At 51.0% G+C, this 67,079-nt stretch overlaps 6 protein-coding genes across 11 annotated transcripts in view; 3 read left to right on the top strand and 3 right to left on the bottom strand.

Annotated features, from left to right (window-relative positions):
- The window catches only part of TFRC (transferrin receptor), a 14,236-nt gene extending 923 nt beyond the window's left edge, over positions 1–13,313 (bottom strand). The window contains exons 1-19 of one of the 2 annotated variants that reach the window (XM_052686912.1): positions 13,245–13,313; positions 11,632–11,702; positions 10,294–10,472; positions 9,464–9,686; positions 9,153–9,296; positions 8,623–8,719; positions 8,127–8,249; positions 7,332–7,427; positions 7,039–7,178; positions 6,591–6,760; positions 6,227–6,346; positions 5,524–5,609; positions 5,334–5,397; positions 4,877–4,944; positions 4,477–4,544; positions 3,997–4,078; positions 2,913–3,134; positions 2,265–2,405; positions 1–2,011 (exon numbers count right to left, since the gene is read on the bottom strand). The exon at positions 1–2,011 is cut by the window's left edge and continues 923 nt beyond it. In XM_052686912.1, the coding sequence (XP_052542872.1) occupies positions 1,769–2,011; positions 2,265–2,405; positions 2,913–3,134; positions 3,997–4,078; positions 4,477–4,544; positions 4,877–4,944; positions 5,334–5,397; positions 5,524–5,609; positions 6,227–6,346; positions 6,591–6,760; positions 7,039–7,178; positions 7,332–7,427; positions 8,127–8,249; positions 8,623–8,719; positions 9,153–9,296; positions 9,464–9,686; positions 10,294–10,472; positions 11,632–11,702; positions 13,245–13,313 (2,406 nt within the window). In that variant the 3' untranslated portion in view covers positions 1–1,768. Of the gene's footprint in view, positions 2,012–2,264; positions 2,406–2,912; positions 3,135–3,996; positions 4,079–4,476; positions 4,545–4,876; positions 4,945–5,333; positions 5,398–5,523; positions 5,610–6,226; positions 6,347–6,590; positions 6,761–7,038; positions 7,179–7,331; positions 7,428–8,126; positions 8,250–8,622; positions 8,720–9,152; positions 9,297–9,463; positions 9,687–10,293; positions 10,508–11,631; positions 12,435–13,244 lie in introns of those variants that run through there. The other variant, XM_052686911.1, reaches the window with a different exon arrangement.
- Positions 13,314–21,101: 7,788 nt separating this feature from the next.
- LOC128082619 (uncharacterized) lies at positions 21,102–24,456 on the bottom strand. 2 transcript variants are annotated; one of them, XM_052686942.1, is made up of 9 exons: positions 23,630–24,456; positions 23,402–23,523; positions 23,206–23,315; positions 22,814–23,004; positions 22,464–22,653; positions 22,313–22,350; positions 22,092–22,215; positions 21,809–21,875; positions 21,102–21,359 (listed from the first exon to the last, which is right to left on the bottom strand). In XM_052686942.1, exons 1-9 carry the CDS (start codon positions 23,692–23,694, stop codon positions 21,319–21,321), a joined length of 948 nt encoding a protein of 315 aa, XP_052542902.1. In that variant the 5' UTR covers positions 23,695–24,456; the 3' UTR covers positions 21,102–21,318. The 2 variants fall into 2 exon arrangements, with proteins under 2 accessions (XP_052542902.1, XP_052542900.1); XM_052686940.1 differs by having other exon boundaries at positions 23,402–24,456.
- Positions 24,457–24,554: 98 nt separating this feature from the next.
- SLC51A (solute carrier family 51 subunit alpha) lies at positions 24,555–26,766 on the top strand. Its single transcript, XM_052686944.1, has 9 exons — positions 24,555–24,697; positions 24,844–24,938; positions 25,120–25,274; positions 25,361–25,434; positions 25,516–25,674; positions 25,755–25,866; positions 25,938–26,084; positions 26,233–26,338; positions 26,458–26,766. Exons 1-9 carry the CDS (start codon positions 24,663–24,665, stop codon positions 26,586–26,588), a joined length of 1,014 nt encoding a protein of 337 aa, XP_052542904.1. The 5' UTR covers positions 24,555–24,662; the 3' UTR covers positions 26,589–26,766.
- A 1,362-nt stretch (positions 26,767–28,128) lies between these two features.
- PCYT1A (phosphate cytidylyltransferase 1A, choline) lies at positions 28,129–50,201 on the bottom strand. 4 transcript variants are annotated; one of them, XM_052686929.1, is made up of 10 exons: positions 50,065–50,201; positions 49,824–49,957; positions 40,067–40,209; positions 37,731–37,830; positions 35,551–35,667; positions 33,736–33,887; positions 32,912–32,990; positions 32,035–32,177; positions 31,186–31,374; positions 28,129–30,618 (listed from the first exon to the last, which is right to left on the bottom strand). In XM_052686929.1, the coding sequence occupies exons 1-10, from the start codon at positions 50,130–50,132 to the stop codon at positions 30,412–30,414; spliced, it is 1,332 nt and encodes a 443-aa protein (XP_052542889.1). In that variant the 5' UTR covers positions 50,133–50,201; the 3' UTR covers positions 28,129–30,411. The 4 variants fall into 4 exon arrangements, with proteins under 4 accessions (XP_052542889.1, XP_052542893.1, XP_052542894.1 ...); XM_052686933.1 differs by lacking the exons at positions 49,824–49,957; positions 50,065–50,201 and adding an exon at positions 46,345–46,416; XM_052686934.1 differs by lacking the exons at positions 49,824–49,957; positions 50,065–50,201 and adding an exon at positions 44,489–44,612.
- Positions 50,202–52,777: 2,576 nt separating this feature from the next.
- On the top strand, positions 52,778–57,070 carry PDCD1 (programmed cell death 1). Its single transcript, XM_052686946.1, has 5 exons — positions 52,778–53,025; positions 54,240–54,569; positions 55,211–55,366; positions 55,651–55,685; positions 56,351–57,070. Exons 1-5 carry the CDS (start codon positions 52,848–52,850, stop codon positions 56,567–56,569), a joined length of 918 nt encoding a protein of 305 aa, XP_052542906.1. The 5' UTR covers positions 52,778–52,847; the 3' UTR covers positions 56,570–57,070.
- Positions 57,071–61,815: 4,745 nt separating this feature from the next.
- LOC128082622 (receptor-transporting protein 2-like) lies at positions 61,816–63,803 on the top strand. The gene is made up of 2 exons (XM_052686945.1): positions 61,816–62,098; positions 62,745–63,803. Exons 1-2 carry the CDS (start codon positions 61,953–61,955, stop codon positions 63,526–63,528), a joined length of 930 nt encoding a protein of 309 aa, XP_052542905.1. The 5' UTR covers positions 61,816–61,952; the 3' UTR covers positions 63,529–63,803.
- The last annotated feature ends 3,276 nt before the right edge of the window (positions 63,804–67,079 follow it).

Here is a 67,079-nt window from a genome sequence, read left to right as displayed (position 1 = left end):
TAACTACTCTACCTTTCACTAACATCCCAGCCCCAGTCTTGTTACTTGGGGCAAGAAGCAACTTCACAACAGCACAGCTATTAGAACGAGTTCAGCCTACAGAGGAGTCTACAGAAGTACGGAACAGATTGAAGTTCGTATTTTCATCACCACAGGAGAGTGGAAAAAAAAAATAGGACTGCAGGAAGTTGATCCATGTTAGATACTAACCATCAAGCTTTGCAGATGACATTTCATGATAAGCATAAAACAATTATGGGAAACACTGTCCCCGATAATTACGTACACCCATAGTGCAACATATGGAGGTCACTGCCTCCGATATAACACTGTGGTAGGCAAAAACTACCTTGTTCTTTACACATTATGGAAGACACTGCCCCCGATAATGTCAGTTAGGTTTCATGATACATAAGGTACTGGAAGTCTGCAGGAAGCTGCCATTGCCAATAGGGCCAATGCCCAATCCAAGGGATGAGTTTGTGTGCAGCGCCATGGATGGGGTGAGCGCTGCACAGCGAGCCCTGCTCAGGGTGCTCTGCCCCTCCATGGAGCAGTGCCACCACACGAGCACAAGGCTTCCAGAAACAGGGAAGAGGAGTCCTAAGCCCACAGAGCGGCACAAGACACCTCAGGGAGCCAAAATTTCCAAATTTTGAGTTGCTTTCCAGCATTTCAAGGATCATTTGCAAGTGCAACCCAGAGACTTGCTACCAGGTTTAAAAACAAAATTTAGGAGGGGGGCTTGTTTGGATTGTTTTAAATGCAAAGTTCCAGTATCATGTTTGATTGTAATAGCAGATGCTGCTTTATTCAAAAACGACAGTATAACTGTCATAATTATGGAAGGCACTGCTTCCGATAATTATCTTCTATAAAAAAACCCACGCACCATTTATAGTGAACACTGTCACTGATAAATAAATAAACAAATAAATATCTCAGTGTCAAACAAGAGCCATCCTGCAAAATGGCATCAGCCAAACAGAGTTTGGCCAGCAAGAGACTCTGCTTTGCAAAAGGCCCCAGCACAGCAAGGTCTGAAGTGCCAGCCCAGAGCTGGCTCTCAATGACTCTATTCTATGATTCTAATGCTGCAGGACTCGTGGAGGTGCCAGCTAGGAACACAAAAGGGGGACACAACAGTCTTTGGGTTATCTTTCCTGGGTATTGAGGCCTGCCCTTGTAGCAGCAAGCCTCCAAGATGTCATTGGAGCCCTGCTGCTGAGTAAAGGCAGGCCGGGCACTTCAGAGCTTGCTGATAACCCAGCACTTACAGGCTGCTGTTTTTAATTCTTCAACCATAGGTTTGTGCCTGCAGCTCACTGGCCAGAGAAGAGATCCTTACTGTGTCAGAGGAATCCATTCCCTGCCCTGTCACTACATTTAGGAGGCCAACAACAAAAGAATTTTAGATAGACACAGTACCTTCCCACTCAAGGTACTGGTTCAGGATTCCCTTGTGCTGTTAGCTCTCAAGTACACCAGAGAGCAAACCCCACAAGCAGCAGCAGGTGACAAGTTTGATTGCGGTCAGAGATATCATCATAATTTTAGTACCTGCTTTAGAACTGCCTCATATGAATTTGTGTGAGATTTAAATTTTACGCTCAACTTTGGTCAAGAAAAGATTTGTTACCAAAAAAAAAAAAACCACCAAAAAAAAAAAACCCAAAATCCACCAAACTAAAACCCTCTACAGAAAAATAACGCCATGGTAGGGAGCGGGTTTCCCTAACCCTGTACCTTAACCAGGTGTTTGCAGTGCCTAGAATTCATTGTCAGTATCCCAGATATCACCTCCCAAGGCGTTAGCAGCCCCTTTAATGGTCCACGTTGCTAGGGCCAGCTGCTCCTTCAGCAAGTTCAGATCCACCTCGCTCTTGCCAGTTTTCAGCAGCTGCAGATGCTCCACCAGACTCTGCAGAGTGTGGGTGCCTCTGCCGAAGAAGACGTGGCGAAAGGGAACATCTTTTGGTGAGAGATATGGTGACAAGAAGTCATACTCCACCTGGAACAGAGATGCAAACTCTGTTATACTTTCACCTCCCAAGCTTTTCTTTTCTGATCTGCCCCATCACCAGCCCTCCAGCATCAGCACCCAGCCCTTCCCTACAGCAGCTCTGCCAGGGCCAGATCCTGACAGCAAGCACAGAAGTCAGTCACGTTAACATTTAGCACAGCACCTGCAGCTTCCAAGCACAAAGCCCATCCTGGCCAGCCCTCACCTCGTAAGGAAAGGCAAGCCAGCTGCAGACACCTACCTTCATGATCCTGTCATTCAGGGCTCTGCGGATGACCTTGTTCTCCCTGTCACTGTTTGCAATGTCTCTTCTCAGTGCATCTGCAGCTCGCTGGAAGTCACCACGGGCAAAAAACAGCCAGTCCAAGGTCAACCCCAGCTCCTGTGAGGGAGGAGCTGTTAGCAAACCTGATTTTCTTCTTTTGCAGCTCTCTTACCAAGAATTTTTTTTTTTTTTTTGCCAGTTTAATTAAGTAGCAGAGCGAGTTCCTGGCAGTCTTTTCTGAGGTCACTGAGCACAGCTTATGCCTCTCCCCACCCACAGTTTCTTGTACTGTTTCAGCAGAGGTGCAAACGAGATGCGAAGCTGCACTGTGCTGTGGATGATGTCCAGGCTAGAAAACATAGCACCCACATCCACCACATCCTCCACCACAGCAACGTCAGATAGATCTGCCTGCCACAGATCTGCCTACACAGCAGTACTGCCTGTACTGCTTTTTAAGGAGTTGTTGTTTTTTTTTTTTTTTCCCCTCAAATCACATCTTGTAACACTTGTATCCAGATGAGGAAGACGTCCACCCAACTGCAGCTAACAGTTCTGGAGTACTGTTAACGCCTGTCCTCAGAACAGCCTTCAGGGATTCAACGCACTCAGCACCCTTCTTACCTGCACATCCTTAACGTAAGGCAAAAACTTCTCCTGGTATGCCAGTAATTCTTCACCGTATCTCCCAAAGTCCAGGAAGAGCTCGTGATCGTGGGTCAGCCTGAGAGCTACTTGTCCAGCTACTTCTGCAGCAGCACGCAAAAGTGCATCCAGATTGTCAATTTTCCTCAGGTTCTCCAGTGTGTCACCCTTAGTATTCAGGAAACGATATTCCTCATCTTTCTAGAAGAAGGAAGACATTGAAGTCAGACAGAAGTGCTTCGCCAGCTGGGAGTTATCTCCCAGTACATTCCATTTCCTCGTGCCTCTAAGTAGTGAGATTCGGGTTGGAAAAACTTCAAAGCACAGGAGAGGGAACAGACCTTCTACATTTAGTCCCTCACAGCTTCCAGCAATCAGCTCTGTTAGTTTGTTAGCCCATTTCCCTGCAAAGTTGTGAGCAGGCAAACTCCAGCACATATTTTGGTACCTGCTGACAGTACTCTCCAACCCTTCCTGGGCAGAATAATATTAGATGTTTTGGAGGAAGCCTGACACTAGTAAGATCCAAACATTCACAAGCCAAGGAAGCTGTTACCATAAAGGCTCCAAGTTCTACAGCTGGCAGCCTGGCTAAGGCCATTTTTGCAGCAACGATCTACAAAAGCAGATCTGGATAGTCTGTGTTAACACGTGCTCTGGCCAGCTGTGCAGCTTCATACAGCTTCCCCCAAGCACTTTGCTTGCTGAACAGCAGGTTGTAGTGCATCTTCCACTGAAGTAGCAGAAGCCTGACATCTTTTCAGTGTTGTTCATTTCTGCATCATTGACCTTTGAACCTCCAGAACAGTGCTGGTTCCCCCTCCCTATAGGACACAAGCATCCAAGGTGCTCAAAGACACACTACAGGCCACATCCCAGCAGCAGCCTTCAGAACATGTGACCTCTCAGCCTGGGGTCTATGGCAGTACATGTCCTTTCCCAGAGAGGCTCCTACATGCACACTATGCTCAGGACAGCATTCTAGGCTTTGCCATCTTGGAGAGCAATATCCCTCTAGCACTTTCCATGGAGGGAATGCACCATGCAGTTAGACAGTACTTACATTGTAGAAACCAAAAGACACCACTGGGATTCCTGAGTATGCCAGGAAAGGGAATGCTGCATTATCCAAGCCAAGAGGAACACTGCAAGAGACAAGTATTGAGCCATTATCAACTGGTTTAGGCATCCCAGGAAAAAAAAAACTACAAGGCTGGAGCTGAAGCACTGAACCAGCTGGGCTACCCTGTTCAGACCAGACAGATTTTGGCAAGGAGTCCCAGCCAAGTACCAAGGGCTGCTGGTCACTGCTCTTTGTGCAAGGTGGCTCTTGCCCTGCACGAAGAGCATCTGAACTGCCTACAGGCAGCCTGGGGCAGCACTAAGCAGAGCTACTGCTCTGCTCTTCACACTTACCTGACCCCACTGCAACAGGTAAAGCCTGCTCCAGACAGTGGTATGACATTCCAGCACAAAGAGCAGAAGCTGTTCAGTTTGTTCTACAGAAATCTGCTTTCCCAAAGAGCAGGATGGCAATACTTACACTGCTTTTACCCAGTCCGAGCCAACTCTGTCCAAGAGACTTCTTGATCCTTGTGCTGGATCCTTCACCTGCAGAGAGAGATGACAGTCACTGCACTTGTTCTAACCTCTATTTAATTTGCTGTATCTGCCTCAGAACTTGCATAGTTATGCCTATGTCTTCTTCCACACAAACACACCCTATGCAGGACAGCCACTCACCTCCCACCCAACAGTGATATTTACTGATTTCACATTGGAAATAAGTAAACTGCAGAGCCCAGAGCCCAGCTGACAGGGCCCTCCAGAATATTTCAGCCCCTTTATGTGATGCTTCTCCTGAAAGGGTGCCAGCTCTGGCAAGGAAAATAATCCAGCAACTGTAAGTCACACCCAACCAGCTTGAGACCCCTTCAACTCACCCCCTTCATAATTCTCTCCAGCAGCATGTACAGCAAGGGGCTGGCAGAAATCTTGACATGGCTTGCTCCTGGGAAAAAGAAAAAAAAAAAAAAAAAAAAAGGCATTTGACACACTGATAACTACTAGAGCAGCTCAGACTTGCAACTGAGAAAGATCACTTGACCCAGGTGGTAATCTATCTATAGCTTGTTGCCAAGGGCTCCTCAAGATACATAGAGCAAAAATTACTGAGACCTAGAAGTGTCTTCTAGCTCAGGCTGCAGCAACCTCCCTGCTTCAGCTCAGCCAGTGATAAATGGAGTCATTTCAGCTTTCAGCCAAATATCCAACACCACTTTTGACACAGTTGGAGCAGAGTTTCCATTTCCGGAGGCTAATCAATGTCTGTCAAACTATTCTAGTCCTACTTGATTTCAAGGGGAAAAAAAAAAAAAAAAAAAAAGAGTGGCAAATTACCCAGGACTGCAGCATCCAAGTTGATGTAAGTGAAAGCTTTGGCATGCAGCATGGCAGAGTACCCCTAGAACAAAACAAATACTGTAAGACAAGCAGTAACGGTATAACACCAGGGCATTTAATTAATAAAAAATAATCAGAAATGATGACTGAGCAGTCATCAAACAGAAGTCCATCAAAGAAACTGTACCTCCAGCCATTCAGTAGCACCCACAGCTCCGTAGTCTCCTGCACTCCAGCTAGCAAAGATGATGCTTCGCCTCGGTTTGTAGCCCTCTGCAAAGACAGAGATGGAGATCTTCAGCCTTCCTCACTGGAGATGTAGCAGCACTCAAGGCCTGGGCTGATCAATCACCTGCTGCTCAGGCAGAGCTTAAGCATTCTGGCTGTCACAGAAAAATGTGCACACTAATGGCAGCAAGCATATCCTTTTCCCAGCCTTCCTCCAAATCCTCCATGCTGCAGAACTGCATAGCAAAGCCATACTCACTGTATTTGCCCTCCTTTCTTTAGCTGCCTGAGCTCAGAATTAATGCTGGGGATGAGAGCACTTGCAGTAAGTGCCATCATGCAACCCCCACCCCTCCATCTGGTAAACTATTGAAACATTTTTCACCTTCAGGCCTGGCTGTACAATAGACAGTTCAAATTTGAGGCTTGTAGTGCATGCTATACAAGGATATTCTTGCATTCAAGCCACACCAGATAAAGCAGGTGATCTTGGAAGCAAGTGCTCACTGCAGACAAGTTGTCAGTATCAGACAAGAAACAGCCTTTCAGAAGCCTTCCTGATTCCCTACACGTTTCTTATAGGATTATTTTGTAACTGGACTCTCCAGTACTAACAAACGTAGAGCTAAGCCAGTATCATGCTTTAGTACACAAGTATTTACCATTTTTCACTATGTCTGAGATCACACGGGCAAGTTCCAACAATATAGCAGTTCCAGTGCCAGCTTTAGCCACTCCTGGGCCCCAGGAATCTCTCTGGGCTCCAATCACAACATACCGATCTAGAAAGGAGACATCAAGATTTGAGGTTCAAGCTTCACTTTGCAAGCACTATCAGAGAGTCAGCTTTGAGTTACTGTGCCAGGAGCTACATACAGAGTCTAACCTCTGTATGAGGTGCATTCCTTTCATTTAGCCTTTCCCTGGCAGCACAGTTCAGTTTTACACTTAATCCCTAAAGAAAGGCTGTGGTTCTAACTGAAGGAAGTTCCCCTCGAGCCTGAGCCACAACGTAGTTGCTATTACCTGGTTCTTCAGATCCTTGGATAGCACCAAAGATGTTCAGAATCTTCCTGTCTTTCATGGAATTGTTCACATCCATTTTCACCATTATCTTGCTGTCCTGCTTTGTTGTCACCTTACAGGAATGCATCCCACCTTTCCAACCTTCAGAGCATGAGTCTCCATCCATTTTGCTGAGGAAAGAGACCCCATTCAAACTCATTACCCAGCTCTGGTCTCATTTAGTTACATGATATCAGGATAGCTATGTGATACCATTTACTATCCAGCTATCCTGTTTTTAAGCTACAAGATATAGACACAAGCAACATTTTTCCAGCCAGCCCCAGTAAGTGCTTCCTGTGATACACAGCAGAGACCAGCAGGGAGCTCTCTGGGCTCGTAATACCTCATCACCAACCTTAACCCCTGCAACAGAGACACCAGCACACAAGCCAGAAGAGACCATTACCTGAACAGCTTGGTTGCTGCACTGCTGGAGATGGTCTGAACAGCAATGTGGGGTAGTCCTGAAGATTCAACTGGTGGAAACTGTGTGTGGTTGAACGAAGGGAAGCCTGGGGTGTAAGGGTCTCCAGTTCCAAGGTGGGCCTGTGAAAAGCAAGAAGCTCCTCAGGTCTCAGAAGAGACCAACTATACAAGGGCACAAAGTGCTGCTCGAGCTAGAAGGACAGATACAGTTTGCAGCTCATAGGGAAAAAAATTCCTCAGAGTAACAAACAGGAAAGCCAATCGCATACTCACATGCCCAAATGGGATAAGGGTCCCTGCTACCCCATACTTGAGTGAATCCACATACATGAGGACTCCAATTGCTCCTGCCTCTTTGGCATTTGCGACCTGAAGGGTAAAACAGCATTAGCTGCACATTTGCAGTCATCGAAGTGCTTCTCAGCTCTGTGTCTATGACACAGTGACACATGCTGGGCAGAGTCCTACAGCCCTGCCTCCCCACAAATATCCATCTGAAGAGCAGTTCTGGGGCAGGCCTAAAACAGGCCTGCGTACAGAAGGACTTGGATCTTTTATAGACTGCTTGCATGTTACCTCCTACAGAGCAAACATTACAGCAATACATGTGGCAACAGACTGGGAAGGCAGTGCCAACACTTGGTGCAGATGAAGGCTTAGAAAAGAGCCAAGTGAGACACTGCAGCAGCAAGAGGTGTTCTGGAGACAAGGCTGTCCTGCTTCTAACAGCCCTATTACTGCTGCATCTAGCAATAACAGCCAACACTGCACCCTGCCATCCTCCAAACTGCCTACTTCTCCCTGTTTTTCCCAAATGCTTGGCCATCCCAGTCAGGCTGCCAGAGGCTAAGAACACTGGCCCCATAAATGGTAACCAGCTCCTTTCAATCTGTGTCCAGACCTGCATGTGGAAGCTTGGAGAAAACAAGCAAGACCAGACCTGCTGAACAAGTTTACCTATGAGTTCTAAAAACTTGAACTGAGGTAGAGAGGTGTGACTAAAAAAAAAAAAAAAAAAACACAACAAAAGACCATGTTTGGCCAGGCTTTAGGGCACACAGTGTTTACCTTCTCGGCAAGTGTTATTTTTCCAGCTCTGACAATGACTATGGTTCCATTCAGTGTAGTCACTGACTTTTGTATTGTCTCAATATCTCTTTTCAGTCCATAGTTCACATAGACAGGTTTGCCCTAGAACAGAAACACTGTTATAAACACAGTAGTCCTATACTGGTAAGACAGTTGAAGCGGCCTACAAAGCTGTGGAGCCTGGAACACATCAGTCTGCCATTAACAGAAAGCAGTTCAACCTCAGCAATGTAAACTCCAATCACATGCAACACGCCTGCTGGAGCAGAATCTCTGTCAAAGTTCCTGGGCTGGAAGAGAAATTTAGACTGTATCTTGCTGAAGGAAGAAAACTGTGTGCCCATTGCTCACCCCCTCCCCACCAGTTCTCTAACTGGGGAGGCCTTTATATAGTGCGTATTCTGAGGCGAGCTATTTCAGACATCACCATCTGACAAGCATGCACAAATCTCCCAATTTTCCTGAAGTCACTTACAGAAAAAGAGCCACTCTCACTGTATGCCACATATGCATCAGGACTCTCCAAACTCTCCTCGTAACCACTGATCAACACGGACACTTTGTTCTTGGTGCTGTTAGAAATTAGGAGACAGTGTTACATTCTTTCACAGGCTGAATATTTAGATATCTCACATATTTCTGTAATTCTTGTAATACTAAGTCAATCTAAGCCTGAAATAGGAAGACTCACCCCAGAACTTCCCCAAAACGATTTCTGAGATTGTTCAGATACATCAACGAAGGCTAAATTCTACAACAAGAAACAGTCTGTGCTTCTAGATCTCTTACTGGTTCCTTCAGAAGAGCACACTGAATTCCCCTCACATGAAGGGGCAGGAAGCCTTGTGGATGTGAGCTGCCAGCCAACACAATGGCTTGCCTAGATAAGGTCTGCTTTAGAGAGGTGTAACTGGCTCACAATTTCAGCAGAAATTCTGTGTTTACTCAGGGCTATGGAGATCCATGCTATGTATAAGAAAGATCTGCACTTCTTTGTTAACATACCTGCCTCTGACTTGCAACTTAATATAGTGTTCATCATTCCACACTTTATCCAAGAAGAAGCTGTTGAATTGATCATGAATGTAGGTGGCCATGTTTGAATCTTCAGCCTCACCAGCCTCAAAGGAGTCCAAGCCTGCCCTTTGCCTGCAGGGAACATACACATGGCTTAGGCCACAGCACCAGGTTGCATTAAAGCACCCCAGTCTACACAGTCAAGTCAGACGAGTCACTTAAAACCAACATGCCTCCCTATACCATTAAGACCCTTGTTCTCTCCCACAGCTTTAAGTTATGCTTTCTGGAACTGTTACCTCAAGCGGTCTCCAAGGTTCTTGGCTGACAGCTTATCTGACAGCATGGCTTTTAGTTGAGGCCAGTAGATGACAGGTGGTCCTTGAATCTCTTCTTCCACAGTTTCATCACCATCCACCAGGTAAGATGCAGTAGGAGTTATCTCACACCTGCCACTTCCATCTTGACAAGTGGCAGCCAGCTGCATTCGTCCACGATAACTCAAGTAGCCAATGAGAAACCCTGCAGAGAATACAGATTCCTTTGAGTGTCAAAAAGACAACCATACCAACTCCACATCATACCATGTACTCACAGCAGCTTGACAGTTAAGTTGCATCTCTGTTCTCACACCATTTTTAACAAGCTGGTGTACCCAGGGACACACAGGAATAGCATCCTGACATTTTGCTCGAGTTGGCACATTTGAAAGTACAATGCAGATGTGATCTTGTGCTTGGCAGAGTCCCCCCAGCACCACTCAGAGAGAAGAATGTTTACTTTAGGTTGGCAGCAGAGTTAAAACCTTTTGAAAGATCAGCATGGATATTCATCCACATGTCTAGAGAAGCATTAGGAGCTGGTCAAGGGAAAACTACAGCCCTTGCCACAGCCACCCGTTTGTTCTTTAGTTAAGGCACAGTCTCACTGTCAAGCTTCACACTTCTTTGTTTCAATTTTATGTTACAAGTCTGAGCTAGGCATTCTAAAGAGTGAGTGAAAAGAAGCTGCAGCCTGGATTGAGGCTCTTTAATCACCTCCCAAAACACTACAAACTCTAATGTTAACAGCCATGGAGAGGTTCAGTACTACAGTCCACTTCTTGCAGTTGCTTCCCACCCCTCCTTACCAATCAAAAGGAGGAGAACAGCTGCAATGACTACGAAGCAGAGTTTCTTGCCATTTGTCTGTGGCTGAGCAATACTGTCATGCATGTGCTCTGGCCTTTCAATGTCCACTCCTTCCTCATCATCAGCAGACAGCTTCATCTCCACGTGGCTGTTGTCTCCATCCGTTTGCCTGGCAATGCTGAAACGTGTGTACGACATCGGCTCGGCACTGAACTGTTGAAAGACAGTCATATCATGGAAAAGAGTTTGCTACACCAGCCTACAGGCAGCTGCACCCATGTTCAAACTAAATCCAGGTCTCCCACCTAAAATTATGCTAGCATAGCCCAAGCCTGGCTGTCAGTAAGTCACGCTGGCTGCTCTGAACAGACACAGGCAGACTAACATCCATACAGGGTCTGATTCCACCTTGGACTCTGTTACAGATACAACACAGAAAACAGCACTGACATTTCCCATGTGACCCCATGGCAATGGCTGGCAGGATTTCCTGGCCTTAATCAGCAATGCTCTGCTCTAACCTGAAAGCGTGCAACCTGCACAGAAGGGAACTCTGATCCGAACAGAAGAAAGGGAAGGCAACCCCTCCACTGCTGTGCCTTTGAGCCACGTTCACTTTGATGCAAGTAGTTTCATCCTGGGTCTATATAACCTTACAGTAAATTGCCCCAGGCTGTTTTTAAATTAAACTTTCAATGAATATTATGAGAGCTATGCTGAAAAGAGATACCCAGGGGAATCACAGAACGGTTTGGGTTGGAAGGCACCTTTCAGATCATCCAGTTCCAACCCCCTGCCTTGGGGAGCTCTGTTGGCTCACATCAATCTTTCCACCCACCAGAACACTCAAGACCTTCTCTGCAGGGTCACTTCAGTTCTTCCCCCAGTCCATACATACATCTAGGACTGCACCTTGCACTTGGACCTGCTGAATCTCACTAGGTTCTCATGGGCTCACCTTACAAGCTTGTCCATGTCCCTGAGGTCCTCATGTCACAAAGGCTAAGCTTACAGTAGAATTCACCTTCCCCTCCCCATTTACCCTCCCAAAGTAACATAACAGAACACAGTTGTCCTGATAGGAATACAATCAGCTTCCTCAGCAGTACTTCCTCCTGGGATATTGTTCAAAGCTCACCCCCCTAGTTTATCTCCTTTTTTCAGCTTCCTGAAAGACCCAAGACACCAGAGCAGTTAACGATAACCCCACCATATTGAGCAGCTCACACCACCTTATCACAGCCAGTTAGCTACAGGGAAGCCGGTCTCACAGCTCACACAGGAGCACCTAACACTACCTATCTCTTGATAAACGGCACAGGGGGGGAATGCCTTACCAAGTTAGACAGTGCTGCTCTGGCATGATCCATTGCCTTCCGGAGGAGTACTCACCAACTTGACCGAAGGCCTAGAAATTCAGAGCACAACAAATCAACTCTGGCTGTTCCCCTACCACCACGAAAGATGCCCAAGATCCAAGTCAATAGAGGAATGCACATGCATGCTTCTATCTATGCCACAGTGTTGATTAACCGACAACAAACTTGCCCGTTAACCCTGGATGCAACCAGCAAGTTCACGTATTCACAGCAACTCTTTTCACGGAGCCCTAATGGCAGCAGGGAGTGCAGCTTGAAAGCCAAGGGTCTTGCCTATTGCAGGACCATCTCCACTTAGAAAGGGGTCACAGGAGGTAGCGCTGTGACAACAGACACCACGCACCTCAGTCTATCGGGGTCTGGCTGAAAAGCAGGCGGAGACGAGCATCTGGCTGGCAGCAGGGGCAGCACAGCACCCTACACCTAAGCAGCACAAGTTTTCAGTCCCTAGGAGCACTTCTAATAGGAAGATATCTCCTAGGTGACCAGGTTCTTCCCAGTGTTATAAAGGCAACCTCTGCTTTGATCAGCCGAGAGCAGCCACCCAAAACCGCCGTTACTTTCATAGCCTGGATTTTTCTACACGGTAAGTGCTGCAACCAGAACTGCTTTGGTTCATCTTCCTCGGTGCTTCAGCACTCCTCCCTTGGACAGCTGTGGGCAGAAGCTCCGTGCGGTACTGACTGGACAGCGTGGGTCGGGACCACCCAGCTCACGCAACGCCCCTAAGCAGCGCTCTGAGAAGCCGCTTCGGGCTGATCCCTATGGGCAGGGCATTGAAACTGGTCTTTAGGCACACACAGATTACCTTTACACCTGGGAGCCGCGCAACACAAGCCGATTGTTTCGGGCAGAGAAGATCAAAGGTTAATAATAACGGCCGGGACTCGTTCCACCCTTCACTTATAACCGGGGCACGTGCGGGCGGAGCTGCAAGCAGCTGGTAGCGGCTGCAAGCGACAGCCAGAGGGTAAGAGTCCAGCAGGCCGTGCCTCCCCACGGGAAAGCGTGTGCGTGGGGAGGGCCGGGACTCGCAGCAGCAGCACCCGCAGCCGGGGGAGCACGAGGGGCGCACGTGGCGCGGGGACGCAGCCGCTGACTCAACCTCCGCGCAGCTCTCATAGCAAAACCCGCAGAGACAATGAGCAGAAGGCGGGCCCCGCGTTCCGGGCAAGGATGGGAAAGGTGGGGAAAGCAAAAACCGCCCTGCACCCCCAAAATGCAGCAGGGGGAGAAATAAAAAAAAAAAAAAAAAATTAAAAGGGGTAAGAAAAAAAAAAAAGGTTGGATTCAGAGAAAGGCGGGCGGTGCCGGGGCTCGGCCCGGCTGGGGGCCGCGCGATAAGGCCGTGCCGATACGCCGCCCGCCGCGGGCACGTCGCCCCGCGGGCACCTCAAGGTCAGCGCAGCCGCGTGCGAACGGCCCCCACCCCCAGCCCGCTGCAGGCCGCCCCGCGCTCAGCCCCGCACCTGAGCGCGGCTCAGCTCGCTGTCTCGCTCGCCCCCGCTCCTCCCTCCCACCCAGCCCTGCCCGCGCCCCGCCGCTCGCTCACCCGCCCGCCGCTCCCGCACCTCCGCCGCCCCCTCCGCTCGCCGCGCAGCGGCACGACTGCCGTTCCCTGCGCCCTCCGCGCCGATCATTCTGGGCAGGCCCCGCCCCGCCCCAATGCCCCGCTCTCATTGGCTCTCCGGGCGCGCAACCGCCGTCAGACGGCGCCGCTCCGCTGCCGCCCGGCTGTCTTCGTGCGTCGGCGGCCCATTGAGTCGCTCGGTGGCGCGGTCAGGATGGAGCGGCGCACGTTTGTCACCGCTGCTCCCACAGAATGTGACGGGCTATCAGTAGGAAGGTTCAACCTCTGCCGCCGTACCGCTGTGGGTCAACAGCACAGCACAGGAGGCATTACATTTGGAGCAGCCCTGGTGCTTGTCTCCCTGTATGGTTGCCTCCTAGGGGAGCACCAGGCACGGACCTTCAGGCCTGTGCGTGTCCAGGGCTGCGTTTGTGGATGTGAATGAACAAAGGCAGCCTTCCACGCGGTGCTACCTGGCATTGCTGTGCCGTTACAATGGCACCGTGCTGTGCTCACAGGAGCACAGCAGGACGAGTGTTCTGTACAGCTCTGAGCAGCCAGCCCTCACCCCAGCCCTCATCCCTGCTTTCACCCCAGCCTTTGTCTCGGCCCTCCCTGGGGCAACTCTGGCCTCTGAAAGAGGGCAGGAGCAGAGATGTGTGGTTCTAAGGAGAAGTACAGCGTAGTGGCATGAAGGTGAAAGTAGTAAATGATGTATGGAGTGTGTTTATGGAACCCATAAAGCACCTCTGTCTTAGGTAAGCCTATCCTCAGCTGGCAGTGCAGTGCCAGGCTGGGGCTCAGGGGGTGGTGAAGACAATAACTGTGGGCAATGAAGATCTGCAGCAAACAAAGGCAGTGCAAACAGAGCATTCAGGAAAGTACAAACTGGGTCAAGGTCAAGCTGTTGATGGGGAGCAACAGGAGAGATGCAGTGACCTTCACATTTTGCATTGACCATCACTGAGCCTCTGAGCATTGCCCATGGTCACGGGAGGCCCCAGAGCCTCCTCTGCCTTCTCCATGCTCGGGTGTGGGTGAAGGTCACGGCCCCCAGCTTCTGCCCATCACTCAGAGCAGTGCCAGATCTGCACTCTGCTTCACGGTTTTGCTGTGCACACACTCAGCAGCGCTCTGCTCATTTTTCCCTTGCTCGTTAAAGCGGGTAGGGATGGATTATTGCCTCCAATCTGCTCCTGCAAAAGAAAGATGGGAGCATAAATTTGGTCCTTTGGCAGAACACATGATTGCAAAGAGGATTATGTTTCATGAAAAGAAATACATTCCTATGCTGATAAAGGGGGGGATTAGCCAGGTCAGAAACTCGATTCGGCTGTTGGGAGAGAGGCCTCCTGCATATCAGCAGCTGGGAGCACTGGTGGGATGTGCCAGCTCTGAACAGCTGTGGCCCCAGCTCTGGCTTTGGGGCTCATGCTCCTGGAGAGCTGGGTGCTGCAGCTGTACCACTGCTGGACATGGGTGGGCATTGCCCTCCTTGGTGCCCTGGGCAGCCAACAGTGCAGGAGGGTGCAGAAAGGGGATGGATGGATCCTCTGGGGGAGCTTCAGGTTGGATATTAGGAATGTTTATTCCTAATTCCTAATTCCTGGTGCACTGGCACAGCTGCCCAGGGAGGTGTTGGGGTCATCATCCCTGGAGATGTTCAAGAACATCAAGTGGAGATGTGGCACTTCAGGACGCGCTACCATGGGAATGGGTCAACAGTTGGACTAAATGATCGTCGTGGTCATTTCCAACCCCAGTGATGCTGTGATTGCACAAAGGCCTGCTAAGAAGAAGGTGCTTTCCTTCTGCTTTGTTCCAAGCAGGCTTATGTGCAACCCACTAAAACCACACGACGTCTCAGTTCCCTGTTTGTAAAACCTACAACAGGGCTTTCCAGTCCATTCCCTGGCAGTGCTGCTGTGTTCAGCACTCAGTACACAGTGCACACACCAACACAGCTTTGGGAGATCTCACAGGAGCGATGCTGAAAAGCAGTCACAGATTTCTGTCTCTCCATCAGCCACTGTCTCTGTTTCAGAGCTGTTGCCATGCACTGTGCTGTGCCAGCCCCAGCTCTCCACAACACATGTTCACCACAGGTGTTTTCTGTTCTCTCTCACAGTATCTTAGGGCGTGTGCTCAGCAGTTCCCCATTTCCACACCTGTTAGGAAAAGAAATTAAACTAACTCTTCAGAAACAGATATTTTTGCACCACAGCTAGCGTTGGCGGTGCTGTACCCCAAAATGTTGTGTTCTTCAGATGCAGCGTGGTGCACGAAAGCAGTTCAACCTCTTTTACATTGTGTTTGCTGCAGGCTGGAAGTCCTGGTGCCAGCTTCTATTGAGGCATTCCTTCTCATGGCAACTTGGCCCTGGTGTTTTTAGATCACAGAATCATAGCATCACAGCATGGTTAGGCTGGAAAGTACCTTAAAGCCCACCCAGTCCCAACACTCTGCCTCCCACCAGCTTAGTTTGTCCAGGGCCCACCCAACCTGGCAGATGGGGCACCCACAGCTCTCTGGGCTGCAGTGCCAGCGCCTCACCACCCTCTGAACAGATGTTTGTTTCTGTGTTCTCTGAGCTCCTGAGGAGCTCGTGCACCCCCTGACTTGGGCTCAAGTGACCTCTGTTCCTTCATTCGTCAACCCCATGATGTGACCTTGTCCTTCATCTTGGAACATGAGACCAAACAGAGCAAAGATACAGTTTCACTTCTGTGTTATGGAGTGGCTGACACTTATGTGACCAGCAGCACTTTGTAAGTTTTGGTCATTAGTTAAAAACAGAGGGAAAACAAAAGCCCGGAGATAAACAGCAAAGGAAAACACACAGCCAGGAAAAAGCCCTGGAGGGTGTGGAGGCACGGCAGGTAGCACTGCGTCTTCCCTTTGAGATAACCCTTGTCCCCGTGTCCTTCCCCGGGAAGCACCTGGGTCCTGCCCAGCTCCTTGTCCTCAGCTGGCCCAAGGAGCTGCGGAGATGAGAGGAGGCTCTGGCCAAGGACGCTGTGCTCTGGGACTCACACAAACATGCAGACCCTATTTCAGGGACTTCTGTCTTCCCACAGGACCCCAAGCCCTCCAGCAGCTGCATCAGGAGGGAAGCAGGGATGGAGGTTCTTGCTACAGCAGCGCTTCTTGCTGGAGGCCAGCACAGACGGTCAGGGGAGAGGCTCCAGCTTGTACCATGTCCCAGCAGGTTTAAAGCAACCTGCATCTTTCACCTGGGCTTCCTTGCTTGCAAACATTGTTTTTTGCTGGGACATCAACTTTCTACAGCCCCGGGGATCCCTCTGTGCTCCTTGCACAGTGGGAGTGACCCTGCCTGCAGGGAGAATGGGGGCTGTTGTCTGTGCTCAGAGCACACATGGAGATGGGGCCGCTGGCAAAGACCAAGGCCTGGGAGATGTTCCCTGCTTTGGGATCTGGGAAGCTGTGGTGACTTGGTGGCAGCACACCTTGCCCACCTGACTCAGGACAGCCAAGACAAACAGCTGTCCCTGTGCTCCAAGCAAACCATTCACTGTACTGCTCCCAGGCACCAGTTATGGCTTTTGGCAAGATGCTGGCCCTTCCCAAGGGGACAGTGGCAGCATGAGAACAAATCTCCAGCATGCACGGGGCTGATACTGCTTTCACCAACGAACAGCACTCAGTGGGCAGCAGGGCTGGCAAGAGATGGGGCAGGAGCCGTTGGCAATCCAAAGCCCTCTGTGCTGTGGGGTCAGTGTGGTTACAGTCCCACTATCTATGGGGCTGCACCTGGCCCCGATAGTGAGCCTGGCTGCACTTATCTACTGCCTGGGAGTGCCTGAGCCAGGCAGCAGCAGGGGGCTGTGGGGCTGGGGACCGGCACACAAACAAGCTCAGGATGTAAGCACAATAGGCACAGAAGCTGGGGGATGCATCAAAGCAGCTCTGCTCTTGAGTTCTGCGTGTTTGATCGCACCCCTGGGCCTGGCTCCTGCTGCTCTGGGGGCTGGAGGTGGGAAGTGGAAAGGGAAAAGGCGACGAGGAGAAGGCGGGCATTGGGCTGGGATACAGCTCAGAGGGTCCTCAGCCCCACATCGTGGGAACCTCACGAGTTCCCTTGGCCCCTCTTTGTTCTGTTCCTCGCTCATCTGTATCTCAAGTGCAAAACACTGCCTCTCTCTTTCCTGATTCTCTGGGCAGGCATCTCAGACACCTTTCCAAAGTGCTTTCTTTTCACAGGCATTTCCCCTGAATCAGCTGTTTTCTGAATCTGGGAGCTTTTGGAGTTTTCCTTGGCAGACTTTGTGGTTTGAGTCCCTCCAAACCAGGGATGCCACCTATGATCTGTAGTGCTTCCATATGGTGTTGGAGTGTGGGACATGGGGATGGGTCACCCGCAGCAACCAGCTCCCACCTGCCCCCCGTGTCCCTTTATAGGAAGGGGCAAAAGTCCCTCTCTGCTCACTGTAAAAGGGCCTGGGAAGAGGCTGTAAAGCTGGGAGTTTCCCCCTGATTTGCTCTGTGGTGCACAGAGCAGTAGTGCTGCATAACGATAGCAGCAGCCAGAGCTGCTCGGTGGGAACCACCCTCCCAGATAAGGGAGCGTGTTAGCTTTTAGATTAAACTTAACCACCTGTATGTGTGGTTTGGGGGTTTTGAAATGAATTTCTTGGCAGAAGAGGAGCCCAAATTGGGGAAATAAAAACAACAAAGGAGAAGGCAGCACCGTGTCACGCTCTGCAGGGGAAAGTCGTTCCCAGGAGCAGAGTGATGGCTCTGCACCCGGAGCTGCTGCAGCCCATGCACAGCTGGGCCAGGCTGGTGCTTTCCCTGCAGCTTTGTGCAGATTTTTGGTCCCGGTGGCTTTCCTGCTGCTGAAGCCATTGTCAGGGTAATTAACGGAGCAGGTGCGGGCAGCCCTGCAAAATCAGAGGCATTGCTTTGTGCTGTGAGCCGGCTGGAAAGCCTTGCTGCAAGGCAGATTAATCTCTCTGAGCAATGGAAGCAAAGAAAAGAAAGGGTTTTAAACTGGGGTGGGTGTTAGCAGGGAGAAGGAGAACTCTGCCTACTTGTAACTGCCTGTTACTGACAGCTGCAAAACCTGCCCTGGCTGGCAGCCTACCTGCTGCAGCGTGCCAGAGCGTGGCCGAGCAATGGCGCTTAGTGCAGGTTTGTTGCAGGTACACCTGTGGCTTCATTCACAACAACCTGGTGCCTCCAAGCAGAGGTCCTGCAGCGGTGCTGCTTTCCCTGGGTGCACAAAGCACCTCAACGGTAAACCTCAGGCTGGAGAAGAGGCACAGTGCTGGGAAACTGGGTGTGCTGACCTTCTGGTGTGTGCTGCTCTACCTTGCAACAGCCCTGCACCCTGGCACCAGCACCAGCCACGTCCCTGTCTTATGTGCTTCCCTGGGGATGCGCTTGCAGCGGGGCCAGGATGCTGCTTGATGGGGAAGCTGACTTGGCATGGAAAAAAAAAAAATGTTTGTGTTTTTGTCTCAACAGCTAAAAAAACTTCTGAAGGCAATGGAAAAAGGCTCAGCTTGTTTTCAGTGACCAGAGCTGTCCGGTATTTGTTTTGACCTCCTGAGGTTTAGTCATAGAGTCACAGCCATAGAGAAGTGGTCAGCAGGGACCAATCCTTCGGCCCTGCTCAGTCTCAGGACTGGCCTTAGGGCTGTTGTGTGGGTGCAGGCACCTCCCAGCCTCTTTCCCCCCTCCAGCCAGCACTTGTGGATTTTGTTGGGTGTGATCACCCCTGCCTTGAGACTGCCCTGCTTTGCCTGTGCACGTCCCAGCTGCTCAGAGCAGCTGCTTTATTAATTAAGTGATGCCAAACGAGCGTGTGCCGATGTTCATGCAGAGTCACGGTGCCCACGTTGTACACATGCAGTGACAATGTCAGGGCTGGCTGTGTGCTCCCCACTGCTGACCCTTCCATGGGGCGGGATGGGCAGAAGCAGCTCTGCCCTTTCCCAAACACTCTGTGTGTGTGCTGGCTCTTGGAGAGAATATTTGCGGGGATGAGGTGTGCCTTTCTATAAGCCTCAGCCTTTCCACCTGCGAGCTCCTAATAGGAGACAGACGGGTAAGAAAATAAACTCTCGACCAAAAAAAATGCCCCGGAGCCCACGCTTCTACCTCGTCTTTCTCAAAATGCAAACATCAGCAGTGACACGTGATATTTTAGGTGGCCACGAGAGAAAAAAAGCCCCTCTGTTTTCCAACAAGGCGCCTTTCTTCGGGGCTGCCCGCAGGAAACCTCTGGCTCTGCTAGGAGCGAGGAGGAAGCAGAGCCTCGGTGTGTTTGTTGGCTGCAATGCTTCCTTTGGACCCCCACACCGAGCCCCTTTGAAGGTGACAAAGCCCATGCCACGCAGAGCACAGCCCCGCTGGATGCTGGTGTTCTGGGAGGAAAAGCAGACAGAGAGGAGCCCGGAGCTGCTCGGCTGATGGTGGAGGCGGAGAGGTTATCGGGTGCCCCATCTGTGGGGCTGGGTTCAAAAGGAAGGGGTGGCTAGAGCCATCAAAGCTGCTCTGATGGCCTCTGTCCAGCTGCAGAACAGCTCCATCCAGCCCCTGCTCTGCTTCTTCCAGCCACCATGAGCTGCCCTGCCTCCCACCATCCTCCTTGTCTCCCAGCTGGAGACAGTAAAATAGCAGCTCTGAGTGTGTGCTGGGGGCAGCGGGACACCTTTGGGCAAAGCCAGCACGGCCAGGTCCTGGTTCTGGCCCCTGGGGCACTGCTTTGGGAAGCATGATTGTGGCCCCAGTGGGGATGATAACCAGCTTACGGGACACACTGCCTTGGGGCACACCCCTACTGGCTCTCTGCAGCACGTACACGTTGTATAAGAACCTATGTATTATATAAACTCACAGGTACACACACACCTATATGGATATGTGTAGCTTTCCTGCTGCCGAACATCCAGTCTGACACTGGAAGCAGCTTTGGGAAGACACCACTGAGCTGGCGAGGCGTTCACACATTCCATGACTTCATTCATTCCATTGGAGCAGAGCATTGAGATTGCAGCAGAGCCTCGTGTGGTGACCTTGAGGAGCGTGGCCCATGTGAAATGCATCTGAAACTCCAGCCCTGTCCTACGAATAGTGCTTGGCACAGGCTGTCCCCAGGCATTGAAGCAAACGAGCTGCCTCTGCCCTCCTGCCACAGGAATCGCTCCTCATTTTACAAGTGGGGAAACTGAGGCACGGGAGCCCTGTGGGTTTGCAGGGCTTTGGGTTTTGTGTGAGCAGGGTGTGCTCCCCACTGCAAAGCAGGGATGTGTAGTGGGGGTCTGCAGCTCTGCCAGGGGTCCCCACTTCTTGCTCCCTCCAAGCCTATCTCCTGGGGATGTCTCCTCCCGCCCTGCCTGCTGCCTTCCAGGGGCAATCAGGGAGCTGCAGACCACCTTTATCTGTGGCCACCCATGGGCAGGACTCCAAGGGCAGTATCAGCGGTGTGGCTCAGGCCCTGTGGCCCCCACCCCTCTGCACTGAGGCCGGGTATAGGGGCACCCTGACTATTGCACATTGATGCTGTGACCGTTGCACGGTGACTCTTTAGGGCTCAGCACCTCTTGCATCCTTCAACCCCACAGCAGCACGCACTCACCACCTTTGCAGGTGTTTGGGTGTTGCACTGCAAGGCAGACGGTGCAGCGTTTGTGTGCTGCAGGATCCAGCCCCCGTCCTGCTCCAGCCTTCCTCTTCCGGTGGTTTCCTCCCAGCACCCTGGGAAAGCTTTTCCTGTCCCTTTCTCAGTGCTGCAGTCGCCGCACTTTATTTGTTTATCTTGAGCTTTGTCCATCCTCGTGCTTCCAGTGCTTCGTGGGGTGCTGCCGGGACGGTGGCGGGGCTGAGTGGGGACACTGCCCTGAACCCAAAGCCATGGGGTGGGGGCAGTGGTGCTGTGCAGGTGTCACCATCCCCAGCCACATGGACTCTGCAGCTCACAGTCCCAGGCAGAAAAGTGCATGGAGGGAAGTGTTTATTGCCTGTTTATCCAAACGGACCACAGCATGAACACTGGGTGAATGAACTGCCTTCCCATGCGTGCCAGCTGGCCTCAGTGTCGTTGATGGTTGTCACTCCTTGGTGTCCTGGTTACCTGGCATGGCACTGGGCTCTGGGAGGAAGAGAAAAGCATGGAGATGAAGGTCCTGGGACTCAGGGCCTGCTCCAACCACAACCCAGGGAGCCAGAGGTGGGTGGAAAACCACCCCAGGCAAATATTTCCATTTCCAGAGCTTTTCCAAGTATTGGGAACGCTGACCCAACAGCTGCGTGGGCAACGTTGGCATGGCAGGAGGGCTCTGGTGAGCTTGTTTGGGCAGGTTTTCAAGGGCCAAATGGTTTTGTTTAAGGAAAAATGCTAACCCACCAGACAGAACCCTGCCAGCGCTGCTGGTGGCCCCTCAGAGCACTGCACCCATGGGACTGAGATTTCCTGAGCTTTCAGGTACTGGGGAGACCGGTGGGTGAATGGCTGTGTCTGGGAGCTCCCTTTTCCTTCTGTGCAGAAGGGCTTTTTGGCAGGCAGGGGGATCCTGCCTGCACCAAGGGATGGATGCTTACCTGCCTTCAGCTCCTGCTCATCCTCCTGGCCTTTACCTGAGGCAGCAGCCTGTGAGGACAGGAGTGGCTGTAGGGAGAAGGGGTGAGTGACCCTGGGGCCACTGTGCGGGGATGGGGGCAGAAAACAAGAGGAGAAGCCCCCAGCTGCCCCATCCAATTCATCCCACTGCACTGCACTCTCCACAACCATCTCCATGGCTGGGCCAGATGTCAACATGGCATTGCAGGCACGCTGCATCCTGCTGGCACAGCTGGTGCTGGCTGTGGGATGTAACTGCCCTACCTGCTGGCTCTCCTGTTCCTGGGACATTGCTGCATCCAGATGGGGTGATGTCCACACTGCCAGCACCGAGCAGTTGTTGGATGGTGGTGAGCTCACGGAGGAGTTGGTAGCGATGGTCTCAGTACTGATGGTGTTGGTCAGAAGCAGCCAGGCAGGGTGGGACAGGGACAGTCCCCACAGTGCCTGGCAGGTTGGGGCATCACACCGGGCACCACACTCACCTCGACTTCCATAGGGCACAGCATAGGCAGGTGTAAGCCTGGGAGTGCAGAGTGGCACAGTGTGACCCTTGGGATGGGGATAGCTGGGGACTCAGTGCAGGTGGTGTCACTGAGAGGGGATGGAGAGGGATGATATGGGTGGTGTGGGTACCTCCTTGCGCTCAAGTGCCTGCACAGTGGGATTGAGCTGTGTGGAGCATCGATGCGTCATGGTGCCATCCACTGCTCTGGTGCCCTGTGGCCGTATCCGCTGCCTCGGTGTGCGCTGCACTCGGGTGCCCCAGAGGGCCCAGAGCACGACAGGGTTCAGGTAGAGGATGGTGAAGAGGGTGACCGTGATTCTGTAAAGTGAGTCAGGGACAAACAGCCACGAGCACATCGTGCACCAGGGATACGCGCAGCAAAGGGAACAGGCTCCAGCACGCACAGCCCACACAGCACCGCAGGGTACACGACACGTGCATGTCAGGGCAGGGCTCTGCCTCCTGGCACCAAGGATACACGTCGATCTTCTGCAGGGTGATGGGCTGCAGGGGGCAGAGCAGCGGGAGGAGGATGCAGGACAGCTGCACTGCCACGGATTGGGATGTAGCGACCGTCAACAGGAGGTGGATGCAGCGGTAATAGGAGATGGTGGAACGATGCCGTGGGCAATGCTGGGACCTGATGTTCTGCCTCGGTGCCTGGCAATGCTGGCAGAAGGGCTGTGACAGAGGGGTGCTGGCAGTGGGGCACTCCACTGGGACCAGGGGCACCCAGGGTCCCACTGCCCCCTCTGCACAGCATGCACACTTGGGTATGCATATAAAGGGTGCAGGGTGTAGGGAGAGGGGTGTGGGATACGATCAGTGGGGCTGCAATGTACTGGAGGTGTGCAGCACTTTGTCCTTTACCTTCTTGCAGCTATCACAGCAAAGGCAGAGGAATTGATGCCAGCAGGAATGGTGGCAGCGCTGCCGCCTCACTGTGCTGCTCTGCTCCAGCACATCCCTCTGGGTCCTTCCTGCAGGTGACACAACAGGGACCCCACTCCTTCCAGACCTGGAGCCATCCCCTGCTGCCCCGTCCCCCTGTATCCTTTTGTCCCACCTGTCCGGAGGAACTCCAGGCTGGAGAAGCTGAATGCCAGCAGACTGGTGGCAGCCTGGATGAGGAGGATGGTGGTGAAGAAGGGACCCAGTGGCAAGCTGTGCAGGGCCAGCCAGCTGTACCTGTGGGATGGAACAGGGCACAGAGCTGTGGTCACGGAGCAGGGTGAGCTGGTAATGTGAAAGGGCAGCTCTGCCACCCCATGGGTGCTACAGTGGAGTGGCTTACGGGTACGAGACCAGCAGGTGCAGGACCAGGAGGATGCTGAAAGGAAAGGAATCAAGGAGATCCATGGCGAGCAGAGCAGCTGCAGGGCCTCACAGGCTGGACTGGATCCCCTTCCCTGGCAGCTGTGGCACAACAATCTGTGTTCCACTCCTATGGTAACTACTGCATCCCTGCTACACCCCATGGCAACTGCAGCTTCCTGTTCCGAGTGCTGGGGAGTCTTTTAGGGTGCGAGTGCCACTCTGAACTTTGCAGGAGCCCACTGCATACCAGAGCTCATTTTCCTTGGGGTGCTGGGAGGGCACCAGGAGCGTGAGCATGCCCACTTCCCAGGAGTCCATTCAGGGCAGGGACACACTGAATCCCAATTCCCAGCTCAGAGTGCCCCCTCCCCAGGCCACAACTTTGTGTCTGGGGCTGATGCTGAGCAGCAGTGCTGAGTGGTACCAGCCCTGCACTCTGGCATCATGGTGCTCAGTTAACTGCTGGGAGCTGAGTCCTTGCAAACTTCTCACCTGCTGCCATGCGCCTGCAAAGCCACAAGAGTGCCAGGAAGGACAGACAGACGCTCAGCCATCTGCCAGGCTTCCCATGGCCTAGTGGTCAGAGCGGCACCAGGGTGGCAGGCAATGTGACACCAAATCTTGCCCCACTCCTTCTGTGCCCCAACAGGGGGGCACATGGGGACCAGGGCACCCAGGCACCATGGGATGACCACCCAAGCCCATCTGTGGGGTGCCCAGAGGGTGGGCAGGCAGAGCCCTGCATACCAAGCTCTGGGGACACGCAGGCACGATGGCACATGTCACAGACACTCCTCCCAGGTCGATAACCGTGTGGCCAAGGCACTTCGTGGGGCTGGGCCAGAACCAAGGCCTCACCAATGAGCGCCCAGAGTTGGTTAAACTTGAATGAGACACCAAAGCCTCCCTGCGGTCCCTGCCCTCGGGACTCTGACCCTGCGTGGGGACAGCACAAGTAAACCAACGCAGTGCCGAGCAGCCCCGCAGCTGCTGGGACAGAGCTGGACAGAATGGACCCCACCATAGAGCTGGCAGATGACCCCAGGTGGGTGCCTGGGATCCCCATGCTGCTGGGTTGCTTTGTACCCCTTTTTGCAGTGGGAGTTGGGTTACATAGAGGAAGAGGTGATACGAGGGGCTGGGTGTCTCCGTGTCCCTGCTTGCTCTCAGCAGCACTCCCCTTCACTGCAGGTTCCCTCGGCCGCTGGTGGAGATGCTGATGCGGAACTTCAGCGTGCCGGCTGCGTGCTTCTCCCTGCCACCCACCTCCTGGCAGCTGCTGCAGCGTAAGTGTGGGGAGTGGGCAGCGTGGGGGAGCTCCCCTCTTGTCCCCTGTGGGAGCAGGAGGGCGATGAGAGACAGATGGAGGTGGCAGAAGGCCGCTGCTTGGGTCTCATTCCCCACACCCCAGACAGGGGGGAACAGGACAGGACTCAACAGAACCAAGTTCTTGCCCCTCTCTGGCAGAGCTGGATATGATCCAACTCTCCATCACGGGCCTGGCCACCATCCTGACACTGGTGTCAGTCATCATCTACGTGGAAGAAGCCCTCTATATCTACCGCAAGACCAGCTGCCCCATCAAGATGAAGACCCTTTGCTGGAGCAGCTCAGCCCCTACGGTGAGCTGAGCCTGGGGGCAGCACCGGGGGTCTGAACCCCTGTGGGGATGGAGGACAGCACTGTGCACAGCACATGTCTCCTCCAGGTCGTGACTGTGTTCAGCTGCTTCGGGCTGTGGATCCCACGCTCCATGATGGTGGTGGAAATGGCCACCACGATGTGAGTATGGCCTAAGCTGGGACAGTGGGGCCTGGCTGCTTCTGCCACCTTCCTCCTCTTCCTCTTTTTCCTCCTTCCCAGGTACTTTGCCACCTGTTTCTATGTCATGATGATGGTTATGGTGGAGGGCTTTGGGGGGAAGGAGGCCGTGCTCAGCACCCTGAAGGACGTGCCCATGGTGGTGAGCACCGGGCCCTGCTGCTGCTGCTGCCCCTGCCTGCCCCGCATCACCATGAGCAGGTGAGGAAGGGATGGGGCAGGGCTGCTGGGATGAGACAAGTCCCAGGCAGGGAGATGCAATCAACTTCTCCCCACGCTAGGAAAAAGCTTCGGCTGCTTATACTGGGGACCTTCCAGTACGTCCTCCTGAAAACAGCTTCTGTCTTCCTGGGACTGGTCCTGTACACTGATGGGAACTACAACCCTGCTGATGTGAGTGCCACGGTGGAGGACAGGGAGGGGCATGTGTGACAGGGCAGCCCTGCCAGCTGCTGTTCCCACAGATCTCGGCGGAGAGCGTGGCACTCTGGATCAACACTGTCATCGGAGCCTCCACCCTCTTTGGGCTGTGGGCACTGGGTATCCTCTTCCGACAGGCACGACTGCATCTGAAGGAGCAGAACATGCAGGCCAAGTTCACCTGCTTCCAGGTAAGCCAGCAGCTTACGGAGCACCTGAAGCACGAGGAGAGCTCTTCTCAGCCAGAGAGGCAGTGTGACAAGGGGAAGAGTCAGGCCTAGTTGCTGAGAGCAGTGGCTGCTTGTGGGTCCCCGTGACAGGCGGTGCTGTTGGTTTCAGGTTCTCCTGGTGCTGACAGCACTGCAGCCTGCCATCTTCAGCATCCTGGCCAACAACGGTAACATTGCCTGCTCGCCACCCTTCTCCTCCAAGGCCAGGTCACAGCGTGAGTTGGGAGTTGGGGGCGAGGGGTGCTGGCTCCTGGCTAAGCATCTCAAGCACGCAGCAGGGAGCGGACATGGTTGGTGAAAATACCTTCAAATAATCTCTGTTTCCTGTTTTCAGAGATGAACATGCAGCTGTTAATCCCGCAGACCTTCATCCTGGTGGTGGTGGCACGGATGTATTACCGCAAGCAGGATGACAAGCCGGGCTACCAGCCTGTCAGCATCACAGCCACCAGCAGCAGCGCCTAGGTGTGAGCAGAGGAGGGTGCAAGGGCAGAGCTGCCTGTGTGCTGCCAGCCCAGCACAACTCTTGAAGCCTGCTGGGAGCAAAGGCAGCAGAAGGGGAAAGGACATTTTGGGATCTGGAAGCAGCCCTCCAGCCTGGGAGGGCTCCTGGTTGGCACTCAATAAAGATAACTTTGTACACGCGTTGTGGTGGCTGGGATTGGATCTCCTCCTGTCCTTGATGGGCAGGACATGATTTCAGGTGGTGACGTAGAAAATCCCCAAAGCCTCTTCTCCTTCAAACCGTGGCTAAAATGGAAGATGAGGAAAACACGTCTGTGCTAGAACAGCAGAAGGGACGTGGCACACAGTGAGTAAAATGATCTTGCATTTATTTGGCTAATCATAGATGCAAAAAAAAAAACAAAAACAAAAAAAAACAGAAACAACTCCAGCACAAGTAAGACACAGAGTTGTGCACACAGGGCCATACAAACAAACCAGTACAGTGGACACTGAGTGGGAAGAGCCAGCCTGAGGCAGGTGGGACTGGAAGGGAGAGCACGACCAACTGATGGTCAGAGATGGGCAGATCACGGGTGCTAAGAGCAGAGCTTGCTGCTGGGCACCACCAAAACTTCTCACCCCCCATCACGTGGCCTCTGCTCAGCACAACACACAGGGGAAAGGAGGAGTAGGAAAGGCAGAGCTCCCAGTTTGTACTTGCTCAGCTCATTCATTTCAGAGAAAAGCTCTGCCCCACCAGGGGCAGTGGGAAGTGACTCAAACTTTTTGTGGGCAGTTGAGCTCAAAGTGAAACTGCTCAGCCAGCAGATACTTCAGTGAGCAGGGCTAAGATTGTACAACTCGACACACTCCTAGCAACAGACCATGACCACCATCAACAGCCTCGTAGGCACCAACACAAGCGGCAGGGCCCAGAAAGCTCATGAGTTTTGGCACATGCAGCACACGGTCAAGGAGCAGAGAATGGGACTGGGTCACCTTTTTGACCAGTTCCTTACCTGCAGGCAGGCAGGAAACCCAACTCTTACAGCTGGGAGCCCTTGTGAGCACTTGGAGGGCACAAGGGGAAGAGGCAAGATCTGTTCTCACTACTGCCAGCCTATTTGCAGCTCCAGCACCCACCTCAGGTTACAAGAGCTGGATCCCAATAATCCCAGTACAATCCCTCTCGAGCAGGACTGTCTCACGGAAGCTGATGCCTCTGGCTTTAGCAGCATTAAATTCCACATAGGACTGCATGTTCTTCAATGCATGCTAGTGAAGTTTTATTTTGCCAGTCTGCCTCTTAACTCATGCTCGGTTCTCTTCCAGGTGCTTCTTGTGAAGAGGGTGGGATGGCTGAGGGTTATATGCAGGACAGCCCCGAAGCAGCAGCACCACACATCTGAGAGAGACAAGATGTTCCTGGAGAACTCTGCTCACGTCTTTTGCCCGAAGACCAAGCTCTGCCATATTTATAAGACAGAACTGGGGGTGGAGGCAGCAATTCAAGAGGAGACAAACAAAACTAAAAAGCCAATAAATAAAATACTAGTGCACAATTCAAGTGGCCGTTTTAATTTAAGTGCAAGGAGGAAGCAGGGATTATTGGTTATGAGAAACAGTTCTGTTATTCCAAGCTACGTGTAAAATCATGTCTGTCTTCTTACCAAGCACCCCAGGTTGTGCAGACAGCAAGGAATATGCAGGGTCTTCACGAGACAAGCCACCATCTGAAACACCATTGTTATCCCAAAGTACAGAATGCTGCTGCTTAACTCGTGTTTAGAACAGTAGTGAGGTTCTGACACAGCATGGCCTGGCTGGAGAAAGCAAAGTAACATCCAGAGTGAGGGAAGGGCAAACCAGTGGAGGTGGGAAAGGCGGGGAGGAAAGAACACGGGTGATATAAATGAAGTGCTTTATCACTCATAAACCAGGGGAGTAAAAACTGGCTTGTACCAAGTGACTGTACTCACTCTGTACAGCTCAAAATCTACAGCAGCCAGCCATGCTCCCAGAGCTGTGCACATCCCTGCTGGAGGACTGAGTGGCAGATCAGGAATCCCCCAAATACTCTCACACAGGCTCTAGCCTCAACAGAAGCACGGAGCAAAAACCATTTGTTTCCTACAAGTTCCCATCCAGCCCTCAGGGCAGTGACAGATCAGCAAGGCAAAAGCTGATGAGCAGCAGCTCGCGCCTTCCCTGGAGCATCCCTGGCAGCACTGCTCAGCCCAGAGCTTGCAGCAGCATTTGGATTCGTCTCCTTGCAACTGCTGCTCCCTAAACCCCATGTCCTGCTTGTAAGAGCCCTGCAGTATTGCTTCCAGCACTGCAAGGAGCCCAGCAGCTTCACCCAGAGACTTTGGATGTCACAGGCAAACCTGAATGGATAAACAAGTGGGAGGCAGCAGCCCACTCCCTCCAGCACTGGCTACCAGGACAGAGTGCAGGAGGGGCTCAGCGCATGGGCACGCAGAGCTGGAGGCCATGCAGCTCAATGCTCACTACACAAACACAACAGCAGGCAAGACTAGGGCCACGATTTCAAATGAGCAGATTACACGTTTAAAATCTCAAAAAGCTGCAGTGCTCGGAGGCTCTCTGGCCTGCCTCGAGAAGCAGACTAAATGGGCACAAATTTGTGCAAGGCAGGGAACTGTCACATAGGACTGTGGCCCTCTGCTGGGGTGAAATGTGCCCTTCCAGCTGCACACACCCACACGGACAGCGAGTTGGCTGTACAAGGTCATGTTGTATCCTTACAGCAGCAACTTCATGGCACCAGGGTTAAGGACTGCTCCAGCCCCTAGAACCAGCAACTGAAACACAAACACGCACAGAGCACAGTGTTGAAGTGCTGTTTGGACAGACAGTAAAACTCATGACACAGCAGAGACTGAGACAAGGAGCTTCCCAAAGGCATACATACATTCATTTCCTACCTGGGCTCTCTCACACCGTAGGAAATGCACAGACAGCAAGTGCCCTGAAGCAAAGATTCACTCTCTTCTCTCCAACAGCAACCGAAGGCTCAATGTTTAAATCAAAAGATTCAGCAGTCCTGTTAAGACTGGCTGGAAAGGCCTTTCCCCTGCAGCCCTCTGTGCAGTTTTGGAGCTGCAAATACTGCACGCTTACAGGGTGTGCAGCTGTGGAGCTGCAACTTCTTCCAGGGTGTAGCTCATGCACTCTAAGCCAGCTGCCCCATCCCAGCACACCCTTGCTGTGACACGCTGGCAAGCTCAGCTAAGAGGTGTGAGAGCACTACAGAGTCTGCCAGATGGGTTCCTATCAGCACCGGTGCAGCAGAAAGGTCCCTACTTCCTAGCAGCCTCTATGCAAGGCTGCTTCCTGTGTGCTGTTGAGGTGCTGCTGGTTGAGGAACTGAGGGATCTTTCATTTGGCAGTGGCATGGATAATGCCTGGGGGTGGGAGATATAAGATTGAAGAGCTGGAGGAAAAAAAGGGACAGATTGGTCTTACCACTCTCCATCTCACCTGGAGAATTTAAGAGGAGAAAAGAAACCAAAAAGAAGAGCCACGCTTCGGTGCTATCCTTCGTGTTTTAAAAGACTAGTTTCTTAAAATATAAAAACCATCTTTCCCCTGGAAAACACCAGAACGTAAACAATAAAAAGGGAATTTGGGGAGAAAGGAGGTTTGAATGTGCTTCCAGGCAGCAGCCCTTGCTAAGAGCAGTGGGTGCCTTCAAGGCCCTACGCTCACCATCAGCCCTGTTCCTATGGCTCTCTTGTTCATTTAGAGTTCCCCCCCCCAGCGGGTCTGGACTTAGGATTCAGCGATCAGCAGTTCGCAGCAAATCCTGGCTGGCAGTTTAATCCTCTTCATCTTCACTGATGTCGTAGGTGACTGCAGACTCGTTCCTGGAGCGGTTGGCTGGCGAGGAAGGGGGAGTCTTGGTTGAAAAGGGCCAGCGGAAGGAGGGAGACGGGGAGCGGTCATGCGTGGGGCTGCTGCTGGGACTCTGCTTCGGGCTGATGGCCTGCAGCATCCGGCCCTTGCCCTCCTTCAGCATGTGTTTCTGGTGATGGAAGCAGAAAGGCAGCATGGCTCAGAGATGGAAATGGATAGTACTAACAGCTTGTGCAGCATATGGTGCTGCTGAGTCTCTTCAGTGCTTCATGCAATATAAGAACAGAAGGAACCCAATCTTAGATCTAGCCTATGGATACTGCATCCAGTTTCACCGTTTCCAAGCATCTCCAGAATGAAGCGTGTGTGACATCCAGCCAGCACCACAGCCTGGCAAAAACCCATCGCTTCAGACCCATCTCATCCCAGTGACAAAGTGACTGTCAATCTCTTGGATGCTCTCTAGCCTGCAGGATGCAAGCCAAGGTTCACAAACCAGCTTTTGGGAAATAGAGACTTTTCATATGGCTACTGGCTTTGTTCAGCTGGCAGTGGTGAGGGATCTCGGGACAAAATGCCGCCCAAGCCTGGGACAGCTTGTCTGGAGAGTGGCAACACAGCCAACACTGCAACAAACCAGAGGCCTTGTTCTGCAGAGGGTGGGCTCCAGGGGCCCCATACTGACTGCCCAGCCCTCCCAAAGCTCCTTCCTTCTTTTCCCAGAGCAGCTCCTTACCAATGCGCCTTCTGGGCCAAACATTTCCAGGAAATTGCCAATGAACTCTCGAGACTTCTCTTCCCACTTCTGAATGAGATCAATACTCTTCTCCTCCACTTTCTGGACAAATTCTTTTGACTTCTCCTCTACATCCTTCACCCTTTTTTTCACCTTATCCACACGCTCCTGCAGGTGATATTTCTTCTCCTGTTGAGTAAGCAGTGGGTCAGAATACAGCTCACCAGATCTGAGTGGCGACCACCTCTGTTCTGCTATTACACCTAACTGTTGCTTAAGACTCAGCATCTCCATGAGTTTTGACACTTCTTCACTTCAGCGATGCTTCTTTCCTAGACTAGAAGGCAGACACGCAGTGGGGCTGTGAGATGCTTTGTGGCAGCCACTGGCACAGCTCACAAAGCGTGACTAAACCCAGAGATAAGGACTAGTTAAGCACACTGCAAGGAAGAAGCAAATATTTATAAAATATACTGATTAGATTTGAGTGACCTGCTGGAGGTCTTCTTGTGTATCATGACACGCCAATACTTTTTACTGGGTGTTCTTAAACAGAGGCAGAATTACATGCCAAATTAAGGCCAAGCAGCCGTTACCTCTCCTGTTTTATTTTGACTTAATTGTATTTAAAAAAGCACAGTGTCAGAGCGATAAGAGAAATGTTTATTACTTTATTTCCAACATCAGAAAAGCCTCCTGTGGTGTATTTTACCTCTGTGCTATGAGCCACTCAGTACAGGAACAGAGCGTGCCCTTCCTCCCTGACGAAGCACTGTTACTCCTGCAGCTCCAGGTGGCACCCACAACTTTTCTGAGCAAGAACTTACGGTGAAACACGCTTCTACTCACGTTTATGAAGCTGACGTTGAGCTCTTTAGCTGTGTAGCCCCGCTGCAGGTTCCGCCTGGCATAAACATCGTAGTCCCGCACGATCCGGGTGATGATATCTGATGTTGAGATCCCCTCAGTCCTCTGCGTTGGTGCAAACATGCCTGAAGGTGGAGAACAGGACTCAGGACAACTGCAGCAAGACACACACCGCCACCTCTATTAGTAAACCACCTCCTCTGCCATGAGCACACTTGCTACCTGTCCTCACACCGCCACGTCTTTGCCCTTGTACAATACCACACTCCTCTCTTAGACCATGAGGAATATCTAAGACTCCAGCATGCAGAAAATATTTCTTACTGAAATACATCTTTTAATTAAAAAGCTCCAGTTCTTCACCTCAGCAGGTTTGAAAACTACGGAGTACAGTCAACTGCTTTTGGAAGTGTCTGGTGACAAGGACAGAATAGGGAGTACTGCAAATTCATAGGTAGAACTGTAAGCTCTGATGGCTCACTTTTGACAGCTTAATGTCAGCTGCACCCCCACTGAGTTTTACAGCAATCAGCTAGAGGGTCCACTCTGTGAACACTGTAAGGTTCTCCACTGGTGAGAATCTGTAAGCCAAGTCATTTTCTTCTTCCAAAAGGAGATTGTTAATCACAATAACAAGACTTCAGCTTCATAATAAGAATTAATCTGGGATATGGAGCAGTCTTGGCCTTGTGAACTAATACCCAAAACCAACATTTTTCTTTCTGCCCTCAGAGCCTCCTAGATGGACTTTGTTCCCAGAGGCCACAATCACTTCCCCACTGTGACCCTGCCAGACAGGAGAAACTCAACAGATCTTCAACAGGAATCCCACTGCAAAAAAATCCCGACTCAGACTCACCTGCTTCTTTTATATGCTTATAAACATCATCACTGCCAGCAGAAGAATAGGGGATATCATCATGTGCAACAAAGTCGATCTGAAAATCAAAAAAGCAATATAAGAGTCAGCATTTTACTTTGAGCATGGAGACTCCTGCTTTCTGTTGAAGGAAGGTAACTTTTTGCTCAATACCTCCACTCAGGGGCGTGACAGAGAACAGCAAGACAGTTTTCTCTCAAAAACCCAAGGCAGAGTAGTCCCACGTTATCACTAGCAATTGCCTACCAAAACCCATTAGCACACAGCAAAGAAGAAGGGCTGTGACTAAAGACACAGCTGCTTTAAGATCCATAAATAGCTTTTTAATTTCCACAAGGGAAATTGAGCGTACTCCCCAGACTCCTCCTCACTTCCCAAAGCAGTTCAACAGATGTCAGAGATTCCTTTCACTTTATCTTAACTACTGATAGGACAATGCAGCTTTCCTGGTTTCCTGCTGCAGGGAAGCTGATGTAGATCTAATGTGATCCTGCTGAGAGCATGTGGACCAGACAACCTGCAGAAATCATTCCCACCCTACGTTATGCTCTCCCTATGGCCTGTTTCAACTTCTCCTGGAACTCTCTTCTGCCTCTCAGACTCCTTTACCGTGTCACTATCTGCCAGCTCAGCACATGCTTCCAGGCAAGATGCCCCACATAGCTCCCATAACCCGACTCCTTCTATATTTAAGGATCTTCAGGACAAACGGGTTGCTCAGGCAGAGGTCACCTCCATGGATGAATTCTTGCCCTAAATAGCACCTGATGAAAACTCAAAGCAGGTTAGATGCCATGTATTACCCTGTGCTCTGCCAGGAACTCAGGGGTGAGCGTCCACGGTGCGTTTCTCACCACTTCATCTACGTAGCGGCAGTGCTGCACGGCGTCATACCGCTCGTTTTCGTTCATCACCGTGAAGCCCTTGAAGTTATGGGTTAGCTCATCACTGCAGACTGAAGAAAGAGGCACAGAGAAGAGTGAGGCTGAGCTACTTACCCCAGGACTTCACAGCAAAAGGATCCCGCGTATACCTCTGCTAAGTCAGGCAATGCCACATGACGTTAGAGGGTGGCACTTCAAATCTAACTCTTCTAGCCGTGGAGCACTAGGAATAGGCAGAGGTGACAGAACACTAAACCCCTGGGCAACGTTGGGCAGGCTGGACAGAGAGAACTGGCCATTTCTTTGGGGGTTTCTGCACAAGCTGGGGACCTACACCCTAAACTCTCAAGGTCTAGAGGCTCCAACACTAAACCAACAAGACCAGCCAATACAGAAGGCAACTTTCCTGTATGAAATGGCACAACCTGGCAGAAACCTCCTTATTAACCTATGGATGGCCCAGGTCTGGAAACTGGAGTCCATGGAAAAACAACAACAACAAAATCCCTATGTTTCTGATTTCATGAACAGCATACTACAAGCTGGCACTTGGGAAACGAATGAAAGAGAGTTCACAGAAAATTAAGTTCATTTAATTAAGTTCTGTGGAAAACTCAATGAACAACTCTTCATCATCTGCACGTAAGGCACTGAAAAGGAAACAGCTTTACATGATTATCAGACTCAGAAGTAAACAAGGCATTACCAGTCTTAGGCTATGGGATGTATTTATATTCCAGACAAACAGATGATAAAGAGCGGGTGAGACTGCTCCCAGCTTGGAGCTAACACTCACTCAGGCTGTGCTCTCTTGTCTCTGTCAGTTCCTGGTGTGAGGGGAGCAGTTCATTGTCCTCCCCCTTTACCAGTCACCCGGAGGCAGAGAGCATGATTACAAGCCTTGCTGCACTAACATGTTAACAGTGTTCCCTGAAGTTATTTTCCTGGATGATGTACAACATTTAAGTATCCAGCTTGTCCTTCTGCCTGCAAGATTTTTAAGCTCAGAGCATTTTGAAGTTTCATTAACCATAACACCCTCCCCCCTCCTTTCCCTTTCCAGACACCACTTGAGCACACATAAAACATTCAGAAGTACCACTGCAAAAAGCTCTCAGCAGCAAGTGAATCTGTGACAGGGAAACAAATCACATGAAGACGTTATGGATGCTCTATCATAAGATTAGAATTTCATTTTGCTTCAAGAACTTGATGATAGTTGAGAAAACTAGTTACAAGTACTCCCAGCTCCTGCTGCCTTAACATCATTATGCAGTCTGACCAGAGGTCACACCCTGACAGACAGCGTGCACAGACTGATGTGTCTGTAGTAGCACACGTCAGAAAGGTGGGTGAAGGTACAGAGGCATTGCATGGACAGATGGCAGCGATTGCAGCAGCCGGAAGAAAGGGTTTCTTCTTTATTGTCCTGTTCTTAAAGGCTGATACACCTGGCTACATCTCCTCAGGCAGTCAAGAGTCCATCTCAAACTAGAGGAGCCAGATTAGAATAGGCTGATGAGGAACCTTTTCCTTTTGGTACAGGATTCCTTTCTGTAGGCATACCTGGCTGTCAATAGTGCAGTAAGACTTCAACAACAGGGAGAGATTTAAGACAACTGGCTGCAATGACAGCCACTAAGGTCATAAAGACAAAAAACCCATTGTGCTGTCTGTGCGCACAACAGCAGAGGTTAACAGTGTTCCTACAAAGTCAACAAGATCACTCCTTACCTCCCACAATGAGGTATGTGTTTGGGAAGAGGTTCTTCGCTTGCATCAAGGCCCGGGCATGTCCAGAGTGAAACAAGTCAAATATTCCATCAGCATAAACTCTGACAGGGCGATCCACTGTGCCAAAAAAACAGACAGAACAGACATTGATGAGGGTGCCTTCCTGCAGAAGCAGCTGCTGCTCATGCCTGTGTGACATTCTGAAACTCACAGACAGTTGCAGAAAACTGGCCAAAAAAAACCCAACAGAGCTGAAGTTTATCCATGTTCAAAGACAGACTAAAAACCTACCACATACCCACTGAAACAAGGTGGAGGAAGATCAAGGGAAAGCAAACCATGAACATCTGCCTCCTATGGAAATCTAAATGTAACACTAACTTCTTGCACAGCAAGGAGCTACCAAAGGGCCAAAATGTTTTCCAGGCACCTGATTTCCCTTGCCAGCCAGGACAGCATCTGAAGACATTTTCTACATCCTTCTCCCTGCAGCCCCCTGCCACAGCTACAACGTCTTGTTAAGGGACCAGATTGTCCTGATTCCCCACCAGCATCATCAGCTCCCCCCCATCCCACAGAGTGCACAGCTGTATCTGAAAATACGCTTGGACTACCCAAAGGAAAACAGATACAATCCTGCTGAGCTGCTGGCACTATCAACTTAATCCATAGGTTAATAAGGAAGAAAAAAAGACCACCAGGCCATCTCTCTCAGAATAAACTGCACCTCCTTTCTGAGGTCAGCACAAAGGTAAGTTGAGATAGAGCTGAGACCAGTAACTGCCACACAACAGGCAGGAGACTCCCAACTTCTGGTGCCTTGAGACCACACGGGACACCAGCTCTTGTTGCTGCTAACAGAAATGTACCCATTCTTGGTATCTGACACTTGGAAATGGCCTGCTGCTCTCTGGCTCAAATCACACAGACTCAGACTGGTGTGAACAAAAGCATGACAAAGCCACAGCAAGGAAAGGGCAGAAGGAAGACTCAGCAGAAGAGCTGAAACCTCGTGGGTCTAGGAAGGGCCCTGTCTGTGCCTAGAGCATGGGATGCAGCAAGAGAAAGGCTTGATGTAAATGGAGGGATAGCAGTCTCAAGCCAAGCAAAGGAGTCAGTTTGAGGACAGCCTCTTGCAGTCATTTGTCAGCAGATCTGCCTCTGTCTGAAGGTGGGGGAGGCTCTGGAGGGTCAAGGATTTGGAGATCTAAAACTGCAAGAGCTTTCTGTATGCCAGAAGAGGGCTGACTCTGACATAGCTTTGTTAAAGTTTAATTATGTTCTGGAAATTGGCTGGGACATCGGCTGCTTTTCCTCTATATCTACAATAGCTGCAGCCTCTGAGAACAGGCAGAAACAGCAACAAGAAGCACACACTGTATTTTAGCCACAGCAGGCAGAATAGTCATCAATAGTCATAGTCATCTTCTTAGGTGTCAGAGGTTACAGAAGTAGGTTACAGAGACTTTCAGCTGGGAAACCAACATGGAGTGTGCAAAGCACTTGCATTTACAAAAACTGCAGGAAATTGGTGTCAGATCTCAGTCTAAGCTGGCTTTTCTTTCAGCATCAGGCTGATAATTAGAAGTGCAGCATTTTTATTATCTTAGAGTCTCTGTAATAGAGAAGCCAATTAAGAGAGCACTGTCTGCACACTCTGTTTGACAAGAGAGGGAAACCATCCCCCATGAAGAGACAGTCCTGTCTCTGCTTCCCCTTGGGACTTGCAAAGAGAACAGTTTCTCCCAGTTTGTTTTAGTGAATAAAACGACACAGCCCTGCTGTGGGGCTGGCCTGCTTTGTTTAATGACACTGCAGACTAGAATGGGACATTCTGGACGAAGGCGTATGTTGGTTTTGTGTGTCCATTTCAGAAGAGATGACTTGTAAAGTGTCTAAGTAGCTTCAGGCTAAGTCGTATCAAAACGTTCAAGTCTGACAGTAAGCTTTAGCTGTCAGAGGCACAAGGAACATCTAAAACATCAATATTTATTTCAAACAGTCTTATTAGTGAACGTACAGCTCCTCACACAGAGGCTCCAATTCGGACTGACAGGCCCAATTACACACAGGAACAGTTATTTAATCAACAAGCATTAACAAAGCCTTTGGCTGCAATCACACCCCCCATCCCACGTTCAACATTCATACATTCCCCTTAAAGCCTGGTTCTTACTTACAAGGGGTCCCTCTCATCGCTTCTTCATACGTCACTCTGACGTACGGCTTGCTGTAATCGATCTCCACTTCATCTGAAAATGGAGCTGGCTCCCTCAGTCCCTACACAGACAGAGAAGGTCAGTGGTGAGAACGCAGAGGTGAATGCACAGCGTAGCAGCAGCAATGCCACTGCAGTGTCCGAGTCACCGAGTGACTCACTGTGTCTCCGCACGACTTGAGCACATGCACTGAAAGACAAATTAGTGCTAAATCTCCAAACAGCCCCGCAGGGTGATTAGCCTCAATTTGAGGGCAGGGGAAAAGGGAACTTCAACAAAGCTCACTCTCACAGCTCTGCTCATCCAGACAAGCACTTAGCTGTGCTTGTGTGTTTGAGAGCTTGTGCTGTGATATACAAACGGTAACAGCTCCTCAATTTGAGTATATAAAAGAGCAGAAGAGCAATACAGAGAGCAGAACAAATCCCTAAGGAATCTGTGTACCATTGTTCATTTCTGAGCCATAAGTAACAAGAGTGACCTCGATCTGCAGCAGAATATATCTTAATGCCGCAGGAAAACCTCTCTAATCCACTAGCTTGACCTCAGCTGAAGTCTGAGTATCGTTTCTGGCTTCTGAATGGCAACAAAAGATCTGATTTTCCTATAATGGAACAAACAACTCAACTTCCTCCTAGCAGGAAGGTGTGAGGCAGCAATGGGTTTTCTCTTTCCTGAGCCAGAAGACTGGTAAACAAGCTTGCAGGTCAGTACAATAATACTTCAAGTGGCAAAAAGCTAATCAGCAATTTCCTCTCTGGCTTCCTATCCATTGTGATATCCTGCCACAGTGCCCAGCACCACTGCAACCAGAGAGACCACTGCTGTGACTGTTAATGTTAAAGTTGTTACAGTGCTCCAAACGAAGCGTGTGGGAAAGCAACTGCTGACCATAACATTCAAGCAAATTGATGCTGCTGAAATCTCCATTAACATCAGCATTTACTGAGGTCCCCACGTTTCAAATACCACCTCCTCTGGTGGATCCTTACTGCTTGGTAAGGCCTGTGCCTCTCCTTTCCTCACTGCCACTTTATCTGGGGCTTGTGAATAAAACCAGACGCTGCACTTTGGTCATCAGTAGTGCAATATGAACCTAGGAATGAACCTAGGACAAAAAAAACTACCAAAATTATCAGAGGATCCCAGAGAAACACTCTCAGAAGCTCCTGCCAACCTTGCCCTTCCTCCACAGCACCTACAAGGGTCAGGACACAACTTGATGTGCACAGTGCAGCAGTCTAGACATTACTTGTTTTGCATGATTCATATACAGACATTTTATTTCTAACACAGGACACCAAACTGAAGTGCAAATGATCCCATGGAATAAGCCATACACTTCTCTTTCCCCACCAAAAGATGTGGGGGTCTTTAAGAGAAACAGGATGCACTTTGATGAGAGTTATGCAATAGCTCAAGCCTCCATTCCCAACACTCATAATCTGTCAGATGTTCCAGGACAGGACTGAAGTGCTCACTGAATAGCAAAACATTGTTATCAAAGAGAGGAGCTGTAAGACATCACTGTATTTCCCCAAGGACTATGACCCCAGAATGATGCGGCAGGATGGAAGCTGCTTCTCAGTGAGATACAGAAAGAACAACCAGAGCACACGATACAAAGGAGAGCTCTGGAAGAGGAGCAGAGAAGAGCTGTACAAAGCTCATCATCACAATATCACAATTGGGACAACATTAAGTCAGCTCTTCATACTGACATTAGCTGGGACAGACCCCTATGGAAGAGTCTCCTGTTGCACTAGGAAAATAAAGAGTTTTCTTTCCAGTTTCAGATAGGCTGCCTCTGCAGGTATCAAACTCTAAGCCCACCCACAGGTGCCCTACTTGACTGCTGGACTGCTACAGGTGCCCTACCTATGGACTGCTTTCTGCTGGACACGGGTGCTGCTTCTCTGTTTTTCTGGAGTTATTTCTCCCTTGTGGATCTGTGACAAAACCCACCTACACCGAGTGAATGCTTCCACCTGCAGCACGTGGATACCTATCTGCGTGTCTGCTTGGGAACAGATTAACTGAGTACAAACAAGCCGGACAGACCGCAAAAGCAGCTTAGCGACACTTGCTTCAGATCTAATTTAAGTCCATGCTGTGTGTCATTAGTACGAGCAAAGGAAGATTTCAAACTGGCTTTGCAAGGTAGCTCCTGTCATTTGCTTCTTTCCTCCCCTTTGTTTTCTGAGTCCACAGAAACCCCATCACATTTGTCTTCCTGTTGTTCTGCTTCCAGCACCCAGCCTCCCCAGCACTTCCAGCTCCCATCTCTGCTTACTTACGAATGAGCGCCGGGACATTTTTGCAGGGATTCCATCCAGCTCTGTTGCCCCGTTGGGGCCAGATCCATCTTTTCTTCTCTTTCGGGAATTCAGCCTGGAGGAGGTCGGCGGCTCCATCTTGCCAAGCACACGTCCAGTAGAAGCTGCAACAGGGGCAGATAAAGAAATATATATATTTTTCAGCTCTTCCAAAGCAAAAAATCAGTCAACAGCAGGCAGAGCGTACAGAAGGTCAGTGCAAAGACACAGCCACCTAACAAGGGGCTTAGCCAGTTCTATTTGGCACCAACTGCCAAGGCTTGACAAACAGTGCCTGGTGGGAATACTGAATCACTTAATGCAACTCTGTTCCGCAGAGAGAAGCACACAGCAGTCAGCTGCCTCGAGAGAAACTCACACAAGAGTTGCAGTGCAAGTTATAAATCATTAGTACAGACCAATTGTGCTATTTTAGCCTCTGAAAGGCAACCTAACAATTCAGGCATGTCCAAGGCACACTCAGTCCTCCCCCAGCTCTCATTTTGATGATACTGGATGCAAACATTAAGCGGAAGGACAAGGGAGAGGGGGAGGAGAGAAGGGGTGCAACCTTTGGCTATACGTCAGATATGACTTGCTGTCTGCTTTGTGTTCGTCTAAGACCAAGTTGCAGCTCCCCTCACCACCAACTCACTTCCCCTTCTCTCCTTCTGCAGTGGTGACTCAGCTGGTGCGAAGCAGCTGCCTGTCACATTAAGGCACACTTACTCCTGGAACTCTGTGTACCAGGATGCAACCAGCAGCAGATACAACCAATGGACAGAAAGACAACCTCTTTGGGATGGAAAATGTAACAGCTATCTGCAAGTTAGCTACCCTGGCTTTTGCACTGGGTCATCGTACACTGCAGCCTTCCCAAAAGGGCCCTGGAGCATTAAGAACAGCTGAAGTAAAGCTATGGGTTTGTAAAAATGCATGACAGCAACCATTTCCTTTTCAGCTGCTGCAGGAGTTTAGACACAGCTGCTGCATTTGCACAGTTTATTAGTAAAGTGCAGCAACTAAGTATTACCTCTTTTGCTCGCTCCAAGGGTGCAGCTCCCACTGCAGCAAACAGCACTTTGAATCTGCTTTCCCTGAGAGCAGCATGAACCCTCCACCCAGGAATGATGCCTATGTGCATGCCTTTACACCCTAATCACTAGGGCTGTGTGGAATTCAAAGCTTCTCCCCACCCACCTGGAACATGCTAGGTGGGGCAATGAGAGGTAAGAGAACAGGCAGAGACGCTCTGAGCACCCTCTGTGCTGGTGCTTGGGTCTCTCCAAGTGCTCCTGCTTGGGATGAGCTGAGGCTGTCCTCACTGCTGGCCACTGGGTGAAACTCTGCCCTCCAGCAGCAAGCAAGCCAGGCCTGGTGAAAGAGAGCTGTTAAGAAGCAGATTGAGTGACTGAACTTACCCAAGAGCAGATGACTCTGAGTTAAGGAATGTCCCAAAGGAATTAAATGCTATTTAATAGCATGCAAGAGCACAGATTTTCCCACCGGCATCACCAAGATGATGCCTTGTGAACAGCATTAGGGTCAAATGCAGCTGAACTGGTTTGGGGCTACGTGCCCCAAACTGCTATTAGACCTAACATAATGCACTAAATTAGGAAAAGAGAATCTTTAGGTGAGCGAGGAGCCAAAAAATACTGGGGAGAAGACAAAAGTGCCTGTGGAGAGCAGCTGGAAAAGCTTTATCATCTTCCAAAGGGAACAGAGGAAGGGCGTGTGGCGATTTCACAGCTGCATGAACCATCCAGTGCTCACTCATAACGTCTGCCAGTTGAGTTTACAGCATTTCCCCTATTCTAGCAATTAACCTCATTCCCTAACAACAGGTAAATACATGGGAGTGAGCAAATGCAAACTCAGGCTTAAACAGTTTGCAGCCCTAAGCTCTAAGTCTTCATACAGTTAAGCAAACATTTAACTGGGGCAAGATCTGTGCCATAAATGCAGTAGCTTCCACTGTACCTCTATGAAAACACAGGGTGTGGAGTAAGTATTCCTTCAGTTTTGCAAGTTGCCATCTTGCAAACACACTATGCATCAGATATTTATCATCACAGTCCTACCAGAAATTGTCTAGTTCACATAAACATTCGCATGGCTTATGTTGGAAGGGAGCTTAAAGCCCATTCATCCCCATCCCCAGCCTTGGGCTGGCTGCCCTCCCACCTGCTCAGACCCCATCCAACCTGGCCTTGGACACCTGCAGAGCTGGGGCACCCACAGCTCTCTGGGTAATAATGCCAGCATCTCACCACTCTCTCCCCTTTAATTCCACTCCCTTTCCCACTTCTCACGGTGCACACAGTAAAAAGTCTTACATGTGACTACCTGACACACCGCGGCTGAAGCCTTGCAGATGGTGCACAAGTGCTCTCTGTGCCAGTGCTACACCAAGACTTTGTGATGGAGCCTCTGCAGTGTCTGGAGCTTGGCTGGGCACCTCCTGAGTGACGCAGTTCTGTTAATTACTTAAACGACTGCAGAAATTAAACAGTAATTTTACCACTCTTCAGAGCTTTAAAACCTCTACCCCGTGGCTAACGCGTTTCCAGGAGCTCCTCCCAGCATCAAAGGCACCTTCATTAAAAGCTGAGAACAAACTGTTTTGAAAAACAAATTACACCTTAACGTGATAAAGCTGCTTATCTTAGAACTTTTTTTCTTTTGATCCAAATGACTGAAATAGCCCCTAAACAATGACTTTCTAACAATGCAAGCCAGCATCTGTAGCTGAGCTGAACACATGAGCACACATTTTTGCTTCCCCAAATATGTGCAACACAGACTGTTCTAAAATTAATTACATTTGCAGCAGATGGGGAAGGGAAAAAGATAGCTCCAAAGGTTCCTTTTGAAAAACTGCAAGATAAAAGAACTGGCATAGCCTAAAGAAAAAGACCTGTTGTAAAACATCAACACTGTTCTATAGGCCTGAGAAATCACCATCCTGCAAGCCTGAGCTGTGCTCAATGGGAGAAACTGCTATCCAAGAGCAAAGTTAAGTAGCTCCCTGTTAGGGCAGATCCATAGGGCAAATCACAACCTCTCTACCACTTCATAACACAACCGGGGCAGCTGGACAAAGCAAAATAAAACCTACACAAAATGAGAGGTGACTGCAACAGCTCAGCAACAGGTCTAAGCTGGCACAAGGCTGACGCTGGGACCGTGAGCCCCTCCGTGCTGCCATGTCCCCGCTGCACTGCCTGCCTTGGCGCTCCCCTATCGTCCCTCTGAACTCAGAGTCAGATGCAGCTGTCATGTGCTGCTCTGCCTACAAGATCACTCCGCTCTGCAGAAGCGAGCTATTTCTCTTCTGCTGACTCATCCGCAGACAAATACTACCAAACTTTGTACTCTGCCAGCTGTCTGCTGGGAAGAATTGCCCTGACACGTTGAAGGCACTAAGCGAGAGCCTCAGGGAAAAGGAAGAAGCCCTGTCACTTCAGATAATCCTGCCAGGCTGCAAAGTGCCTGAACTACCCTGCAAGGAGAACAGACTCAAAACACAAGAACCTCTAGCTTACAATCTATCTCACTGCCATGCATCTCTGCAGAGATCTGCTGTAAGCAGAAAAGAAGAGGTTAACACCACCAGACTCATTGTGGACACCCCCAGAAACTGATGAAAGCCTGTTTACAAGATGAGGGTTAACCCATCCATAATTACTGGGAGAGATCAGGATCTCTCCCCAGCCTGTCTTTAACAGCCTTGCCCAATCTCTATGCCAGCCCTGCCCAGCTCCCCACACCGAGGGCACAAAATCAGGGACACGTGTCACTGTCCCCAGCTCAGCTGCTCTGCGGGCAGGTGGAACCCCTCCAGTCTATATAAAGCTTAGGGGTCCAGCACTTAAAACACGGGCAGCTCCTCTGGTTAAGCCAACACAGCTATCTTGCAATACACTGACAGCCATCCCAGCTCGACCACACACTGATACAACAGCACCCAGGCTTGGAGTTCTGCTACGCGGGCTGTCACACCTCGTTCCCAGGCAGGGCGCAGCCCCGCAGTCAGGGGAAGATGCCGCCAGGATCTCCGTACGAGCTCACAGCCCTGTAGGTACGCCGTCACCCAGGGCCGGGCGGCTGGCACAGAACACGGCTGCTGGGGGTGGTGCAGAGCAGCCGGGAGCACGAGGCCGTTCCGCCCCACTTCGCTTCCGACCCCGGCTTTGGCAGAGCCCGCCGGTGCGCTGCACATCACCCAAAGCGGATCCTCAGCTACGAGCTGAGCCACACGGCTCTTCTACAGCGTTTCAGAACCATCGCAGCCGGTTCCGTCCCAGCCCTCGCCCAACGGACATCCCCCACCCCGAGCCCTGCCCGCACCGCCCAGGCGCGTCCCCTCCCCGCCGCCCCCCTCAGCCCGGCCGCACGCACCTGGCCCGGCCCGCAGCCGCCGCCGCTCCCGCCGCCGCCCCGCCCCGCTCCCGCCAACGCCAACGGGGCGCCGGGCGGAGCCGCGCAAGGGACGGAGCGCAGGAAGGGACCGGGGCGGCCCGGGAAACCGCGCCCGCGATCTCCGTTCCGGCCTGGAACGTCCGCTCCGCGCTGAGGGCAGGGATTGCTGTGGGGTTTGCACCCCGCCGGGCGGAACGCGGCCCCAGCTGCTGCCGCAGACCTTCTGAGTGCTGCGAATGAACGGAGGAAGGAGTTGTGCAACGCCAGACGTGCGGAGCTATCCGGACAGCGGAGGAAACGCACGTGGCCGGGCCCTGAGCACGGCTCTTCGGCCAGACATTCATTGCTGCATCGCTCAGCCCTTCTTCAAGGAGGGGTCACTGGAGCTGAATCGGCACACATCTGTGCCTTTGTGTAACACCTTTGTCAAGCAGCTGTTAAAAACTTCCAAACACAGCAACCGCCAGGGTTTGTAACTTGACCAAGTCGAGAGGCACAGGGCATATCTGATCTGCTGGTAGATTTTTCTCTGGTAGATTGTCTCACTGCACGCTCCCAGCTTCACATGCCCACACTGAGTAGTGGTGACAACCACAACTGTTGACCATCTCCTGCTCCTCCATCAGTGTAATCAAATGGAGCTGCTTTCAAACAAACCTATTGGAGAAACAGAGCCAGGATTGCAGACAGAAGAGCGATTCTGGAAGATGCATCATAATTTCTGATTTGATTGCTATGAGCTGCATTGACAGCATGATCTCCAGCAATAGCTGAGGGTGGAATTTGGTACTCATATCACCCAACTTCAGCCCTGAAAAAGCCCAACATATAGCTGAAATTCTTCAGCTCTGCTTTTCCTCAGTCAGCCCAGACAGAGAACTGGCACTGTGCAACTCATCCTGAAGGGCATTTAAGATGCCTTCTGACAGCACCCACTCTCCCAGGAACCAGCCTGGTCCTCTGACTTCTGGGCACTCTTTCTGATTTCCAGCAGCCTTCCTTCCTGCTCCTGTCAAAGCTGGAATCCAAACATGCACTTCCTGAAACAGTTCCAGAAAGGCAAAGGTTGAAAAAACATTGCAGTATAGGGGCAACCAGCAATGAGTATCCCGTGTGACACAGCTGCCTGATTGCACTGAGCCAATCAGGAGTTACAGCTGGAAGAGTTCTGACACTTTGTGAGGTGTGCAGGCTGCTGGCCTGACCCAGTGTCCTAAATACCTTGTCTCCCTATCAGTTAATATCATTTCACATGACATGTAGCTGGAATCATCAACCCAATTCTTAAAGAAATCCCAAGAACAAATCCACATAGGCAGAATAAGAGGTCAGCTTTATGGATTAATTTACAGAGAATCCTCAGAAAATGTTTATCTGAGCAGCACAGACGAACAATCAAGGCTAGCACATTTTGTAGAGCAGAGAGGACAAGCAGTGGAAAAGGCCAAGGTAAACACACAGGAGAGAAAAAGTAAATATACAGATTTATTATGTTACATTTCTTGGAAATACTTCATTCTCAGAAAGCTAACAAAGTAAAAGCAGTGGAACCCTCTTAAAACAGAAGTTGTGTCTGCCTTAAAAACAACAGCTCCTGGCACTACTCTTTTTAGGACAAAACCAGCACGCTATATAAAAAACAAACAGCAGTTTACATAAAGGACATAATGACACACTCAAAGCTATACTGACATCAACGAGGGAGGAGGGATGCTGTAGTTCAACACGTGTAGGATGTGCTTTGTAGAGCTGCATTGCTCTACGAGTATTAAAGGAAGCACACTGTGTTTGTGTATGTTATGGTAACAAAAATGCCCCCAAGTATTCTCCCCCACCTCTGTCTTTTTGTGCAGTTATCTTCAATAGTAGAAGCAGCCAAATGCAGCTACCACACAAAAGAGGCTGTCCTGAAGAAAACAGAGAAAGGCTCTATATTAGCAAAGGCAAAATCTTTGTTAGCCCAACCATAAAGGCTGACCTGAGGGAACACTTAGACCAGAGCACTAAAAATATTCATAACCTAGCACTTTAAGTACTTAAAAAGAAAAAAAAAAAGTTATTATTCAGCTCAGTTGTGATGTGTCTGAAAACCAGAAGCACCTCACTTGATTACAATCACCAAAAGAGAAAGTCCTCACCAAAGAGCAATCCATGCTCCTCCCTGTATTCAGTAGCTTATAATGAGGACATTCTCCCTGAAATCCTCGCAGCCCCCTATCTTTGAGTGCTGTCTAGAATCTTACAGCAGAGTTTGAAGCATTCCATAGCAGATTTAACATGGGAAGCACTCAGTAGCAGGACAGTACAGGAAGTTTTAAGGTAAAGTCTTGACTTCTCCTCAGTCCTGCTCTGCAGCCTTACTTCTGGAGAGCAGTTCAGCAAAGCAGATCAGAAAATATCTCACATGCTTTTTCTACTCCACTTGTCAGATGGTGTAACTTAAGTGGCTTTTGTAGACCACTGTATGATCAAGTTTTATCATTTTGGATATTACCCCTGCTTCACAGATTTCACATTTTGTTTCAGTAGTTTTGATTCCTTCCAAAAAAACAAAAAACAAATCAACCAAACAAAAAAAAAACACCAACCAGTGGCTGCTTTTATCTGTGCTACATGAAACAACAGCTTTATACTTCCCATTATAGAAGTCAATGCTTACATTCATGAAAACATCATGAGCATAGCTGTCAGTGTCAGCATCCCAGAAACATCGTGCAGCCATGCTAGACAAAGGAGAAAAAGGAAAGCCATTAACTACAATGTCAGGTGTAAGGATCTAAGTGATCACAGGCACTTTAATTGAAAAGCCAAATTGAGCTTCCTTTAAAGATAAGGGAAACTGGAAGCATTCTGCTGAATCCTGAGCCTAGATTGCCATTGCTGGATTCCTGTTATATGCTGTAACTGCCTCAGTATGTTGCTTATGCTGCAGCCTCAAACTCATCACCTATCAATCCTGCTCCACTGTGCAACAGCACTTGCAGCTTCATTGCTTTGGTGCTTAAGAACCTTTTGACTTCAGGTCAACATAACAGTGGCTAAATTAGCTTGCTTGTTCTTTTCCTTCACCTCTGGCACCCTTGTGTTGCATGCAACCAATTTATTTATAGGGAGCTATCACATTTCTTGGCAGCCTTCACATTACTAAAATAGGAGCTAAGCACTTCTAGCCCTTTCATATCTATGCTCTCTGGTCCCTGAAAATCCTAGGGTTTTTTTTGTTGTTGTTGTTTTTTAATAACTCCTGTCTTACCTTGAAGGCAAATGACCAGATTGTCATGGGATATTCCAGACCAGACCTCACTGCTGCCTCCTCTCATGTCACTGATCCTGTCTCTTCCTTCCTTCAAACACCCAGCTCCCTACCTGCTCCAGCCAGTCTCAGCCAATGGGATTGCTGTTTGCTTCATTTATTTTCTGCTGGAAAACTAGGCACAAGAATAAAGAGAAACCCTGCACATAAGGCACTGAAACAACGTGTGCTGTTTCCTTTTGTCTTCTTACCCAGCGGCGATGGAAAGCTACACCCCACTACAGCAGGAATGAGGAATTTGTTCATCAGGTTGCAGGCACCTGGAGTGAGATCTAGGCTAGATTCCTATGACAGCATTACACTGGGACTACAGAAATTTAAACTTCTGAAAAATACTTGTTTGGCTTTAGACACAAGTGAATTACCATGGATCTTGTGCATCAGCAGGGCCCTAAGAATAGTCTGGATGTATGCTTCAGTTTATTGTGAATACAGTGTGAAATGCCTTTATGCAACACACCTCACAGATGCTCTTCGACATCTGACTTGTAGTAATTTAATCAGCCACAGCCTAAGCCATCACTTGCTGCTTAGGAGAAAATACTTTGCATCTAGAAAAATTGGAAGCAGCCCCCAAAGGAGAAGGGAAAAACAAAACCCACAGAACAAAAACAACTGAAAATTACAGAAATACGGTTAGAAAATCCCAAACTTACTTCACTCCTTCTCCTCTCTGCTCTCCAATCACAACCTGCACCACCATTTTGTACCTCTCAAATCCCTCCTCTGAAAAAAAAAAAAAAAAAAGAAAAGAAAACAAAAAAAGAGAGCAACTTCAAAGGCCATACTTATTTAAAATGAACTCTAAATAGGACAGAGAGAAAGATTTTTAATTACAAAGCTCTGTCCTGTACAACTTAAAAAGAAACACGTGCAGTTGATAGAATGGACAGATTGCCTCATAGCTTCACTTTCCTCAGTACAGAGTACCACAGTCTTATTGTCCTTGGAGGGAGAGTGGAGCATTTGGTGTCTGTCCAAGCACACATCCATGGCATTTTAGTTCTGCAGCTTTCAAGAACTGAACACCTGGAGAGAATGTAAGCAAGGCCACGGGTGGGCAAAATCCAATTTAAGAAAACTGGCTTATTTTAAAGCTGTTCCGATGCCAAGTTATTTTAGAGATTTTCTATCACATAGGGGCTTCCTTTACTTCCAAGTTGGGACAAAAGGCCTCTAAAAGCACAGGCAGATCTATGCTGTGTCTCTGCAAAAATATGCAAAGAAATCCTTTCACAACAGTAAAGAAATACCTTTGAGGGCCAGATCAAGTGAGGCCACAATGATGTTCCAGAATTCAAACCAGAAAAACACATTTTAAATAAAATATTTATCTTAATGCCTTTGTCTTCAATACAGCAGTATCCTGGGAAGACTCTGGCACACTATTTCTGCAGAATGATTGAATATTGCATGCTGAGCCTGTTAACATCCACCACGTCAATGCTTATCAGAGATGTCAGCTGATACACCGGCCACACTGGGCCAGTCCTGCTTCAGGCTACCACTGGCGTGCTTCCAGATTGCTCAAGCCCAGCCCTGTGCATATCAGCTTGACATCAACACATGCTGGGACCGGGGCTGCTGCTGTTAAAGCAGACACACAACTCCGGGAGAAGCACAAACCCACAGCTTCTGCTAAGACCGTTATGGAGAATCAGTCCAGCAGATGGAGCACCAGCCTCATCCCCAGGCAGAGAGGGATTAAAAAAAAAAGTGCCGTGCCACCTCAAGCGCTCAGTGCTGGAACGCTTACAAGAAACACCTGCTGGATCCTGAAGTTGGTTCTCATGCTCAGAAACACTGGAAGGGATCCTGCAAACCACCTCTTCCTCCTCCTCTTAGTGCTGTAAGGCCACGCTCACACCCTGCCTGGGCTGACTGAGCTCCCAAACATCTCCCCCTTCAGCACTACTGCTGGGCCCTGCCCTCACCTCCCCGCTCTTCCAAAGGGAACAGCACAGGCAGAAAAGAACCGGCTTTCCCAGCAGACCTCCTCACCTTTCAGCCTATCTTTGATTATCTCCGATAAAGACTTTGTGAGCTGGGGGATTTCCTCAGGGTCGTACTGCACGTCGGCCAGCTTCTCCTTCAGCACGGCACGGATGCATTCCTTCACCGCGGACGCCTTAAATCTGCCAAAGAGACCAGCGACAAGAGGCGCAGGAAGGTCACTCTCAGCACACGCACAGAGCTGTCCCGGCCCTCCGCCCGACCCCCAGGGCCCTCCTGCCCGCCTCACCGCCGCTGCAGGCCGGGCCGCAGGCAGTACGCGCTCCCATTGCCGCTCTCCGAGCCCAGCTCGCCCATGACACGGCCCCGCCACCGGTTACCCGGCAACCGCCGCTACTTCCGCCTCGCACGGCGCGCCGCGTGACGCAGCCTGTGACGTCACCACGCCACGCCCCGTTTTCGCTCGGCGCGCCGCACGTGGTCGCGGTTGCAGCGAGAGGGGGCCGCCGCTCCGCTGATGGCGCGAGATGGCGGCGCTCTGCCCGTTGCAGCCCCGCCCGCTCGCACGCAGGGAGCGCATCCTCGTCCTGACCCACACGTAGGCTTTAGGGACCCACGCCCCGTCGAGCTGTTGTTTTTGCAGATCGATTTTCCTATCGCTGCCCCGGTGCTGCCTAGGCCAGGCCCCGTCCCAGGGCAGAACGGTGCGCACAGCTTACGGCAGCACCTTCTGAGAAGCTGACATCCTGCTTCCTCTGCCCTTCATCTCAGTGCATTAATCTCTCCGATCAAGTTTCCTTTGCCTAGCGGCGCTCACAAAGCACCTGGGCTGGAATGGAAACTGCGCACCAGCGCGGCGGGGTGGGGCTTGGGGCAGGAAGCCACCCCCGTTCCCCAAAATGAGCGTCCCCCCCCAGCCGGGGACACGTTCCTTCTCTCTAAAACTCCTGCCTCAGGCGCTGTGGGTTGGCTCCGGCAGCATCCCTCGCTGCGATGATCCATTTGAGCCCCCTCATTCTTGGCATGCACCCTCAGCACCGCTGCCCTCCGCCCTGCAGGCTCCGGGCCCCTCGGTGCCCCTCTCCTCTCAGCCCGCGTGGGTTGGAGCTCTGCGCTTCGCCGCGGGGCCACGCGCAGCGCATGCAAATCTCCCGCGCGGGCCCGTCCTAATTTCCGAGAAGTATCTGCGAGGCAGCGAACGCCCGCTCTGTTTATTTGCAAACAAAGTTAACCATTTCCTGCCCCTGCCCGGCTGCTGCTGCCTGCTTCAGACCCACATTAAAAAAGCGTGTGGGGGCATCGCGGCAAGCCTGCAGATTTCTCTTCGTGTATCTTTTCATGGTTGTTTGCGTTCCCCATTCATTTGGGAAGTTTTGTTTTTCCCCTCACTTTGCGGCATCCCAGCTGGCTGCTCGTTGCTTTCTTCTTCCCCTTGCACAATTTCAGTGCTCCTGAATCCTCTCCCAGGTGGTCCCAAGCTGTGTTGGGAGCAACCCAAGGCCTGGGCTGCTTCGGGTGCTGCTTGTATTGGCGCAGGGAAGGATGTAGGAGAAGGGGAACTTCCCCATCCTCCATCCTGGTTTAGAGATGGACAATTTACTTTTTAAAGGATCAAAGGATCTTTTTTTGGCCTGGATGCTGCTTTTCATTCTCTGGCATCTGGCTGCCCATATCTGTCCTGCCTTTGTCCCATCCTTGCTTCACCCTACAGTTTCCCACCAGGTGATACCAAATGTTACATACTGCTCTGGGGCACAGTTCTCACTGCCCATTCCTTTCAATGATCCTCTCTGCCTTGTTCCAGGTGGCTTTACTCCCCGCATTTATCCCTCTTTGTTTCACTCAGCAGCAACCCCTTAACACTTCACTTTGAGCATATGTTGGAAAGTGTGAGCAACCACACGATGATTTTGATAAGAGCACAGGGGCATGAGGCAGTTTTTCCTGCTAATCCTTCCCTCAGCAAGCTGCAGCCTCAACTGTCACATCTTCCACCACCTGCACCTGGACTGCAAAGACTTCAAGAAGCTTTTGGGGTCTCCGAAGGGTCCAGTGATGTGGCTGAGTGGAGCTACCAGCCCCAGGATCAGCCCTGTACCCCCTCCCTGGCCACCCACCACCCACTGCCAGGGCTGAAAGTGAGGTGTGGGTGAGCCCCGACTTCACTACTCACTCCTGAAAGCCTGGAAAATGATTAAAGCATTGTAAGAATAGCATCATTTGCCCCAGTTATTAATTTTCCCCTGACACTTTCCAAAATTGCAACGGTGGTGTGCAGGAGATGCAGGAAGAGCAAACAAATGGTGTGGTTTCATCACCAGTTATTTGCTACATGAATATTAGTCACAGACGAGCAGGAAGCATTGCTGACAGAGAAATTAAAGAAATCTGCAGCAAATGTCACCCCTATAGCAGTACCCCAACCCTAGGCACCTGCCCCTGCTCTCTGCTGTTAGTTACTTCATTAGATACAGGCCTGGGGGGAAAGCCTCTTCCTTTTCTTTCTCCTTCTTTCCCCACCTCTTTTTTCTTTTCTCCTCATCTTTTTCTCCATCTCTTCTCCTTTTCTCCTCATTGTCTTTTTCCATATCTCCTTTTCTTCTCTTCCTTGTATTTCTTTTGTTTTCCTTTTTCTCTTTTCTCTTTCTCCTCCTCATCCTCACCATTCTTTTCTCCATCTCCTTAACTTCTTTTCTCCTCCTTCTCTCCTCCCCATCTTTTTTTCATCTCTTTTTCTTCTTGCTCTTTTCTCCTCTCCTCCTCTTTCTCCTCTTCCCATCCCTTCCCACTGGGAGCAGCCAGGCGATGGCAACTCCTGGCTTCTCAGTGCCACGTGCCACCCTACACCCCACCAGCACCCAGTATGAGCCTTAGACACCTCTTCCACTTATGGACCAACCTTGGGGCCAAGGACGTGTGCCATCTCTCCTTGAAGAAGCAGACAGGGAGGGGCAGGGCCAGGCCATGGCTCAGCTGTTCCCTACCCGTGGGGAGGAAGCTGGGGGCGGGAGGCAGCCCGGGTTTCCCTGTGATGCTGAGACAGTCACATTTCATTTCCACCCAACCACCACTATGGGGAAGGCAGCACCGAGCGGCACAGGGCACAGGCACACGGCAGGGCAGGGAACTCGCTGCCCCGCCATGGCTCGGGGCACCTCGGGGATGATGTGGGACAGCACGGAGGGAGCCCTGGTTGTCCTCTGTGTCCTGCTGCTGTGCTGCAGCCCTCCGCTGGCTGGCTGCCACCAGGGTAGGTGGAAAACTCAACGGTCTGGGGTGCGCTTGGGGAATGGGGTTAAAGGATGGAGAAAAGGGCTGGATCCCGAGGTCGCAGTGCTTGAGCTGTGCTGTGAGTTGGGCTTGGTGCTGAGCTTCTGGGTTTGTTGGGTGCTGGCATTTTCTACTCTGGTTTTCACGCCTTGGGCTTCTCCTCCGGAGTGGGCTCAACCCTCTCCAAGCCTGTGTCTTTGCTCAGGGTGACATTTTGGGAGAGAAGGAGAATGGAGGGCGACTGGGTGACTCTGGACAGGGTGAGGAGGACCTCATTTTGGTGGTGTTGGCTGTGTTCTGTACCGATGGAAGCCCGTCACTGTCCCTCCGCAGGCATTGTGCTGGGGTCGTATATGTAAGGCCAGTTTCTGCTTAGGCTGTCCTCTGAGCAGTTCATTCATTGCCAACAGCAGCACTCAGTAGGAAGCAGAGCCCTGAGCCTGCTGAATGTTTCCTGTTAAATGCAAGAAACTCAGAATGCTGCAAACACTGAAACTCAGTGGCACCGTCACAGCAAAGGGGAGCCAGGAAAGTTCCCTTCCTATGTCCTTCTGTTTGGATCCACCTAATTGAGGAACTTTTCTGATTTGGAGGGACTGCTTCTATGGCATTTGGCTAACGCCGAAGGGACCATGAGGTCTTTCTGATCCGTGCCCAGCAGCTAGCAGTACTGGTGGTTTCTTCTGAAAAGGAAGATGAATTTCTTCTCAGCTGGGATTTTTCCAGGCGCTGGTGGTTTGGGCGATCTGCTTGGTCAGACAACCTACATGACAAATGCTTCTTCCTTCTTTTTATTGCTCTCATCCAAAAATAACGCAGCAACTGCTTCTTCCTGCTGAGTTGGTTTCTCTGTACTGGGATGTTGCCTGCTCTAATGGCTCCAGCAGCCAAAGCAAGGCTCCCAAAGGCTCTTTTCCATAGTGCAGGTGCTCCTGTGGGTTAACTGTAGGTAGCCGAGAACAGTTTCCTCCACTGAGAGTGATGCAGGATCAGAGCTGGGCTTGTGAGCAGATTTTTGTAAAGCCCCTCATGGGCCTTCAGGAACTAACAGTAAAGCAGCTGAGAAGCATGTGGAGCTGCTGGCAGAGCAGGCAGAAGCACAACGGGCACAGAGGCACAGCTGTTCTTAAAGCCTGTCGCTGCCCAGGTGCTTGCTGTAACTGTGCATCTCCTTCTGCCTTCTCTCCCCAACAGTGACCCTCTTCCCAGCCATGTTAACTCGTCCTGTGGGCAGCTCGGCCACTTTCATCTGCAACATCTCCATGGAGAACTCCAGCTTGGAGTTCAACCTCAACTGGTACCAGAAGACCAACAACAGCAGTCCCCAAAAAATCGCCGGGATCATCCGAAACATCCCCCAGAAAAAGATGGACAAGTATCAGCTCTTCAATGACACTCCTGTATTCAAGATGGAGATCTTGAATCTCCATCAGAATGACTCAGGCTTCTACTACTGCGGACTGATCACCTTCTCCCGCTCTGACAAAGTGGTGGAGAGCAACCATTCCCAGCTGGTAGTGACAGGTCAGCCTGGGGTGTTGGTGTCTCCCTGTGGCACTGCCCCAAAGGGGGACATTGGGTTGTCTGGGGAAGGGATGAGGAGTGCCTGACTTTTCTTTGGGCAAACCTGTGCAAGGGACAGGATGAGCAGGGGGCTTTGCATGTGTTGGTTTTGGAGGAATGCCCTCCCTCTGCCCTACTCCCTGACCCATGGGTGTGCTAATGGCCTTCCCTTTAAATAAAAAAAAGGCACTGCAAAAATTAGTCTTCTTTCACAACTATTAGAATCATAAAGGTTGGAAAAGACCACTAAGATCATCCGGTCCAACTGCCAACCCCTCCCCAACATGCCTACTAAACCATGTCCCTCAGTGCCACGTCTCCGTGGTTCTTTAACACCTCCAGGGATGGTGACTCCACCACCTCCTTGAGCAGCATGTGCCAGTGCCTCACCACACTTCAGGAGAAGAAATTTTTCGTAATATCCAACCTGAATATCTTTTTCTTAATACCCAATCAGCCCAAACTGAGGACCCCTGAGGAGATTGCAGGGCTGTGGCAACTAGCCTGGGATGGAGCCTTTTCTGAGGATGTCCTTCACTCTCCCATTGCCACTCAGAGGCCCAGTGCTCCTGACCTGCTGACTTTTTGCACGCTTCTTGCAGAAGCCTCTGAGAAGCCAAACACAACTGAGAAACCCAGTGAGGAGGAAAGCAGCCCCCCAGACCACATCAAGGCAGTGCTGCTGGGCACCTTGCTGCTGGCTGGTGTGATTGTGCTGCTGCTCTTTGGCTACATCATCATCAACAACCGGAGAGCAGGTGGGTTGTGCTAAGGGGACTAGGGGTGCATCAGGGGATGATGTTTCTTCTGCAAACATGACTGGGACCCAGGGACAGCTGGATGGCTGGGGTGCATGGGATGGTTTGCTGTACCCAAGCTCAAGTGGTTTGTCCCTGGGGATGATGAGGGATAAGGGTGCTTGGGCCCTCTTGGTAGTGGTTTCTAAGGATGTAAGGGTAGTGTCGAGCCCTCAGGTTCAGCACCAGATACTCACACTGCCTTGGTGCACAAGCATCTTCTAACCAACTGTGTTACGTTGCAGATGTGCGGAAATCATCCAGTGGAAACACTCTGGCGGTGAGTTCTCCACCTCCAGCTCCCTGCCTTGCTGCCTCCCTGCCTTTATCAGGGCTTTGCGGGCCTCTCGCTTCCCCTATCTCTCCTGATGCTGCTCAATCTCTCCTGCACTTCAATCACCACTGCTCTGCACCTGCAGCACAGCCCCAAAATCAAAGAACTGCCTGTGTCAGGACAGGACCTCTCTAGTCCAACCCTTGCTCCAAGCGGGGTTCTATTTGTTGGTGGACTGTGTTGTTGTAGAAAATAGGAGAAGATTCCCTCTGTGCTCCCGTATATTCAGCTAGAATTTCTCTTGCTGCCTTATTCCCTTTCTTCCTTTTGCTGGACGCTGCATAGAGGAGTGCTTTCTCTCCAGCCCTTTTAGGTAGCTGATGACAGCAAGCTGGTCCCCTTGGCTCTCCCCTCTCTGGAATGAGCAGTCCCAAGCTCATCCTGAGCCATTGGTATGCAATGGAGAGGTGGGAAATGGGTTCTTGAAATGCCTGTGGGTGACTCCAAGGCTCACAGTCGGATTTTCCCATGCAAATGCTGTCCTTTGCATTGCTCTCACTCTCCTGAAACACTGGTTTTGGCCATCGCTGTACATGGGGTCTCATGCTGAGGATGAATGGTGCTGCTGGATGGCAGATGAATTGCCTTGATGGGGTATCCTTAATCTGCAGGAGGAGGTGAAGCCACCTGTGTTGTCTGTGTCCACTGTGGACTATGGGGTGCTGGAGTTCCAGAAGGACCCACGCAGCCAGGTGCCCCCTGAGACCTGCCCAGCCGAGCAGACTGAGTATGCCACTATTGTCTTCCCTGAGGAGAAACCCATCACACCAGAGCGAGGAAAGAGGCACAAGGATGAGAGGATGTGGCAGCTGCCCTCACAGCCCTGCTGAGGGCCATCTATGTGCAAGGACTGGAGTGATGGAGCGAATATGAGCTTCAGTGCTGGAACTTGTGTTGGACAGTGTTGGCTGTGCTGGTGATATGGAATGGGCACCAAGGAACAAGAACTTGTCCCTGCTGGATCCTCGTGCTGTGCTTTGGGCATCTGCTCAGTTTTTACCTTCACTTGGGGTTTCTGCATTGGCCATGCCACATCTAATGCTGCTGGCAAAGCATGGCTTTGGGAGAGAGCCCCAGGGTGAGGATAGATGTGGTGCTGGGGAATGTCCACACACTGAGGTCTTGTCCCAGCACAGGGCCTCCTGCATGCACTGCTATTTAATGGACTGCTGCGAAGCAGAAAGTTTCTTTCCTTCTTCATCAGGCACTTTTCTCCTCCTCTGTGGGGATGAAGGACACTGCCGGGCATCCTGGGAAACCCTGGGATGGGGATGCTGTGCCTGGGAGGAGCCAGATCTGGCCATGGGGATCAATAAAGGGTTTGACACCAAGGCTGTTTGTTGACTGCTGATGGCACGTGCGCGGGCAGGCAAATAACGGCTCCTGGCAGCTGGTAGTGTGGGTGTCTGTTGTGGTTCCAGGGCCTTGCTGCTTGATAAGCGAGCTGCTCTTCCACAGAGCTGCTCTTAATAACTCAGAAATCATACTGCTCCACAGACCCAGCTACAATGCAGCCCCCCTTTGCTGATCTCAGTAGGGCATGCTGTCTGCTCAGCTGGGGACAAGTGGCTCTGAGGTGCTGGCTGCAGCCATGCAGCAGTGCTTGTGCCCCAGCTGTGAAGCTGCCTGGCTCTGAACTTACTTTTCTCCTCTTGAAAGCAAATGCCAGGGATGTGCAGCCCAATATACAGCATACGGAAACTGAAAGAGAAAGCAGCAATGATTGCTAAAGGCTGGAGAAACTCTAATAGAGAGCAGGCTTGGAGGCAGCAGAGTCCTGGTGGGAGACCACGAAACCCTGCGGAAGCAAAGTCATCATTTGCATCTCACACCTCAGTGGCACTGTCAGCAGCTTTCTGTTTCTGTTGCACCAAACAACTCACATAGCCTTGAGAGGGGCTGCTCAGGCACGGGGGGGAGGGTGCAGACACTATGATCAATGCCTTGTTAGAGCTGTGATGTCCATCAGAAGCAATCCTGAGCAGATCACATCAGGCAAACACCCATCCAGGAAGGCTTCTATCCCTCCTTAGGGCAGGATGGTGGAGCTGGTAGCCATACTTATTCTCCCCTAGGCTCCACAGGGCAGTGTGCAGCTCACACCACACTTACTCACATTGACATGCAGCTCAGCTTCTATGGGCTTGTTGCAAGGAGCAGCATCATGCCACGACTCCAGCAGCATGATGGTTGGGAAAGGAGTCAGCCACAGCAAGCAAGAAGCAGGAGTTCAGTCAGCAGTTTTGGTTCTGCCTTTCCTGTAAGGTACAGTGCAAGCAGGAGGGTGAGACTGCTTCATTTTTTCCTCCTGCCTTCTGGGGCAGTGGGTGTGTCAGTAGTGCTGTGAAGCTATGCTCCAGGCATCATCTTCCATCCTTGTTAGCAGGGCAGAGCACTGCTAGCCCAACAGGACTGGCATTCTATAGCTGCTGCTCATTGTTAAAAGAATTTAAGGCATGATACAGGTTTCTGATCCCTAGCTGAGCATCCCTAGAGCACACAGTGACCTTAAAATGGGTATCATATCATCCCATAAACCAGCTCTAGCCATGCAGCAGGGTGCATGCCATGCAGGATCACCTGCAGCCTCTCCTTAAGTACACTGGCCATGATTAAAGGGGATTGGGAACATGTGAGCAATTAACCCCTAAAGAAGCCCTGGCCCCAAATTTAGAATTTTTAGAGATGTAGGTGGGAAGGTAGAGAGGAAATCCTCTCTTGCTGTTGCAGGAGCACCTTCAAGGGGATCTACACCATGAAACAGCAAAGCATTGTTTCTGCAAAATGAAACGTTATAGAGGGAAAAAGGGATAGTAAGGCTATGTGCCATTAAAGTCACTTGCATGCAAGCCATATCCTGGTCACTTATAAATGTTGAGTGTGGGGATGTTTCAGAGCAGTGTTTTTTGTTTTGGAGGAGTCAGGCTGGAAGAGGCTTTTCATGACTGACCTGTCAGACACAAGGGAGCATCTCTGTGGCCTTGTCTGGGTGGGAAAGAGGCTGTTGGTTCTGGAAGGGATTGGCTGAAGTGAGATGGTGCTGGGCAGGTTTCCCAATTCTCTCCCCACCTCTGTTTGCACTGCCCTGGTATGTCATGATGGGTTCAGGCCCATCACATCTCTTCCATCCCATCTCATTCCACTGAGATCCATGCCGATCCACTGACATCTGTGGCTGAGCATGCTGGAGGCTCACAGCACATCTGCATTTCCTCCTGCTGCTCTCATTTTGCTTTCTCTAGTTTTGTTTTCAGTTGGCTCCACGGTTTCTCCTTTCTCTTCCTGTCTTCAGTGGGATGCTGCTGGAGGGGCTGGGTAGGTGAGGTGGTTGGGACACCCTGACAGCAATCCTGCTGCCATTACACTGGAAAGAGCCTCCTTGGAGGGTCTGAGCTCCCTCCTTACACCAAAGGGGCCTCCTTGAGGCCACCAGAGCACCAAAACCCATTTGAGGTGGTACTCAACTGGTGTTTTCACAGACAGTTCCTCCTTTGTTTCTCTCCTCCTGCTCAGCATCCATCTCCATTGAAAACATGGGGGTAAAGGGGAAATATCCCCTCCACCTATCCCCATTTCTGTGGGACCTAATCCTCCTTGCCTCAGATGACCCTGGGAGAGGTGAACTTGCCTTCCCTATGGGCTCAACTATGAAAACAGCACAGCCTGGAAGGAATGCTACAGCCAGTGCTTGTCCATAGAAAACAAGGTGACAAGTGTTCAGTGACAACAGCGGCAAAATAGGAGGAGAGGATGGAGACACGTGGAGTGGTGCTGGGTCCTGGGAGGATATGGATGCCCAATTCATTGTTCTCTTCAAGGAAAGGGGAATAAAAGGGATCCAGGAAGCTCTAGATGAGTCAGTCTCGGTACCCAGAACACCACTGGAACAAATTAGTAAGGCCACCAAGCGATAAACACCGAGAGGGCAGCAATGGGGCTGAGAGCATAGAGCTAGCAGGAACAAATTGTGTCAGACCAATCTAATTTTCTTTTCATTAGGGTGGCTGGCTGGGTGGTGCAGGGAAACCGGGAGTGATGCTATCTGTGTGCAGCACTATATGACATTCTCATAAGCAAATTAGGGAAATAGGAGATTCTCCCACTGTGGGTGGACGGCTACCCAAGAAAAAAAAAAACAAGAAAAGTTATTGATCCCCCCAGACCAGGGCTGGAACTTGGGGAGGAGGTAGGGATGCTAGCATTGTGTGAGCTGGATGCAGAGGAGACAAGGCATCCTTCTCCTCACACATCGTCTCACCTGGGGGTGGGAGACAAAGGCAAAAATAAATCCAGGCAGTGTGAAAGTGGCAGGGAAATCACCTCCTGGGCTGTGCCTTTGTATCCTTGATGCATCCAGCAGGGGAGTTACACCAGCACTGGGATAAGGAGGGCTTGCCATGGTGGAACTGGAACAGGGCTGATCCCTGGGACCAGGCAGAGGATACTGCAGGAGCTTTTGTTCCCAGGAGGGTGCTGGTAAGCAGCAAGCACTGGGACAGTGCCAGGCGGTGTGCGCCGAGTGGAGCAGGACGTCAAAGCAGTTTCAGCTCCGTAGGTGGTTTTGGGAAAGTCCCTGCAGCATTGGTGAGTGCGGGGCTGTGACAGGGAGCAGCACTGGGCTCCTTTGCTGAGAGCACGGGCTCAGTGTGCACCGAGTCATGATCTGAGTTGAATTGCCGTGACGTAGTGGAGGATGCTTTCCATGACAGTGGTATTTTGGAGGTGCTCGTCCAACAGTCCTGAACCTGTAGGGCAGAAGGAACCCACCGGAGCCTCCCTCCTTCCTTTTGACATGGCAGAAGAATTGAGGGTAAGAGCTGAGGCTGAAACCCACATCCCCCAGGTGGAGTGATGGTTTTGTTTGGGTGAACATAAATTCCCACAGAGAGGACTTCCTGCCTGGGGGGCTCCTCCTGCTCAAAATGCTCTTGCAACAAAAGAAAAACATCTTTCCACACCTCTCCTCTCCCGCCACCCCCCACCCTCCCATATTCATCCCATGGGATAAATCTCAGTATCTAAAGCATAAAAGGCTGGACAGGTGGTGTGGAGTGGTGGCTCCATCCCTGTCACCCTGTTGCTGATGACCTTGTGTCAACCTGCATCATAGCAATGCTGGTGAGCAATCCTGCATCCTCCCCAGTAGGGCTCCTGGGCAGTCTGATGGCTCGGGTGATGTGGGTCCTATCTGCAGGTTTGGGAAGCTGAGGAGTCTAAGCCTCCTAATATAATATGTAACAACAACAAATGAACATAAAGCAGGGGGAAGCAGGGCTGGGATTCCTCCCTCCTTGCAGCCACCTCCAAAGGAATTTTATGTCTTCACAGTGCACAGAATAGTGTCCTCCGAAACCTTCAGGCTGAGTGAAATGGTTTCACTCCCATAGCACTCCCAGGTGGCTTCATCAGGAGACAGATCGTCCCCTAACTCCTCTCAAGACCTTTCAAGCACCTATCTCTTTCACTGCCCATCCTGCTCTGATGGGATGGCCAGAGATGGGGAGGCAGGGGGCTGCTGCTGGCCCCGCTGCTTTCACCTCCCGCAGTGCCCTCAGCACAGAGCTCACCTCCCCACTTTCTGTTTTAAGTGCGGTGCCATCATCCCCAACTTTCCACTCTGCGGTTTCATGTCAGGCTTTTTCTGCTTGAGTTGGCTGAAAGTTGTTAAAAACAGCCCATGTTTGGTGTCAGCTATTGAGAGAGATAAAGCTACCTGGGGTTTTGTCGGCTGCTGAGCCCTGCATTTTCAGTGAGCTTTCGTTCCATTATACCTATGCAGGGTAAAATCTCTGCTGATTCTCTCACTGCTGTAATATTTGTGGTCCTGGTCAGCAAACAGGTTTACATTTGCATCCTTTTTGCCGATGAACAAAGCAGGAGTGATGGCTTCAGCAGGGATAGGAGTTTTTACCATGCCCAGGTATTACATGCAAAATGTGTGGTGCTCAGGGTCAGCTGTTTTGCCTTTGTTTTAGGAGACTTTTTGCCTAGCTGGGATGTAGCACGGCACCAGCTGTGCCTCTTAGCACAGAAATCGATTGGGGTGGTGCTGCACAAATGGGAGCAAAGGTTCCTCTCTCTGGGCACAAAGATGTGACTTTGCACCCATGAGGGAAGGAGGGAGGAAAGGTTTGGAAGAAAGAAAGCTGCACATGAGTCAGCAGCCAGAAGCTTGACCTTGATCACTGCCTCTTCCCAACTCTATACTGGACCATGATGACATGGCAGAAGATTTTTGCAGAGAAGGCTGCAAGCCTGAAATTAATGGATCCATGGACATTTCGGGAGGATAATAGCCTGCAGGTGCACAGCCTCAAGCCTGGCTGGACGGAGTTTTTGCAGAACCATGTGTCTGGGAGGTAGGGTCTGCTGGTTCGGTCCTACTTGAGGGATGCCACCATCACTGTCCTCTCTGTGCTGCCTCCTGCCACCCTGGGCTACAGTAAGATGGCATTGGCCTTGAGGGAAGGGCTGCAGAGTGTGCCAGCAGCCCTTTGCCCATAGCATCTGCAGGGATGGAGGAGGGGGATGCAGAGAGGGGTGCTGAGTGTGGAGGGGCTGCTAACTCCCATAAGCATTGTGAAAGATGAGTCAGAAGGGGAGTAACCTGCAGCTCCTCCTCACCTGCCCTGCAGCCTCCACCCACACCTTCCTTCTGTTTTGCTTCTTTTTTGACTTTTTCAGCTTGACGCTGGCTTTCTGCTGAGCTGTGCATGGGTCAAGGGCTGAAGACTCACATGGAGCTGGAGCTTGGTTCTTCCCTCCCCCTGGGCCCCTACTCCAGGCAGTGGGGTCAGGACAGGCTGGGCAAGGGCAGCAAGCCGGTCCTACATTTCAGCTTGCTCCTAGCTCATGGGTGTACAGCTACCCAAGCTGGCATCATGCTGATAGGACAGCCTATGTGTATAAAGCTGAACCATCAGCTCCAGCTGTCCAGCTCCCTGCTGACTGCCCTGGGTTACAGCAGAAGGCTGGGATGAGCTGGTGTCTTCCATGTCCCGGCAGGTTTCAGTGCTCCCAGTGCCTGAACAAGTGGTCCTCAGCCAAAGTGCACATCCTCTTCCACATGTGCTATGGGATAGTGCTGATGCGAATCTTCCGTCAAGCCTGCAGGCAGTGCCACAACCCCCAGCTGGAGAAGCCCATATTCAGCCTGGAGAACATAGAGCGGCTGCTGCACAACCTGGTGCTGAAGATCCTCGAGGACTTCTACAATGTGCCCATGCAGTCAGACGCCCTCCTGGAAGTGGTGGTGGACAGGTGCCACGCATCGGGGGTACACGACAGGACCCACTGCGAGGGCTGCAGGCACGGTGTCTGCAGCAGGTCCAGGGCAGCCATGGAGCCCAGTGCTGGGAAGAACAAGGTGGGTGTGAGCAAAGCCCAGAAGACAAAGATGGATGTGGACAAGGCTCAAAAGACCAAGATGGAAGTGGACAGGGCCTGGAAGATCAAGATAGATGTAGATGAGGCCTGGAAGACAGAGATGGATGTGGACAAGGTCTGGAAGACCAAGATGGATGTGGACAAGGCTCAGAAAACCAAGATGGATGTGGACAAGGCTTGGAAGACCAAGATGGATGTGGACAAGGCTTGGAAGACCAAGGTGGGTGTGCACAAGGCCTGGAAGCCCAGGGAAGATATGGACAAGGCTGTCTTGATCACGAGGTCCACAGAGCAAGTTGTAGGTGGCGGCTTTCCCTGGAAACGCTGCTGCTGCGTGGGCTTATCTGTTCTCTGTGTTTTGGGAGTGCTCATCTTTGCCCTGCTTTATTCCCTCTTGAAGTAGTGGGAGCTGGCATTTGTGAATACCGGGATGCTGGCTGAGGATGGTGGTAATGGAAAGGGTGGAAAATTGACTGGATGGGTGCCCTGGGATGGCGAGGCATTCTCAGCTCACAGGTGACGCCACCACCATCGTGCCTAGGCACCTTGTTTCCAGCCCAGGGGAGCCCAGCAGGCCTGGTGGTTTCTTACGGGACATGTTCTGCACAAGGATGGCCCCCAGCTCCTCATACAAAGGATGGAGAGTACCTGCAGGAATAAAGCAGTCCTTTATCCTCAGCCCAGGATGCATCTGTGCTTTTTAACTTCTCTAAAGCCTTTTCTGAATATATATGACCAGAATGGTTGGCAGTGAGGCATTCCTTTATCTGCTGGCCAGTTGCTTTATCTTCCTTTATCTGTCTTGGGGGGGCACATCCCCTCTCTCCTGGCTTGGCCTTTGTGAATGGGGGTACCCAAAGCAGCTGAGGGTATATGGAACTAGGGGCTTGCAGCAAACACACAGGGAGCCATTAGTATCCACCCGTACCATGCCAAAAGTGGTGTCCCATGTGTCATCCACTAGAGACCTGGAGATCAACCCAGGTCTGAGTAAAGGGGAGGGTTGTGCCATTGCTTTCTTCACTGCTGTAAGACTCCCCTGTCTTTTCATACATATAACCGGTAGGATATTGGTTATATATATATATATATATATATAAATAACAAGAAAACCCTGTGCAGTGCAGGAACACCGTGGGCTCTGCCCCCTAAGCGCTCTGTCCTGCTCATCATCCCACTCTCTCCCCTCTTTCCAAGCGATTTCCTTCTCTTCCACCTTCCGCAGTCGCGGCGCCAGCAGATGGAGCTGCGACATCTCTGTCGCCACACTGGGAAGCACTGGGGCCGGTGACCGCCAGCACTGGGACGGGGCAGCCATCCCCGAATGCGGGATCGCCTCTCCCCCATCCGGTTCCCTGCAGTCTGAGGCTTCCAGACCATACCCTACATGGCCATGGTGTCAATCTGTGAATGAGCTGCTCTCTCGCTGTGATTTTTCCAAGTCTTGGAGCACAGGAGCTGCACAAGTGATGCAAAGCGCTCTGATTCACATCTCTCCTGACCGCCAGAGCTGATGGGGGACAGTGATGCTGTGGCAACAGGGCTGGGTGCCACCAGCAGGGACTTCCCAGCAAGGAGAGACAGCAAAATCTGTCCCCCTGGAGGGAGTATCTATGAAGTACTGAGCATTTGGGGCAGGGAAATAGTGGGACCCAGAGAATCTCGTCTCTGAATGGCCCCTTCTTTCTGGAGGTGGTTTCTCCTTGCTGGGAGGCTGAGCTGTGCTCCAGGAGGAGGCTGGTCCTGCAGCCTGGAAGGAGTCCCTTCCCCCCTCTGGCTGTCCTGTGTGGGGAGCAGCCTGCCCTCTCCCCCGTGGCATTATGTCATGAAGGCAGAGACACTGCCAAGTTTCTCACTGCCATTGCCCGTGGCCCTCTTCTTTCCATGCTGAGGTTTTCCCAGCTCCAGTCATCATGTCTGGCTGTCTGCAGCATACCCCACCACCCAGCTGCAGGGGGAACTCCCTCACTTCCTCCTGTGAAGCCAGCTCTGATGGAGCCCACATCCCTGCAGGGGCCCTTGTTTTGTTGCTTGGGTCTTTCTGCTCATTTTCAAGGGCAGAGCCATCCTTCCAATGCCCTCTGTGCACGCACGCACACACACACAGGCTCTCCCAACCATGGCCTCTTATGCATAATCAGCTTTTCTACCCCATCCCCTCCCTGGTGCTGTCTGCTTGCCTGCTGTCTCTTCATGCTGTGTGTGCATGCCTGGGGTATCTCTGCCCTCTCCATCGTGCAGCTGCTTCATCCTCTCCCCATCACTCAGCGACACCCACGTTTCTCAGCCACAGCCTCATTCCTGGGCTCCTTCCAGGATACCTCCCTCTGATGTGCAGCTGTGCCCACCTCCCATTTGTTTCTTAGCACACTGCCCTCTAGCTCAGCCCCTCAGTGGCACACAGACAGTGAGCTCATCCCGGGGAGGATAGCTGGGGGGTGAAGAATGCTGTCTCTCCCAGTGGGATGCTGGGGGTCCCATATTTCTGCAGTCCTGCCATGTGCCGCACTGGTCCATCTGGAGCTGGGTTCTGCTGCAGCTGACTCTCAGCTGATGGCTGGTGCTTACACTTGGCCAGAGACAAGCAAACCTCATGTGGAGACGTTTTGCTGGCCTTTCACCACAGTCAGACTGATAAATTGCTGCCTCTGTGCCTGTCTCCCTGGAGAGAGCTTCTTACAACTCTGGCAGGTTGAGAGGTGCCAATGAATGCAAAACCAGCCGTTGCTTCTGTTGTTCCCATCCGCTGCCCGCTCCCATGCCATGGGCAAGAAGCTGGCACTTGGCAGCACACAGGGTGCTGAGCAGGGGAGGTGGGCAGGCTGGATGGGGACTGTGGAGCTGTGGGAAGGAGGAGGATGGTATTTATTTGTGATTAATTTCTTGTAGGCAGTGGCGTTTGCAACTTGCCTGGGAGCTATCTAGGCACAGGTCCTACAGCTGATGGTGTGATGCCCAAGGGACCATACTTTGCTTTTGCTTTTGCCTTTGCTTTCTTATCTACCTGTTTATTTTTTCTGCATGCCACTTGAACTCAGACTGAGTTCTCAGACTCCAGGTTGCTGCACTCCCCTCCTGCCATCAGCCCCATTTTTAACGATGTGCTAGGGCTATAAATAATTGAAGGGTGGGATCTCACCTATTGCTGTTTCCTGCAGTTTGCATTCCTGGCATGTTCAGGTCTGTCTCAGCCCACAAAGCTGCAGGGGCTGTGGCTGAGAACACGGGGCAGAACCCTCTGGCCTTCTACCCTATGCAAGTGAAGCACCTCCAGACCCACAGTGCTGGTGGGACCACAGCATTTTGCTGGTCTCTGTTTGTTATCTTTGATCTTCGACAGGCTTACGATAAACTGATAGTGTAAACAGAGACCACGAGCCCAAATCAGCCACTGCTGCAGACAGCAGGGATGGGTGGTGGATGCACTGCTGGACCCCAGCCCAGCAAATGCAAGACTGGGAGCTTTTGTTTGCACTTCGCCCATTATGCTTAGGAACAAAAAGATATCTCGCATGCTCTTCAGTTTAATTATTTGGTTTCAGGGATAAATATGTTTTTCCCAGCACTTCTGAAGAGAGTTTTTATTGAAAGCCAGAAGGCTCAGTGGAGTTACACCATTCTTGGCATCAATGGGCTTCTCTGCACTTGGCAGTCACTGGAGACCATTTCCAAGTGCCTGCAATCTGTGTGTTCCCAGTGACTGCATGACTGCCTTTTGTACCTGAATGAAGGCTCTGGAGATACATCCACTTAAGCAAGCTGGTAATTTGTAGCACTGCTATACACGGGTGGGCAGGATGACACTAGACAATGTGAGACCCAGAGCAGCATAGCTTATCCCTAAAATGCAGACAGGACTTGCTTGCGTTGCTTGTTGGGAGTATGTAGTCCATTCATCAGGGTTGATTCTCCAGCAATGACCACCACTGGATCTCATCTCCTTCATTTTCTGTA

Source organism: Tympanuchus pallidicinctus, unplaced genomic scaffold (genome assembly GCF_026119805.1).
Source record: "Tympanuchus pallidicinctus isolate F22 unplaced genomic scaffold, pur_lepc_1.0 scaffold22, whole genome shotgun sequence".
Lineage (NCBI taxonomy): Eukaryota > Metazoa > Chordata > Aves > Galliformes > Phasianidae > Tympanuchus > Tympanuchus pallidicinctus.
The sequence above is the reverse complement of the archived record's forward strand: the minus strand, read 5'-3'. Positions and strand labels throughout refer to the sequence as shown.

Excerpts from the sequence above, each read along its gene's own strand:
- LOC128082619 (XM_052686940.1), bottom strand. The coding sequence starts at position 23,813 with ATGGGGTGTAGCAGGGATGCAGTAGTTACCATAGGAGTGGAACACAGA. Across the intron at positions 22,351-22,463 it reads AGGCACTTGAGCGCAAGGAG|GCTTACACCTGCCTATGCTG; the intron begins GTACCCACACCA and ends CTGCACTCCCAG. Across the intron at positions 21,360-21,808 it reads TGAGCAGGAGCTGAAGGCAG|AGCCCAGTGCCATGCCAGGT; the intron begins GTAAGCATCCAT and ends TCTTCCTCCCAG.
- SLC51A (XM_052686944.1), top strand. The coding sequence starts at position 24,663 with ATGGACCCCACCATAGAGCTGGCAGATGACCCCAG. Across the intron at positions 25,275-25,360 it reads GGAGCAGCTCAGCCCCTACG|GTCGTGACTGTGTTCAGCTG; the intron begins GTGAGCTGAGCC and ends TGTCTCCTCCAG. Across the intron at positions 25,867-25,937 it reads GGAACTACAACCCTGCTGAT|ATCTCGGCGGAGAGCGTGGC; the intron begins GTGAGTGCCACG and ends CTGTTCCCACAG.
- PCYT1A (XM_052686929.1), bottom strand. The coding sequence starts at position 50,132 with ATGGGCGAGCTGGGCTCGGAGAGCGGCAATGGGAGCGCGTACTGCCTG. Across the intron at positions 49,958-50,064 it reads CGGCCCGGCCTGCAGCGGCG|ATTTAAGGCGTCCGCGGTGA; the intron begins GTGAGGCGGGCA and ends TCTCTTTGGCAG. Across the intron at positions 37,831-40,066 it reads AAATGTCCCGGCGCTCATTC|GGACTGAGGGAGCCAGCTCC; the intron begins GTAAGTAAGCAG and ends CTGTCTGTGTAG.
- PDCD1 (XM_052686946.1), top strand. The coding sequence starts at position 52,848 with ATGGGGAAGGCAGCACCGAGCGGCACAGGGCACAGGCACACGGCAGGG. Across the intron at positions 54,570-55,210 it reads TTCCCAGCTGGTAGTGACAG|AAGCCTCTGAGAAGCCAAAC; the intron begins GTCAGCCTGGGG and ends CGCTTCTTGCAG. Across the intron at positions 55,686-56,350 it reads CCAGTGGAAACACTCTGGCG|GAGGAGGTGAAGCCACCTGT; the intron begins GTGAGTTCTCCA and ends CTTAATCTGCAG.
- LOC128082622 (XM_052686945.1), top strand. The coding sequence starts at position 61,953 with ATGATGACATGGCAGAAGATTTTTGCAGAGAAGGCTGCAAGCCTGAAA. Across the intron at positions 62,099-62,744 it reads CAGAACCATGTGTCTGGGAG|GTTTCAGTGCTCCCAGTGCC; the intron begins GTAGGGTCTGCT and ends ATGTCCCGGCAG.